At 36.7% G+C, this 58,939-nt stretch overlaps 2 protein-coding genes and 1 long non-coding RNA gene across 3 annotated transcripts; 1 reads left to right on the top strand and 2 right to left on the bottom strand.

Moving 5' to 3' along the window:
- Positions 1-6,498: 6,498 nt before the first annotated feature.
- On the bottom strand, positions 6,499-11,955 carry LOC131553232 (microfibril-associated glycoprotein 4-like). Its single transcript, XM_058797729.1, has 2 exons — positions 11,647-11,955; positions 6,499-6,870 (listed from the first exon to the last, which is right to left on the bottom strand). Exons 1-2 carry the CDS (start codon positions 11,876-11,878, stop codon positions 6,608-6,610), a joined length of 495 nt encoding a protein of 164 aa, XP_058653712.1. The 5' UTR covers positions 11,879-11,955; the 3' UTR covers positions 6,499-6,607.
- Positions 11,956-12,295: 340 nt separating this feature from the next.
- Positions 12,296-22,778, bottom strand: LOC131553234 (uncharacterized). The gene is made up of 4 exons (XR_009274139.1): positions 22,709-22,778; positions 14,332-14,415; positions 14,164-14,216; positions 12,296-14,080 (listed from the first exon to the last, which is right to left on the bottom strand). It is a non-coding gene; the product is annotated as an uncharacterized LOC131553234 (long non-coding RNA).
- Positions 22,779-26,913: 4,135 nt separating this feature from the next.
- LOC131553229 (microfibril-associated glycoprotein 4-like) lies at positions 26,914-32,021 on the top strand. The gene is made up of 6 exons (XM_058797725.1): positions 26,914-26,938; positions 27,072-27,124; positions 27,208-27,414; positions 28,934-29,030; positions 29,181-29,348; positions 31,423-32,021. Exons 2-6 carry the CDS (start codon positions 27,107-27,109, stop codon positions 31,677-31,679), a joined length of 747 nt encoding a protein of 248 aa, XP_058653708.1. The 5' UTR covers positions 26,914-26,938; positions 27,072-27,106; the 3' UTR covers positions 31,680-32,021.
- Positions 32,022-58,939: the final 26,918 nt, after the last annotated feature.

The following is a 58,939-nucleotide window of genomic DNA, read 5'->3' as shown; positions in this document are numbered from 1 at the left end:
CTATAATAGACAGAGTTTTAAAGGTAAGAGAATGTTTCTAACCATAATGTTTTAACTGATGCTTTTAATAAAAGTTATTTTATTTAAAGAACTTATTTTATTTTATATATCCAAATGAAAGTGTCTTTATAATGAAAATTTCTCCTTTCTATAGGTTACTCTTTGGGTCAACAAAATGGAATGAAGTTCTCAACCTTTGACAAAGTCCAGGACTTCAGGAGACAATACTTTCTAGGAGTTGTTACTGCTAAAAGTTATTACACAAACCCGTTCTGGTGTCTAATTGTGGGCTAAAGATCATGATAACAGTCTTACTATTGGGACCACCTAGTACCACTGGAAGAGCAACTGGAGATCTCTGAAGTCCATCACCATGAAGATCAGGCATGTGAAGTAGAGGAGTTTCCAGGTTTCCATCCTTATATTTCAGGGGGTCCTTTACAAATGCTTGACTGCCTTTTGAGTGATGAGAAAAATTTAAAATGTTCATTAAACCCCCCATGGGAAAGGAATCATTCTATTACCTAATATTTTAATTATTTGAAATTTCACTCATAGTCTTGCACATGAAACAACTAATTTGACAAGTGCCTGAAAAGGAAGGAACAATTTTATATATTAACATACAGTGTCTTTTTTTGTCCAATAAGTAGTGTCTCTGTCTTGCCCGAATTTGACCGGAGAAAATTATTGGTCATCCAATCTTTTACATCTTTAACACACTTGGTTAGCTTAGTTTATTTAGAAGTTTCATGTTGTCTTGTTGAAAGATATAGATGAGGAACATCAGCATAACAAGGCAAACTAATCCCATATTTTCTAATAATATTACCATGGGGCAGCATGTATATTGAAAATAGCAGAGGGCCTAAAACAGATCTGTGTGGCACTCCGTACTTTATTGGTATTAGTTGAGATGAATCCCTGTTTAAAAAAACAAAGTGGTAATGGTCAAACAGATAGGATGTAAACCATCTTAAAGCCTAAGCACTAAGATCAAGGAAAACTAGCAATGAGATGCAGCATTTGGAATTTTAACAAGTGCAGTTTCTGTGCTATGAAACCTGGCCTGAAACCTGACTGAAATTCTTTGTAGGTATCAAATATGTACTGTATGTTTATGTTTAATATACTTGAAACATATGCTAAAACTCGTCAATACACTGATATTATATCAGTAAATATAAAAGATAGAAAGGTATTTAAAACATTAATTACAAAAACATATATAAACATATTTTTTGTTGTTGTTGTTGTTGTTGTTTATGTGGTGTTTTATTAAATTTGTATATAAATAAGATATGTGTTTTTGCTATATAATACCATATAGAAGTCATTAACATATGTGCAAATTGTACTATGGAGATTCTGTGTTGTCAACATGTCAGTCATGTTGTCTAAAGATACTGGTGACTTGAGCAGGTTGCAAAATTACTAAAAAATAAAGCAACTTCTCATACCTCAGTGAAAGATTGGCTTATTATCTCCAGATCACCAGTGAAGCACAACGACTCTGACAATGAGTTGACTTTTTTAATAACAGATGTTGTGAAATAAATGAATGTATTGAAATGTGGAATAGATCACCAAGCAGCCCTGGGTGAACTTCAGTCTTGAATTAACTGTTGAGATTAGGTCTATTTCAAAGAAACCTAGTTCATTTTAAGGTTGTAAATTTGTTACTTTTTTAACCTGGCAGCACATTTGTGTGAACTTTCTCTTTCTTTCTTTGTTTTTATAACCGCATTAATGGTTCGATGTTTTGATTCACGAACCCGTGTTGAAGTTCCAATCTGAATCAAATGATTTACGATGCTTTGAAGTTCCGATCGATCTGAATCAAAGATTCAGGAACCCACTCAGAAGTTCCCATCTGAATCAAAAGATTCGCAAAGCGGCTTCAAAGTCCCGATCTAAATCGGACCTCGCCTCATAAGTATCTGCTTGCCAAATAAAATAAAGGAAATAACGTTTGAATTAATTAACAAACGCTATCCAAACGAGGCCTTTAGGAAATATAGGCCTAAGTCTGACATTGACGTGAATTGCCGATTTTGTCGTTCTTCTGAGGAAGACTTCATTCATTTGTTTTGGCAATGTGATTACAGATTTTTTGGTGTTTATCCAATCTTATTTTATAAGGGCTGTTTAACTATTTAAAAGATTATGGGAAAAATGTACATAATTAATTTGTTTCCTGTTAGCTAAGTTTATTCATATACAAAGGTTTACTGGCTCCAAACCTTTCTTTTCTTTGTTTAGAATTGACCTGGACAAATATTCGTAAACTTTCCACAGTTCTGTTAATCCAAAAACACTGAAAACGGTATCTTTATATTCTTAATTGGTGTCTTTTTAAGATGTAATTGTATTGTTGTTTTTTGTTACCCTAGCAATATGTTTCTCTCCCTGTATATTCTTGTATTATTATTGTTTTTTTTCCCCCTTTGTCTTTTGCTTTGTCTCCATGTAAATGTAATTGTTCTTTTATTTAAAAATCAAATGATTTGCAATATGCGCTCCGAATTCCATTATTCAGATTTGAATCAAGACTCACAAAAGTCCCGATCTAAATCAAATGATTCGCGATATGTGCACCGAAGTTCCGATCTTAAAAGATTTGCGAACCCACTCCAAACTTCTGATCTACATCAAATGATTTACAATGCTTTGAAGTTCCAAAATTTGAAAAATGAATAGCTTTTTTTTTTTACTAGTGAATAACTTGAAATGAATGATGGAAGTACAGGTGTGAGTTTTAATTAATCGGATCGGTTCCAGCGTAAATGACTCACTCAATTAAATCGGTTTGTCTGTTCCTCCCCTTTTCTCGACACCGCCAGTATTACTACTGGCTTCACTCGCTAGTTTTATGAGATTAATTGAAATAAGCGAGAAAAGTATTATGTTTACAAACAAAAAATAAATATCCATATGAACATGCAGGTGAGGTGACCGGTTTACTGCTAACTAGTGAAACACTGCATTAATATGACCAGCTGCAGATCAAAATACACGTTAGATGGAAACATTGCGCATTATGATGGAGTTTGTAGTTCAGTTGGTGACAGTTCAATAGGAAATCAGCTGAAAGGATCAAGTCATCTCATACCATTGAAGTGAATGTTCAAGTTATCAGAATTGTAATAAATATTTGAGAAATTGTTGTATCTGACTGTATTAGTCCATACAGTGTAATATTCAAAGAGCAAATGGGAGAAGCATGATGAACACAAAACAGGTGAAATGTGTTGAAAAAATTTACATTTATTCATTTTGCAGACTCTTTTATCCAAAGCGACTACAACGAGGAATACAACAAGCGATTCCTTCATTCAGAATGATTCCTTGACAAAGTTCTGTAGTGTGTTTTGTTCCAGTGCTCATGAATCAGTTATCTTGTGTTTGTCAGATGTACAGTGGGTACGGAAAGTATTCATACCCCCTTAAATTTTTCACTCTTTGTTATATTGCAGCCATTTGCTAAAACCATTTAAGTTCATTTTTTTCCCTCATTAATGTACACACAGTACCCCATATTGACAGAAAAACACAGAATTGTTGACATTTTTGCAGATTTATTAAAAAAGAAAAACTGAAATATCACATGGTCCTAAGTATTCAGACCCTTTGCTCAGTATTTAGTAGAAGCACCCTTTTGATCTAATACAGCCATGAGTCTTTTTGTTAAAGATGCAACAAGTTTTTCACACCTGGATTTGGGGATCCTCTGGCATTCCTCCTTGCAGATCCTCTCCAGTTCTGTCAGGTTGGATGGTAAACGCTGGTGGACAGCCATTTTTAGATCTCTCCAGAGATGCTCAATTGGGTTTAAGTCAGGGCTTTGGCTGGGCCATTCAAGAACAGTCACGGAGTTGTTGTGAAGCCACTCCTTCATTATTTTAGCTGTGTGCTTTGTTATTTTAGCTGTGGGTCATTGTCTTGTTGGAAGGTAAACCTTCGGCCCAGTCTGAGGTCCTGAGCACTCTGGAGAAGGTTTTCGTCCAGGTTATCCCTGTACTTGTCCGCATTCATCTTTCCCTCGATTGCAACCAGTCGTCCTGTCCCTGCAGCTGAAAAACACCCCCACAGCATGATGCTGCCACCACCATGCTTCACTGTTGGGACTGTATTAGACAGGTGATGAGCAGTGCCTGGTTTTCTCCACACATACCGCTTAGAATTAAGGCCAAAAAGTTCTATCTTGGTCTCATCAGACCAGAGAATCTTATTCAGGTGTTTTTTAGCAAACTCCATGCGGGCTTTCATGTGTCTTGCACTGAAGAGAGGCTTCCGTCGGGCCACTCTGCCATAAAGCCCCGACTGGTGGAGGGCTGCAGTGATGGTTGACTTTCTACAACTTTCTCCCATCTCCCGACTGCATCTCTGGAGCTCAGCCACAGTGATCTTTGGGTTCTTCTTTACCTCTCTCACCAAGGCTCTTCTCCCCCGATAGCTCAGTTTGTCCGGACGGCCAGCTCTAGGAAGGGTTCTGGTCGTCCCAAACGTCTTCCATTTAAGGATTATGGAGGCCACTGTGCTCTTAGTGCACTTAACCTTAAGTGCAGCAGAAATTTTTTTGTAACCTTGGCCAGATCTGTGCCTTGCCACAATTCTGTCTCTGAGCTCTTCAGGCAGTTCCTTTGACCTCATGATTCTCATTTGCTCTGACATGCACTGTGAGCTGTAAGGTCTTATATAGACAGGTGTGTGGCTTTCCTAATCAAGTCCAATCAGTATAATCAAACACAGCTGGACTCAAATGAAGGTGTAGAACCATCTCAAGGATGATCAGAAGAAATGGACAGCACCTGAGTTAAATATATGAGTGTCACAGCAAAGGGTCTGAATACTTAGGACCATGTGATATTTAAGTTTTTCTTTTTTAATAAATCTGCAAAAATGTCAACAATTCTGTGTTTTTCTGTCAATATGGGGTGCTGTGTGTACATTAATGAGGAAAAAAATGAACTTAAATGGTTTTAGCAAATGGCAGCAATATAACAAAGAGTGAAAAATTTAAGGGGTCTGAATACTTTCCGTACCCACTGTATATGGATAACCTGTAGAAAACAATTATAGAATTAGTTTGAATATGTTAAAAACCAGATGTGTTTTAAAGGCCTCATGGCCTACATGACTAATAAACATACTCCATCATACGTCCAACTTGTTTTTTGAAACGTTGGCCATGTTTAGGTTGAGAATCCAACTCTATAGCAGTGTAAATAAGTCAGAATGCATGAAATAGAATTAGACCTCCCCTTTAAACACAGTTTGCTCCTCCCACAATACAACACAAATACAAACAGCAATAAAACCACACTTCTCTCATCAGGTGGCTGTCAAGTTCATTCTTCACATGCGCAATGTTTGGTAATTGCAATAGATTGTATTTGGGACTATTTATATTGAGCAGTGTAACTTTTTTTTACTTATTTTATTTTGATAATGGACACACTGTCTGCGATGTCAAGTATGCTAGAACTGATATGTTGTGCGTGTGCGTGCGAGGCGCCTGCGCGATCACTTGAATTGGTTCCTTATGATAGTAAAATCAAGGATAAGAGTGAGACAACACATGAAACTATAAAGTGTCTTTTCACTTTAGTTTTATAAACTATAAACTTGTGCTTTTCAAAAAAACAAAAACAAAAACCAGATGTTGCTTTTTGCCATCTTGATTTCCCTTCCTTTAACTTGTTGCGCATACATTTTTTTAACAGAAACTCAGCATATAGAACTTGTTACAGTTTCGTTCTGTTAAACTGTAAATTAAGTCAAATATATTTCGCGAATATAGGGCTATTTATTCATTTTATATATGTGATTTTATTCAGTTTTTCTCTGTTTATAGAATTGCTTATGACTATATGTTGTTTTATTTCAGCTTTATTTTAATTAACAGAAATGTTTTAATAGTGTTATTTAACTTTCATAACCCTACCTGAATGGCAAAACATCCATAACTGCAGTACACTTTTAACACGGCAGTGCACATACTTACTTGTCGGCAACCTGCCAAAATAAAAGCTTGCTAATTTTAGGTTTGAAAATGATGAAAATTCTTATAAAAAATAATAATAAATGAAAATGTAAGTATTAGCATTATATTTTTACCTTGTACTATAAAATAATTGTATTTTTATTTAATACTCACTTTTTATTTTAAAATATAATAGTATAATCACATTCTAATTATTATTTTCTTTCTTATTTTACATTTACATTTATTCATTTAGCAGATGCTTTTGCCAAAGCGACTTACAATTGAGGAATACAAGCGATCCATGATAAAGCGGTGAAGAAACTCAGGAAGTGCTCGAAATACAAAGTTTCAGACATTGTTCAGATTAGTACGAGCTAGACAGGGAGGGATTAAGGAAAGAGAAAGCAAAGTTTTTCTCAAACTTCATTAAATGTGTAAGTAATAGTGCACAAATTGTTCTCACCCAACAGAGTACAGATATACAAACATTTTATTTTCTTATTGGTATTTAATATTTATTTCAGCTGTTGAAAACTAAGGGTGACACCACTTGCCACCACAAATAAAGAAAAATAATTTTCATTCAAGCACATTTTCATTTTACATATGTTTGTAAACCTACATCACACGTCTGATCTTCATGGTGATGGACTTCAGAGATCTCCAGCTCTTCTTCCAGTGGTACCAGGTGGCCCCTATATTAAAACTGCCATCGTGATCTTTAGCCCACAAATACAGACCAGTAGGGTTTGTGGCATAACAAGCTGAGTACCAAAACCCTCCTAGATAGTATTGTTTAGCGCAGTTGCGATCATCTGAAAGATCTTGGTCTTTGTCAAAGGTGGAGAACTTTGCTCCATTGTGTGGACTCAAAGAGTCACCTGCAGAAAGAAAAAAAAAAAAAACTTTCATTATAAAGACACTTTCATTTGGACATCAATGTATAATTTGGATGCAATCAAAATGTTCAATCAGGTTTTAGGCATCGTAAACTTTCCATCCTCCCTTCTTATAACTAAATTACAGATGCATGTCCACCTCTGGTTCAAAGAGCGTTATGGGGGGCATTCCCCATCCCAACGAGGAGCCACTACCCATGGCCCAGACACACTCAAAAGCCACAATACACATATGAAAGGACACTGGCTCCATTTATCCATAATCAAACTGTTCTAAAATATATGTTGTGTATTCCTGTGTTGTATGCACACTGATAAAAATGATTTTGTGGTGAAGTAAATACTACAGAAAAACAAATGTAATTTCTACATTAAATAATTTAGTTCAGGCAAGAATTTAAATAAAAGAGTAAATTCAATATTAGTACTCAATTTAAGTGTGTAGAATTTAAAGTTTGAACTTATAAGTATATTTTACTTGGAATTGTTTGTTATTTTTACAAATATTGTTTAAGTAAATATCAACGTCATGATCCCGTTGTTCCCATCATGCACTTGGGCATGAATAATTAATAAGGTAATTTTTTATTTGCTGTTTTCGAGATGTATTTACAGTTTTGTGGTTGCTTTTGTTGTTAGGTGAAGTAACTTGCTGTTTTGTGACATCTGGAGTTCATTTTTTACTCAAAATGGCCCATTCATACTCAAACACTATTCACTGATTGTCACCGTCATTGTGTATCATGTGCCAAGTATTCAGGCCTCTGTGTTCATTCAGTTAATAACTATATTGAGTCAACATATTATCTTAAAATGAATAACGAGCAGTCTACTTGCTTACATACATGCTTGTAACTTCACCACATGCCTTATATGCATTTTTTTTTTTTTTTTCAGTTCTATATTGTTTGAGTAAAGTTTATAAACCGTGACTGAGTGAAATGTACTTGAGTATTGTAGGGTAAACTTAATTATTTTAAGTAGAAATTACTCATCAAACTCTACCTGGTCATGTGAGTAACATCTGCCTGCAAAACCGGAGGCTGCATTTTCAGGAACGCAGTCCTAGGACCGCATTTCTAGGACCCTAGGTTTTTAGTGACAGCGCCACCTACCGAATTAGAGGACCAGCGAAGATGGATGACAGTCAGAGTGTGAGTATCAAATGTGAATACATTTTTATTTGTTTAACATTAAAAACAATTGTGATGCATTTCATTGGAAAGTTAACGTAGCCGAAGTGATCGTGATTTGCTAAATAGTCTTGAATTCATAGCCATCATATATTAGCCTCTAATGCTGTAAAATGAATTGTTAGCTTGATAAGCCTGTTGAATTATTGACAGCACAATAAACTGTAGCACGTTCGTTGTGAAAGCTTGTTAATTACTCACTGTTTTTCCATTTTAATTAAGTTAAAATAATCTTAATGTTTTAACTGTCATGTGCACATTCAGCCTGTTTAACGTTACCCCACAATACATGTTATGAGTACGTCTCTTCATTTTAACATGGTTTTATAATGTTGGTTGAGACATATGACATTTTAATAGTCAGACATAACAGAGAGGCCATCATAATAATTGACTGTTAAAATACCACGTGTTAGATTGTGTCATTTACTGTGTACTGTACTCTATATGAAGTGCTTTCAAGGACACAGCTCAGGGCAGGCAATAGTATGACAAAAGATAAATAAATAAATTGGTCAAGTATTGGAATTGTTTTTACACAATGTCCAATGTATCCTTTTTTTTTTTTAAGTTATATTTTTGGGCTTTTTTTATGCCTTTATTAGATAGGACAGTAGTAGAGAGCAGACAGGAAAGCATTGGGTGGAGAGAGGGGGCGGAATCGGCAATCGAACTCGGGTCGCCGTGAGCACAGTTGCGCTATATGTCGACCAATGTATCCTTTTTTTAAGCGTTAACAGTATTTCTGTTAACCTAGCAGTGATTATTTTCTCCATTTACTATTTCAGTGAAGTGGAAGAATTGAATAGGGTGATAGAGAAACAATTGAGAAAAGAGGGGAGAGCATCCGGGTGGTAGGTAGTGCTGCTGCATACATCACAACGTGTGCTTTAAATATTTAAAGTCATGTCAATAATATGTTATTTCTATTCAGATTTCATGCATCTCTCTCTATTATTTTTTTTCTCAGTTCAGATGGGCTTTATTGACATGAATGTTTCAAGAACCTTTGTTCCCACAACATCAAAATATTTTTTTTCCAAATCTTTGAACAGTATGCAATAATAGTATTATGAACATTAATTGGTATGAAGATTGATATAATTATTTTTGGATCGTATATGTGTGTGCGCTCTGTGGTAACTAAGATCTTTTAAATATGAAATTTAAAATTAGAGAGTAGAACTTCTAATGTTCAACTAAATGTTCCTTATTTCATTCACTTCTCTCTCTTTCTCTCTCTTAGGAGTCAGTGAAGACGTCGTCCATGAAGTTCTTTCTATGTGGTTCATGTCATGAACAAATTTGTTTTTGTGTGTTCAAGTTCAACTGTTGTAATATATTATTTTATAAAATATACACAATCTTAAATCTACCCCCAGAGTCATCCTTGTGTCTTCCCTCTGTACTTGAAAATGTTGATGTTGATCTAGTGACTGAAAAGACTATGATTCCTTGTTTATTTTATTTGAGTTATTATATTATGCTACTTAGACCCAATAATTACTCAACATTCCTAGGAACCAGGTTTAATTGCAATGAAGAAAGTAGTATTTGGGTGTAATAAAACTTTTAAAAAACCTCTAAGATTCTAATGTAGTTAAAACTGGGTGGAAATACTGCCTTAGTGGCACTTTTTTCGGTCCTCCAAAACTAGGGTCCTGGAAATACGTTACTGGGACTGCGGTCCTCCGGCTCGGTAGGTGGCGCTGTCACAAACAACTAGGGTCCTAGAAGTGCGGTCCTACAACTGCGGTCCTGAAAGTGCGGCCTCCGGTATTGCAGACGGATAATATTGGGTCATGTTAAATTTACTTATTTCCTTTACTAATTTTAGATAACTTAGTTAAGTAGATTTGACTTAATTCCTTATTTACATATTACTTAAAAAATATTTGTGCAAAAACTTGCAAAAGAAAAATTAAGTAAATTTAACTTCTTATTTTTTTCAGTGCATGTTCCTAGGTTATAGTAGCTTAGTTATAACTCCGTAGTACTGTAGTGAAGCCCCAATTACTTAGGTTTAGACATATGAATGCATCACTGCCTTAATGTTTTGCAAACCCTGGCATGTTAGGCAGTGTTGCCAGTTTAGCAATTTTGTAGCTAAATTTAGTGACTTCCCCACCCCTTTTGAGACTTTATTCAAAGGTTTAGGGACAAATATAGCAACTTCTTGGACAAACCTTATCCAAGTTCTCATCTTGCCCATTGATCTATATTCATCTTTATATAGATCAGTGAATTTGCCATTATGATGTCATCTAGTGATGTTTAGCTATCAGTTTTAGCTACTTTGAATTGAAAGCAGTTGGCAACACTGATGTTAGGTATCAAAACGACTGTCTTCTGATTCCCAGATTAATGGTGTATAGTATGTCACCATAACTTGCACCATACTCTTTTTACCACACTTTGGCTTAATATTGTGCAAATCCTCCAGACCAGCAATAGATATGCAAATGAGCTGTAAATGGAGACAAAGAAAATATCTCCCGCACAAAATTCACGCCTTGTATTGGCCATTCCACTAAAGATGTGTGTGACTGGAGAACCATTAAAAGTCCCTAACCCAATCCAATCATTGCTCAAACCCTTTGAGCCACACTCTCCAAGACTCTCCAAGACACTCTCCTCTGACCTGGCAGTTTTCATCTTCAAGCAACTTTGTTGATTTGCTGTGGACTCTCTGATCTTCAGAAGAACCAGATGAAAACAAGCCAGTGCAGGTATACTCTCAAAAATAAAGGTGCTTCATGATGCCATAGAAGAACCTTTTTTGTCTAAATGGTTCCATAAAGAACCTTTAACATCTGCAGAACCTTTCTGTTTCACAAAAGTTTCTTTGTGGCAAAAGAAGGTTCTTCAGATTATAAAAAGGTAAGAAAGAGATGGTTCTTTAAAGAAGCTTTGACTGAATGTTTCTTTGTGGAACCAAAAATGGTTGTTCTATGGCGTCGCTGTGAAGAACCTTTTAAGCACCTTTAGTTTTAAGAGTGTAACCGTTTCCAACTAGTTAGATGTGTGTCTAAGTTTGGGCCCCTTTTCAAGGTGATTTTTGATTTGTTAAAACCCTTCAATCACTATCAGCTGTTTCTGTGTGCTGCTCACAAGTCAGTCACTGAATGTTGATCTTGCTACATGCTTACTGCTAGTACTGTATAAAGAAGGGAAGCTATTCTTCCTTGTCAGGAAAATAATCTTTCCTAGAATTGATATATGATTATATTGTCTGCTCAGTGGACAGACAGATCAAATAATTGTAAGATTGATTCTGCTACAGTTAATTCTAATATTTGATCTATGTATTCATAACTAATTATAACAAGTTATAATTATAAACATATTTCCCTTTTGAGCTAATTTGCAACATAAAATAAAATGTTTTTTTTTCTTTTATAAAATAACTTTTATTAAAAGCATTTAAACATTATGGTTTAAAACATTCTCTACCTTTTTTAAAAGCCTTTATTATAATATTATTTGTTTAAATTCATCATTATGGTCACAAATTCAGAAATTGGAAGATTGCATGAATGTAGTTTGTCTCTGCAGTTTGTCTCACCTGCTCCTCCATCTACAAAGCCGCTCACATGCAGTTTGTATCCATCAGCCTCAGAGTCCACAGAGAAAGACTCGTACAGAGCGTAAGCCTTCTTTCCTTGAAAGTCCTCCAAATCTACTCTGAGTTTATACTTATATCTGCGCGTCAGCTGGTGAATGAATTCTATGCCTATTAAAAACATGAAAGGAAACTGGTTTAATAACTCAAAGTACATATAATCTGCAATCTGCATTTATAATACAGTCCTGTTTAAATGGATAGTTCACCCAAAAACAAAAATTAGCCAAAGATTTACTCACCCTCAGGGCATCCTAGGCATGTCTGATATTCCTCTTTCAGATGAACACATTCGGAGTTATGTTCCACATTGTCCTGTCTGTTCCAATCTGTATAATTGCAGTGAATGGTTTATTAACACCCCGGAGCCGTGTGGAGTAGTTTTGTGAGAGATGGATACTAGTTTTTTCAGATTCAGAAACAGGGGCACCATTCACTGCAGTTATACAGATTGGAACAGACAGAACAATGTGGAATATAACTCAGAATGTGTTCGTCTGAAAGAGGAATGTCAGACACGCCTACGATGCCCTGAGGGTGAGTAAATCTTGGACTAATTTGAATTTTTGGGTGAAATATCCCTTTAAATGTCCAAGTTTATTGTGTCATTCTCATTTTTAGCTCAAAACGTCACAAAAACACTCACCCAGCCAGTATTCGCCTTCTTTACATTTACATTTACATTTATGCATTTAGCAGACGCTTTTTATCCAAAGCGACTTACATTGCATTCAAGGTAGTTTTTTTTTTTTTTTTTTACATTTTATCAGCTCTTGCTTTCCCTGGGAATCGAACCCATGATCTTGGCGTTGCTAGCGCCATGCTCTACTATTTGAGCTACAGGAAAGCTCTTTATTACCAAAACCCTTCTTATAACTCTCCCATGGCCTAAAGAAATTCACCTCGCCGTCCATTCGCCTGAGAATCACCTGAAACATTCAGAAGTCATTCATTGCTTTCACACAGCAATCATCATTTCACATCATTCATCTTTTAAAAGATGTTTAAGGTGTACAACCTTTGATAAGCTTCGTTTAACAACAAATGTAAATTATGTGGTGTGATTTCTGAGTGATTTCAATGACTGTTTTCTAGGGCTGCCCCCTAATATTTAACTAAACTTTAGTCAACCAGAAGAGGCTTGGTCGACCAGAATTTTATTAGTCGCAGAAAAAAAAAAAAATTCCACACTGGCAAAGCCACACACTCAGTGAGGAGAGATCGTTAACGGCCGGTCAAGGTACTCGGGCAGGACATCCAAACGCTCGCCTATCATTCATCGACTTATCTAAAATATGTTAGTATAGCAGCAATTTTGCATGGCCGCTCAATCTAATGTTAACCTAGAGAAATGTGCGCTATTCAAGTGTCTGTGTGGTAGCTGAACAGTAGCTCACTGCAGGACAGATGAAGGCGTCGGTGCGCTCACTTACTCTTAAAATACTCCCTAATTTTTGCTCATACAGATAAGAGTAATACAGCTTTTGAATCTGTAAAGACTCTATATTTATTTATGTGCACTCACAATAACAACAAAACATTGCGCTTTTGTAAAATAATGAAGCAAACAGGATGCTCTTTCTGTCTCGGTCTCTGTGAACTTGAGCGTGAAACTCCGTGTAAACTTACCTTACAGATATCTATAGAGAGCAAAATGTCTACTTTCAAATTAACCAATTCAAATGGAAAACAATATCCTCAGATTGTGTAATCCATATGAAACATACTGCGAGTCAGTGTCGCCGACTTCATCTTTTAAACCAAAAACAAAGAAAGCACTAGTTTATCAAGAAATTAGTAATGTTAATGCAGTCTCCTTGCTGTTTTTCCTTGACACATTCATAATCATTACTTCTGCCAGTGTGCTGTGGCAAGCTTCATGCGTGCCCTTGAGCACTTATTAGGCTATGTAGGCAGTTAAAAGCTCATATTTATACATTGTAATGGTTTATTAATAAACGTGCGATTAGTCGACTAATGCTTCAAACGAACGACTACTAGTCGACCAGAAAAATCTTTATTCGAGGGCAGCTCTACTGTTTTCCAACAGACTTTTATCTTCATGCTGAGATATAAAGAGCACAAATAAAAGCACTGAGTGACTATTTGAATAATAATTTTAAGTTACTAGAAATCGTAATAAAATGTCCTTCTGCAAGATAAAACACATTGAAATGCGTACCGTCCAGTGTCCTTGGTCATTTTGTTCACCGGACACCACATCACAGTAGACCTGCACCGCTCCATCTTTTAAGGTGATGGTGTACACGCCACTTTTTTCCGCATTAACGTCAGAGCAGTCGGTGGCAGGAAAACAATCAGGGTTGGGCTCAGTCCCCATCAACACGGGAAACAGTGCAGACAAACACAGCAACACCTGAGAGACACAAACTCAAGATCTGAGCCTGATGATCGAAGTCTGACAAAATCACACTCACATTCTCACATACAGAAACTCACAATCATGTTTGTGATCATCGCTTCAGACGTCCAGCTCAGAGGATCAGATGCACCTGAAATACAGTTCAGACAGTCTCTTTATTAGAGCATGAACATGCATTCTGTCATTTTCTGAAGAAAGAAACCATATTATATATTTGCTGAGACCTGCATAATTATAAAACTCACCGTATATGCTGAGAATCTTGTGAATGTTCAAGTGACGGATGCATCTTTAAATATCTTTCTGATCATCAGGATCCTCCTCCTTACCTTACAAAAAAAAAAAAAACCTTCATATCTTTACAAGACAGTCATGGTTTGATGCCATAAAAGGAGAGGTTTTTGTTCATTTCACTTTTGACAATCTGCTTTATCATCTTCAACAACTGACTGCAATGGTCTCCTAGTTAAGAAAGCCCTCAGTGATGATTTGTATTTTCTTAGCTTAAGGGGTCTGTTACAACCAGGTCCTGATGACCCTTTGACATGCAAACATTTAAAAAACGTCAATCTGATTTTCACTGAAGAAAAAAAAAAAAAAGCGTGGAAACAATTTTCGCTCAGAAATTGATAGTAACTTTTACCAATAATTACAAAGAACGTCTCGGTTACGTATGTAACCCTCGTTCCCTTTCAGTCGGTCACTCCGAGTCACGTCGGGTGACTGACGAATTGGGATCTCGCTTAGAGAGACCAATCCACTTCGAGTGTAACTAAACGAGCCAATGCACATTGGCATGCGATTATTGCATCCAGCTGCCGCTGATCACAGCGTGAGTATAAGTAGGCAGCAGGTGCAGCGCATATTCAGGTTTTCGCTGAGGAGCCGAGCCGGTGAGCCGGTGACCCGGCCGCTCAGCAGTGGTACAGCAGCCGTGGTACAGCAGCCGTGGCGACGGGACGTGACGTCTCCGTTCCCTCCTTCAGGGAACGAGGGTTACATACGTAACCGAGACGTTCCCTTTCAGTCGGTCACTCCGAGTCACGTCTGGTGACCGACGAATTGGGATCCCTACCAAAGGGCCACGGATACTGCCGCTTCCAGTGTCTTGTGGAAGCCTCCTGCGCCCCTACTTTTTGGCGTAGGTCAGGGCTCACCACAAGAAGACCAGCTACTGTTGCTATGGCACTACCCACTCAGTAAGACTGGATAACACTGGGAAAACGTACCTGTTCCACTTGGAACAGGAACGCTGCGGAAACCCAACCTTCCCGAAGGAGGTTCAGAAGCACTTACACATATAACAACCGTTTAGGTGAATATGGAAGATTAGAGGTGACTGTAGACTCTTGGGTAATGGCAGAAAGTCTGCCGGGGAAACACGGGCTCTGAGGCTATACCGTGGACTTACACATATGGGATCCAATTAGGTCTATACATAGAAATGTTAATTCATGCGTTTATGACCTCAAGGTTAGACTATTGTAATGCTTTATTGGGTGGTTGTTCTGCACGCTTGATCAACAAACTACAGTTAGTCCAAAATGCAGCAGCTAGAGTCCTTACTAGAACCAGGAAATATGACCATATTAGCCCGGTTCTGTTAACACTGCACTGGCTCCCTATCAAACATCGGATAGATTTTAAAATCTTGTTAATTACTTATAAAGCCCTGAATGGTTTAGCTCCTCAGTACTTGAGCGAGCTCTTATCACATTATAGTCCTCCACGTCCAATGCGTTCTCAAAACTCCGGCCGTTTGATAATACCTAGAATATCAAAATCGACTGCGGGCTGCAGATCCTATTCCTATTTAGCACCCAAACTCTGGAACAGTCTACCTAACACTGTTCGGGAGGCAGACACACTCTGTCAGTTTAAATCTAGATTAAAGACCCATCTCTTTAGCCTGGCTTACACATAACACATTAATACGCTTCTATTATTCAAATCCGTTAAAGGATTGTTAGGCTGCATTAGTTAGATCAACTGGAACCGGGAACACTCCCCATAACACACGATGTACTCGTTACATCGTAAGTTGAATGGCATCTACGCTAATATTTGTCTGTTTCTTTCCTATTCTGTTTCTCAGTCCTTATCCGGTCAGATGGTGGATCAGCACCAAGAGATGATGTCTACAGCCCTGATCGTCAGTGGAGACCAGGACACCCAGATGACCCCCAGAGACATATCCCCAGGGAAAACCTTGATTGAATACAATAAAACTAAAAAATAACAAAATAACTAAAATATAATAAAAAACCTAACTACATAATACTACTATTGTTAGAAATTGCAACAAAATTAAAATAGAAATATAAACTTTTGAACTGCGGGTTTCGTCTGGTCAGAGGAGAACTGGCCCCCCGACTGAGCCTGGTTTCTCCCAAGGTCTTTTTCTCCATTCTGTCACAGAGGGAGTTTTGGTTCCTTGCCGCTGTCGCCTCTGGCTTGCTCAGTTGGGGACACTTAATTTCTAGCGATTATCGTCGATTTGATTGCACAGATACTATTTAAACTAAACTGAGCTAGACAATGACATCTCTGAATTCAATAATGAAATGCCTTTAACTGAAAATTGAGTGTTTAATCTTATTATACATTACTGACACTCTATCCTCTAATTTGATACTGTTAAGTGCTTTGACACAATCTGTATTGTTAAAAGCGCTATATAAATAAAGGTGACTTGACTTGACTCTCGAACCGCCCACAGCTGCTCACTGGCGAGAGAGGGGGATGAGTGTGGTACGGTATTGGTCCGTCCATAACTCTCCATGCCCTTTTGGGACCCAGAGACAGAGACAACCGCCTCTTGTCGAGGTTTCTTTTTTTTTTTTTTTTTGAAACAAAAGATTTCTCCACCTGGCCCTCCTCCGGGGGAGGGAGAGGCCGAAGCAGTTCCCTCTCTCTCTGGGTCCAGGGCGGCCTGCCTACGCCCAGCTCCACGGTGCCGCTTCTGGAGGCTGCTGCGGATGCGGTGAGGGAGCAGAGGCTAAGCAGGCTGGAGCGCTGCAGCCGGCGGACGGGTGAAGGCAGCAGCTGCCCGCCGGGGCAGGACATGTTGGATCGCCTCAGTATGCTCCTGTGCAGCCGAGAACTGCTGGGCCACATTCTTGACTGCACGAGAACTGCTGGCCACATTCTCGAAGAGGCCAGTCTGGGACACAGGTACCTTGAGGAACCGAACTTTGTCGGCGTCCCTTTGTCAACCAGACACAGCCAGGGATGGCGCTCCTGGACCACAAGTGTGGACATTGCATGACCCAGAGACCGCGCAGTGACCTTCATTGCTCGTAGCGCGAGGTCAGTAGCGGTACAAAGCTCTTTCAGAACTTCCGGATCGTGACCACCCTCGTGCATATCCCTCAGTGCTTTTAGCCTGAAGAACCTGCAGTAACGCCGTAGCGCAAGGTGGAGGCAGCTTCTCCACAGGCCACATAAGCATCGCCGGACAGACCAGACGAATACCTACAGGCCCGGAAGAGGAGGCGCGGTTCGCCCTGCTGGGTCGAAGCGGTATTAGGACATAACTGCATCGCAACCAACCACTCCACCGGGGCGACCCATGTATACCCCCTAGCTGCACCACCATCGAGGGTGGTGAGGGAGGAGGATCTAACAGGTCGGTTTCTGGCAGTAAAAGTTGCCATCCACGACCTGGTAAGCTCCCCATGCACCTCCGGGAAGAGAGGTACCAGGGCAGGGTGCTGAGAACCAGCACAAGCTACCCCGAGAACCAGTCGCCCAACCTCAAGGGCTCGGGCCACGGTGGAGGTCTCCACTCGAGCCCTACCCTCTCAGCGGCCCGGGAAAGCATAGCCATCATTTCCGGGTCTGATTCAGGCATTGCCACTGCCGGAGCAGCTGCGCAACCGAATCTTATTTCCCAGGAAGCTCCGGCTCACCCTCCAATGTAGCGATCGACATCCAGTCGTCGGAAGGAGCGCCAAGGATACTGCTAGTACGCTGCGCCAGCATGTTCCATTGGCAGCTCACTGGTTTCGGAGTGCAAGAGGAGCGATGGTCCCTCGAGGGTTGGTTCCCTGGTGTGTTTGCCACCACTGTAATCCTCAGACCACCCGTGCAACCGCCTGAAGTAGTCCTCGCCTGTCTGCAGCCAGAACGAGAGCTAGATCGAGGCAGAGGCAACAGGGCTCCGCCCCTTTGTCGAGGTAACGGAGCCTGGCCCGCAACTCCGAGATGATCATCTTCCCAATGAGAAGATGACTCATCCACGAACACCACCTCAGCGTGCTTACATCAATTCAAGATTGCCAACAAATGAAACCCATGGTACATTACTTGACCTCGGCAACATCAAAAATTCTTAACTAGACACCATTAGTGTCCCCAAAAAATAAGTGGGTACATGGGAACCTATTCTTCCTGCTATGCTATTTGTTTGAAGATGTAGTATGGAGCACTCTGGTGATGAGAGGATATTTAGAAACGCATGCAGAACAATTTAAGCGATGCACAGAACAAAAATGTGGTAAGGACGCCACACAGAGACGGTGCTAATGAAGGACAGGGTGAGTGAAATTGTGGCTTGGGGTTTTTTTTGTGACAGCGGGCAGAACTGGGTAGTAACTGATTACATGTAATTTGGATTACGCAATCAGATGCTAAAAATTAATACTCACAGTCTATCAATGTTTGTTCATAATGCAGGGATTTCCTGATGTTTTTGTCAGCCAAACAGAGGGTGTTAATATTTCAATAATTTAACAACACATTAGCATTTTATAGTTTAATGTCACTTAATGATTATAGACATGCAGGTAAACAAATATTTTTTGTGTGTGTTAAATAATTTTTCATTTACATTACGTGCTTTTATTGACTCACAAACGCACTGCATTTCTTACAAACCCTGGTGTATTGTAATGTGTAATACAAAAAATGAAATTTATGATGAAATGTTTAAATTTGCTTTTTTTATATCAATATGGTATGTTTAATGGTATGTTTAAAAAACGTTAGATGAAAGGAATCTAAAAGGTAGTCAGAATACATTACCTAAAATGAGTAACCTAGTTTTTGTTACTAACTGCAGCTTTCATCATGATCTGTAATCAATAATCAGCTACAATTCACCCAGCTCCGACAGTGAGAATATTTTGCAGGGGTTTTAAATATGTATTTGTAGATTTGGTGTGCGCCCCGCAGTCTATTTGAAGGTACTTTTGAATGATATTTAAAAGTGAATTGATTTAGATGTGGTTTATGTGATTTGACTAGAAAGAATATAGAAGGTTAAACCAGCACCCCCCCACCCAAAAGACCCCAGCCCCAAAAATCACCCATAGAAATGAATGGGAGACTTTTAAAATTGCTCTCTGTTACATTTGTCAAATAACATATTCAGCAACAATGCAGAACACACACATAAAGGGGTGACACCAAAGCAGAGAACAAACACAAACACACACATAACACACATGTTCAGGTTTGGCTCTAATAATGTGGCATAATTGAAAAGAAAAAAAAAAAGGCGAAACACTGACAAAGAGTAATTGTTTACTGTTAATAATTGTTTCTAATGATTTTGTAATGTATAAACATAAATGTAAATAAAAAAACAAAACAAAAAACAGTTTGCCTGTGTGGGGATGGCAAATGAGTTAATGATCCTCTGCAGCCCTCCAGAGTCTGTAGGTGAAATTTCATGCAATTTTAATTTCAAAAGTGTTTTTCTTCCAAAAAGATGGCAGCAGTTTTCCACTAAACCATGGCACATTGTCCATGTCATTTCCATCAATGAAATTAAGACATGTAGATGTTCTTTAAAGTGAATTTTACATTTATTGTTGCTTTTTTAAATAATAAAAAATTTAGGTAAATACATTTAAAAATACCATAAATACCCACAAAACTCTACAGTAAAAACGTTAATAAAATGAAAGATATTACATATTATAAAAAAACACATCACTGATTCTTGAGACATGGGACAAAACATTAAAATAAAAATATTTTCAATTGAAAATGTTATGAGGGATTAATAATAGAATGCATTTAATACAATTATCCCCTTTAATTTAATTTTATCATTATGTCAAATGACACTTACTGTATTCTCACTACATTAAAAACAGTGTGTCCACAGAGAAGGGTTCAATCGTTCATGAAAACATTAATCACATGATTGCGACAATATATGTTTTTTTTTGTTTTTTTTTATGGTTTTCAAGTCATCTCCAGGCAATAAATAAAGTATATGAACAATGCAGTGCTAACTGAGTGCTAACTGTTGGTGATTTAAATATATATATATATATATTTAATCTATAGAAAACAATTGTAGAAATAGTTTGAATATGTTAAAAACCAGATGTGTTTTGAAGGCCTGGCCTACATGACTGTGAAATAAGTCACATGGGAAAGAATGAGAGAATGAGTTGCTTGTGGTTGGCATACCTGGTTAATGAGGTGAGCATGGAAAAGGAGTTAAGGCCTATAGGGAGTATTGGGAAGAGAGCACCTGCAATAATATCATTGGTTAAAAACCATGAAAAATGTGAGCCGTGAGTGAGATGGTCGGATGTTCTGTTGTCTTGCAATAAAATCTCATTTTAACTTCTGGAACTCTACCTCCTGAACATTATTTTGCAAGAAAGAGAAGACTTTTCTCCACAACACAGTAGGTGCGTTTACATGGAGCATTGTAATCGGTTTAAAAGTCCAATCCGAATTAAAATGCTCCATATAAACACCTCAACCCTAAACCAAATGAAATTGTAATCGGTTTGAGAGAGGTGGGATAAAATTAAAATTCTGCCACGTTAAACCGATTACTTTGCATCTACGTCATCACGTCAAGAGGTTGGGGTCGTCAGAATGGGAATGTGATGTCGGCAACAAGTACATTCTGTGATCTGGGGACGCCGACACTACAGCAGAGACTGGGTAATAGTGGAGGTAGAAGTTAAAATTTCAATTACACGGTTAAAACACATTATAATTGAGAACGCTTGCTGTGTTATGAACTGCCATATCTGCTGTCATGGAAAGGATCTGAAACGAAGTGCAATTTTCTGCTTTTCAGCTTAGAAAAAACATGGTGATAGTGAAAGTATAGCTCAATGAAAATAAACAACTTGACCAAAACTTTTTCTGTCATTTTTACAGATTCAAAATTTCAGATCTGCTTGAATTTATAAGTGCTCACGCCATGAATATTGTATGAAAACACATTTGGAAATATTATGTGTTAGCTTGTTGCGATCACTCTCTGTTCATAAAGCAACGCTACTTTGATTTATTGTTTAGCAACTCTTTGTAAGAAATCCTGTATTGTTCCATTTAAGTACAGTAAAACCTTTCAGTATTAGAATACAATTAATTTCAGAGCTGCATTGTCATATTATCCATTAAGAAATTAGGGCGATATGATGATTTGTGTTGATCAACTGGCTGAGATTAAGCTATATTGTGCTTATTATTTTATCAGGGAGATCTGTGCAATTTAGTTATTAGAAACAAGAAATCAGTTTTGTTCTGTGTGTGGTAGGCTACGATAGAAGACAGCCGTATGATTTCTATGAGCATGTATGTGATCGTGTTCTGGCAACATGAATGAACACAAGGGATTCAAATATTAGTCTGTTTATCCTAAGCAAGTGCAAGCAGCTATTAAAAATATTAACGCAAATACGGACGTTTTTTTTCCTCTGGTGATTTGTTTTTGTTGTCATTAGGCTACTTAGCGTGTCCCAAAATTGAAAGCAGCGGCACATGTAAACACCATCGGATTAGATAACGTCTCATGTAAACAGTCCACCAAATCTTTCAATCGGAATGACAAAAAAAAAAAAAAGTGTACATGTAAACGTGGCTAGTGTCTCTCCTCTTCTGCTCTGCAGGATCTGCTCATGGATTACTCTGTCGCTGGAGATCGGCTGACGTTTGTGAGTAAGTTTGGTGATCGTATCTGAAGAACAGGGCTCAGTTCTACCTGCTGAGATGCTGATGGCCACCGATTCAGTCCACAGACTCGGTTCTGTGCGCAGGTATCTGTACTAACACTCAGTTCACCGAAACATGCAAATCATGACAGAATTAAAGATTCCTTTAATGGCATCAGACAATGGTTTGATTCAGAAAGTTCTCTAAAGCAATGATTTTCAATCCTGTTCCTCGGGACCCACTGCTCTGCACATTTTGCATGTCTCCCTTATCACACTCATTTGAGTTCATGGAGCTCTTTCCAAATGAGCTGATGATCTGAATCAGGTGTGTAAATTAGGGAGACATGCGAAATGTCTCCCTAATGAGCTGTGAGCTGTGGGTCCCCAGGAACAAGTTTGAAAACTACTGCTCTAAAGGACATGTTTAGTAAAGTGTCAATGGGAAAATGTCTAGAATTGTTTTAGAAGTGCAACTTTAAAAAAAAGAAAGACGAAAACTTTTGATAATGTAAATTATTTAATTTAATGCACCCATCTTTAGACTCACTTTTAATGTTTATCAATTATACACCTTAGGGATGCAATTATATACCTCGGACTGATATTGGAATCGGCCCATAATGGTTTTAAATGTAGATATCGGCATCGGCCCGATATGAAAAATTACGCCGATATGTCTTGCCAATAAGAGGAATAATTAACTCACATGTGCTCAGGGTGTGCTAGCGATTAGATCATGTCAGCAGTGTGGCTCATTCTTGAAGCAAAGAATGCTGTATTTAATCTGTGAAAGCATGTACAGAATGATGCATTCGGTGTATAAACAGTAACAGCACGTGCAGCGGCAGCCTCCCCCGGGTCCTAACGCCCGACCTGTACGGAGTTTTAATCTGTAGAGGGCGCTGTTGGCTTACTTCTAATTAAATTAAAAGTAAAATAGCCTAAACAAGTAACATTTAGACTGTGTTCCTGATTAAATAAAGCAGTAATTGATGTCATAAAACAATCAGTATGTTTTGATATAAAGGTCAGAAGCTATAGCTTGCATAATAAAAAAAAAAATCACAAACATGACACATGTAAATTAAATAATTTTATATATACTGATTTATTCATTGTGTAATGTTTTATTTTTTAAACAAATCATAAGCGCTAAAAGATTTTCAGAATTTTTACAACTCTTTTGCTTTAGACCATCTACAAATGTTAAATCTTAGGGTTAACACTGCATCTTTCTGGGAGGAAAAGATGCAGCGATTGATATATATAGTTTATTTATAGTTATTTTCAAAGCTTCAATGTGCTGTCAAAAAACCTTCATTATGGTTTAATTCTAACAAATAAGTTCTTGTGGAAATGGCAAATTATCTTCTGCAGCCATCTAGTGACTATAGTTGAAATTTCATACTATTTCAATTTCGTAAGTGTTTTTCTATGGCATCGGTCTTCCACTAAACCATGGCACATTGTCATCTTCATGAATGAAATTAAAACATGTAGATTTTCTTTAAAGTGAATTTTGCATAACTTGTTGCTGTTTTATATAAATGCAAAGTGACACTGAACTCTGTGTCAGCATACTGCATGGCTTGTGATTTCTCAGGTGTTGTACATTGGATTGGGGTCTGTATGTGGTTGTTGTTTTTATATTGACAGTTTTATTCATCAAGGACACATTAAATTGGTGAAAAAAAGACAGTAAAGACATTTATAATGTTTTTTGTTTTTTTTAAATTCTATTTCAAGTAATTTGATGTTTCACTCTGTATCTGTAAGAAGTGGAAGAAGTGTGGTTAGTTGGTTGTGAATATATTTTAATAGTGTGGGTCTTAAAAAGTCTTTTAAATGTCTTCATTTGCCCTTCTAAAAGCTTTCAAGCCAAAGTAGGTCTTAAATTCATAATGGCACGGCATTAAATGTAAAACGACGTGTATATATATATATATATATATATATATATATATACACACACGTCGTTTTACATTTAATGCCGTGCCATTATGAATTTTTTTTTTTTTTTTTTTTTTGACCAGATTTTGTTTGGTCGGAGTCAGTTTGGAGACTGGCTAGGCCACTCCAGGACCTTAATGTGCTTCTTCTTGCCACTCCTTTGTTGCCTTGGCCATGTGACTATGGTCCCAGCTGCCTTGAGATCATTGAAAAGATCCTCCCGTGTAGTTCTGGGCTGATTCCTCACCGTTCTCATGATTATTGAAACTCCACGAGGTGAGATCTTGCATGGAGCCCCAGTCCGAGGGAGACTGACAGTTATTTTTTGTTTCTTTCATTTGCGAATAATCGCACCAACTGTTGTCACCTTCTCACCAAGCTGTCTACAAGCTTGTCCCTGACATCCTTGGACAGCTCTTTGGTGTCGGCTGTGGTGGAGAGTTAGGAATATGATTGATTGATTGCTTCTGTGGACAGGTGTCTTATACACAGGTAACAAACTGAGACTCCCTTTAAGAGAGTGCTCGTAATCTCAGCTCCTTACCTGTGTAAAAGACACCTGGGAGCCAGAAATCTTGCTGACTGATAAGGGATCACATACTTATTTGACTCATTAAAATACAAATCAATTTATAACTTTTTGGAAATGTGTTTTTCAGTTTTTTTTTTTTTTTGTTGTTGTTGTTGTTATTCTGTCTCTAACTGTTCAAATAAACCTACCATTAAAATTATAGACTGATCATTTCTTTGTCAGTGGGCAAACGTACAAAATCAGCAGCAGCTCAAATAATTTTTTTCCCACTGTATGTGTATATGCCACGAATCTGGTTCGCGGTCTTCCGTCCGACAGCCACAAGAGGTCGCCTTTCCATCATATTGACTCTCACACCATGCTTCACACTGGACTGCATTTCCCATCATCCACTGCACTGATCAAACAGCTGTCAATAATTACATGCTCACCTGAAAGCTATTACACCCACTATATCCACATGTTTCCAGGGAGCGCTATTGTAAAAAAGAACGTGGGTAAAACTTCCGGTGAAGCGGTGGAAGTAGTATACCAATGGTATTTTGTGTGCTAATTAACAAAGAGGCTAAGCCTGCGTCCCAATGTGCATACTATCCATCCTAAATTCTGTGTGACATTAGTAATTTTCAATACTATTTAGGGCAGATAGGGTGGATAGTATGCACATTGGGACGCAGGGTAAGTTTTTTTCAGGTCTTTTCCACTGTCGGGCCGAGTGGGGCTAATAACCTCAGATCTGTTTTACAATAATAAGTGCTACATTGACTAATTAGTTTGTGTCAGGATTGATAACTAGTCACACAGAAATAAAGTGGTATTTACCGTTATTTCACAAAAGAAAGACACACACAGCCTATTATTCAGTCGCGTCTGTTTCTGTTTATTTGTAGTCGCAGACAGTTTAGGTCTGCATCACATTTAGAAAGTAAATGTAAAATACGACCATGAGTAGCTTTAGCACTCTCTCTAGTCCCAATACGTTGTTATATTTTCAGTCAGAAAAACAAGCTCCCGAACAAAAATTAGGTTAATGATTTATGACATACGCGGAGCTATATATGAACATCAGGCATAAAGAGAGGAGACTTATTGACAGATAAAATATGTAAATAAATAAATACGTCACTTGTCTGATTTTTCAGGCGGTCGTATTTACTATGTTTACCATGGTAATGCGTGCATAGTCTTTTGCATCACATATTTCTGCTTTGTTGATAATCTAAGTTACATCGGATCTCACACAGAAGTTATTTCAAACACTTACTGCAGTCTGAAAGTCTTAATGTTTATGTTAGCTGGTAACTATATGAAATGATCCGCGGCGCTGACGCTCTCCACACGCGGAGAAACTCCGACAGTCCCGCTTGTTTACTTCGAACCGGAAGACACTCCCACTTTTGACGCAATGCCTCATGGGGTGTAGGAAATTTGTGGATAAAACACACTCAAATCCTGATCTAGTTGCCAAGTATTGTTAAGCGTTTGCTAGCTGATAGCTACTTTACGGAGCCTGTCCTAGTTTTCCTAGGTTATTCATAGTCTTGCCTTGCCTGTTTTTCCCGTGTATCAGATTCTTGCCTGTGTATTTCATTTTACCCTTTCGTCTTGCCATTCGGACTTTGTTTGCTGCTGCCTGGACTATTGCTGTGTACTTTGATTATCTCTCTTTCTCTTGCCCTGTTGGATATTGTTCGCCGATTGTAGACCCATGCTTGCCCTAGGATTACTCTTTGTCTTGCCTGTGTTTTACCTGTTTGCCATTGTTTGACTCCTGCTTTTTGTGACCACATTTTGGAACAAAGCTTGCATATGGATCCACACGCTTCCTCTGTTCACTCAGTTACAATAGATAGATAGATATATAAAATTAATCCACAATTTTTGTCTTGTTTTCCAGTCCAAAAATCCTTAAAACAACATGCATTTACTTGCAAAATAATTTCAAATGTAATGGAGATCTGTTGGAAGTTGTGTTTTCAAACTGTTGATAATGCAACTAATTTTCTGCTGCCTACATGTTTATGTTTAGAGAACATACTGACATATTTTGTTCCCTTTGGTTTGGTCCTTAAATCTTATTTACTTGGTCTTAAAAAGGTATTTTATAAAACCTGCAGTTTGCATGTCAAAAAGTCATCAGGACCTGTTTGTAACAAATCCCTTAGGTTAAAAAAAAAAAAAAGATTATCACTGAGGGTTTTCTTAACTGTATTTCTTAAGCTGTATGTTGCAATCATTTGCAGATAATAACTTTACCAACCCCCCACACACACACACACACACACAAAAAGCGAAATGAACAAAAACTTGTCCTTTTATGGCACTGAACCCATGACTGTCCTATGAAGAAGTTATTTTTGTAAATGTCAGATAAAGAGGAGGATCCTGATGATCAGAAACATATTTAAAGATGCATCCGTCACCTGAACAGTCACAAGATTCTCAGCCCATAAGGTGAGATTTCTGGTCATTTTGAAAATTATGCAGGTCTCAGCAAATATATAAAATATTTTCTTTTTTCAGAAAATGACAGAATGCATGTTCATGCTCTAATAAAGAGACTGTATTTGTCTGAACTGTATTTCAGGTGCATCTGATCCTCTGAGCTGGACGTCTGAAGCGATGATCACAAACATGATTGTGAGTTTCTGTATGTGAGAATGTGAGTGTGATTTTGTCAGACGTCGATCATCAGGCTCAGATCTTGAGTTTGTGTCTCCCAGGTGTTGCTGTGTTTGTCTGCACTGTTTCCCGTGTTGATGGGCGCACATGCGATCAAATCAGGTTGTTTTCTTGCCAGAGACTGCTCTGATATTTATTCGAGTGGGAAAAATGGCAGTGGTGTGTACACCATCAGCACAGTGGATGGACCGGTGCAGGTCTACTGTGAGATGGTCTCCGGCAGAGAAAATGACAGAGGACACTGGACGGTACGCACTTCACTTTGAACTCATTTTATCAGCAGATGCACCTCAGCGTGATTCCCATGCAGCTAACAACTTAGGGTTATAAAAACATTAGGAGAACATTGTTTTGAAATGTTTTCTTGTTGTGATTTAGAACATTATTTAAAGGTTGCAAAAAATATTTTTTTACAACCAGTTTTGGAGGCAACACATTACAAGTAAAGCAAGTTACATAATCAGATTACTTTTTTCAAGTAAGGAAGTAATGCAATACTTTATACTTAATTTAATAAGTTACTTTTTCAAATAAGTAATGCCAGTTACTTTTTCCCATTTATTGACTGCCTGAACTGTACAGACGTGAATTTACTTTTCCTTCAGCCTGTTATTCATTTTACTTTTGATGTGAAAGGGCTTTTACATTTGCCAACTTATTTTATATGAAAAACAAACAAGCAAGCCCAGCCCAGATGAGGAAAAATAATGCAAAAGTGATGTAACACATTACTTTCCATAAAAAGTATGCTGAATATTCCCTGTTTGCTGGGTTGATATCATTTGCATATTTTATAGTAACATATTATAAACTACCATACAAATTGCTTTTGGGTTGTTCTGTGTCAACTCAACCAGAGGGCCTCGGCTCAAATTTTTTGATTTTGTTAATATTTTTTTCTGATGAAAGATAGACACGTATAGTGATGAAAGCCAAAAATATTAAATGTCATGGATGAATATTGACCGAGTAATCCACTGTTTTGTAGAGGGGGGTCAAAATGGCAATTTTCACTTGAGATTCAGATCCAAATTACAGTGGGGTAAAAATGACTTTAGAAAGATTTAAGCATCATAATTGTATTCTTACATGGAGATTGGTAGGTCTGTTAGTAAAATCTGTTGACTTTAGCAATCTTTGTTGCATTATGTGCCAATGGTGACCATTCAAAAATGGGGAAACAGCACTTTTCAAGTTTTTTCTCCTAAGTTTGCAGACCTATAACTCAAGAAGTATAAAAGATATCTTAATGCCCTTTTAGATATTGGTTCTTTTGGCATCTTCATATTTAAGGCCCTATATGGTTCAGTTCCAGAGATAATGGAATTTCAATATGGCTTTTTTGCTTTTAAAGATGAATGTCTGAAGAACAAATAATGTTGAAACTAGAAATCTATCTTATTTCCTTCTATCAAAACAACTGCATTGGACATACCTGTCTGAGTGCCATTAAATATTATTTTTCCAAAGTTTGCATGCCTATAACTGAAGACCTATTCAAAATATCAGAATATGATTTTAGATTCTAGTTCTTAATAAACTTTTCTTTGGGAATCTTCATTTTCAAGGCCCTAAGTCATTCAGTCCCAGAGATATGGAGATCTCAGTGGGGCTCCATATTCAGATTGTTTAATATTCTCCATTTTCAGTGCTTGAAAACCAAATGTTTGTCACTTTGTATACAGCTGATACTTATTTTATTAAAAGCGGAATGTGTGAAGAATAAATCATGTTGATATCAGAATTGTATCTTGGTGAATATTTCAGGTGATTCTCAGGCGAAAAGATGGCGAGTTGAACTTCTTTAGGCCATGGGAGAGTTATAAAAAAGGTTTTGGTGCTAAAAAAGGCGAACACTGGCTGGGTAAGTGTTTTGTGATAATTGGGTTAAAAAAAGAGAAAAAAACGAACAATCAAGCACGTGAAAATTTGGCCATGTAATCTGGATTGCAGTAAAATCTAGTGTTCTTCGTTCTTTGATTTACTAAACCGGTTCCTTTCATGTTTTTAACAGGTGTACAGTCTATTCACCAGCTGACGCGCAGATATCAGTATAAACTCAGAGTAGATGTGGAGGACTTTGCAGGGCAGAAGGCTTTCGCTCTCTATCAGTCTTTTTCTGTGAGCTCTGAGGCTGATGGGTACAGACTGCATGTGAGCCGCTTTGTAAATGGAGGAGCAGGTGAGACAATCTGCAGAGACAAACTACATTCATTTAATTTTACAGTTTCCAAGTGGGTGATCATAATGATGAATTTAAACAAACAAAATTATGATGGAGAGTTTTAAAAGGAAGGCCATAATCTTTAAATAGTTATAAATCCTGAATGCCATATAGCCCAGACCTAAATTTTCTCTTTTGAAAGAGGACACATGGCAGATTATTGTTGAGTGGTGCTGCACTACATTTTTTAACTTTCATAGACAATTATTATTATATTTTTTTTAAACTGCTATACAATTTAATTTCCATCTGGTTAGGTTTATTTGGAAATTAAAATGATTTCTATATTTTATCTATTCAAAAGACTAAGAATAGCGATCCCAGTTCTGCATATAAACGGAGCGCTGTGTTTATGGTTCGCTGCACAATTCCGTCTTTTGCCATTTAATACAGACTGCAGCCAATAGAAATGCGTCCTGCTCCTCAGCACAGACCGTGAAGCAGACTGCAGTTGTTGTCATTCATTGTAACAAACAAAGTGTAGAGACGATGTAAATAATATATTCAGTGTGCAGTGTAGAGAGCTTCATTCATTAACATGGAAGTTTGTGAGATTAATGATGAACGGAGGGTAACAGCTTTTTAATGATTATAGAGAGTTTGCAAATGTGGAACTGAATTTATACAACAGTTTATACATTTTTGATTTTATACAAAAGTTCATATTAAGTGACTTACATTTTAGAAACACTGTTGTCTATTTTGCTCTATTTCGTCAACAAAAATATAGTTAAAAAACAAAGTCACAGCTGAGCCTCTGCGCAAGTCTTTGACACAGCGATGTTTCGTTTATGAATGAATCTTTGCTTTTGAACAAATCTAGTGAGTCAATGATTCAATGACCCATTCATAAAGAGAGTCACTTGCTTCGTTCTTAAACTAATCAGCCGTTTGAACGAATCGATTGAATGAATGATTCAGTGACAAAGACAGTGACTTGCTTCCACCTACTGGCGGTTTCTGTTTCATTTTTAAAGTATAAATTGAGTCATTTAAATCATTGAAATGTCTATATTTAAAACATTAATCTCATAACATTGTTATTATGAGATGCATTAATGCCATCTCTGAGTCTTGTCAAAAATTTCTTAAATTCTGTAAATATTCCTTAATGCCACATTTGTGCTCTTCTGTGCCATGCAAAGATGAATTGTTGATGCTGATTTCATTTGACTGGAAACTTATTCTTCCTGATTGTTATTGTTATATCTTATCATTTTAACTGAATTTATTGTTTAGTTAAAATGTTTTGATAAAAGTCTATAAATCAACATTTTTTGGCACAAAAGATGGCGTACATTTAATAAAGTTAGAAAAATGGCATTACAAAGGTTTAAAATAATAATAATAATAATAATAATAAAAATAAAAATACTTTAAGGAGTCAAATATCAATAGGAAGGTTAATTTCTGGGTCATTCCTGGGATTCTGTAATATTTCAGTCCCCCAGAATTTCTAAAGTGGTGGTTCACCAAAATGAATTGTTAGCAGCTTTTCACAAAACTATGGGATGCCCATTATAATTAATAAAAATAATTATTGCATTTTTATATTAGCATAAAATAATGTCTTATATCTATCTTGAACCAAGCATTTTGTAATGTCCCTGAGTTCGTACTTAGAAAATTATTAACAAAATGTGCATAGTGTCTGTGATTTTTGGCAACAATGTAAGCATTCACTTGTGTTCCTATTTTTCTTAAAAAAAAAAGCTAAATATTTGATTAAAAAAACAGACTTTAAAGTTATGTTTCTCAGTCTGAACACAACCCCGTCACACTAACCATTCTACGGCCATAATAATTTAGTCTCCACTCATATGTGACTTCATTCTCTTTAATACTAATAGTGGTGCAGAAAATTGGTAGTAGTATCATACTTTTTATTCATTTTTTTGAGGCATGTTATGGTCAGGGAGGGTACAGACAAGCTTAACAACTCATCCCGTCATGTAAAATTAAAATTACATGAATTTTATTTTAGAAGTCCACATGAAAGTGCCTCTATAATGAAAGTTTCTCCTTTCTGCAGGCGACTCTTTAAGTGTTCACAATGGAATGAAGTTCTCCACCTTTGACAAAGACCAAGACCTTTCAGGAGAGAACTGTGCTTTGAAATACTTTCAAGGAGGGTTTTGGTACAACAAATGTTATCTCACAACCCCTACCGGCCCCTATTTATGGCAGAAAAATAGTAAAGAAAGGGATTTTGGAGTCACCTGGAAGACCTGGAGGAACAACTGGAATTCTCTGAAGTCCATCACCATGAAGATCAGACGTGTGATGTAGAGCAGCGCTTACAAACGCTTCACTGCAGCTTGTGAATGTATCCACAACTTTATGCATACATGTGGATCTTTCTTAAAATATGGTGACAAGCAAGTCCCTTGATTCCCCCATATAAAAGCCATAACCAAACATTTTATTGAATTATCTGAAATTGTGTCACTCATACTGTCTTGCAAGCAAAAAAAAACAAAAAAAATCTAATTTGACAGATGCTTGTAGAGTGTTTATATAAATGGGTTTATGTCTTGAAGCTTTTCTGCATGCTGTCCTGTCATCTACAACAATTTGGTCTGTCAGCTCCAACTTGTTTTATTTTGAAGCAATAAAAGCAATATCAAAGCACTATGTTTTTGTGTGTTATAAATTAAATGTTGGCCAACTAAATAGGTAGTACTCATGTGGGCTTCAGATATATATATATATATATATATATATATATATATTATATTATATTATATTATATTTAGTCATTTAGCAGACGCTTTTATCCAAAGCGACTTACAACTGAGGACAACAGAACAACAACTAAAACAGATCCAAAACTAAAAGCTAAAACTTTATAAATACTATGTATACACATTTAAAAAAATAAAGAAATTAAATAAAAATGACAAATGCATAAAACAAAATTTCAAAACTTAACATTTAAATGAAAACAAAAAAAATAAAGCTAAAAACAATTCAAAATATTAAAGAACAAAAGGAGTATAATAATGATTCTAACATAACACTAAGCAAACACCAAAAAAACAACTTACTTACACATAGTAAGAAATGGTTATAAAAACTGAAACAGAAGTGAAACAAGTAGTAAGAAAGAGGAGAAATAAAAAGCGATATGTTTACTTATATCCTTTGCCGGTGTCCCTGTCCGGGGAGTTGATGGTCTTTACACTATTCGGTCTTCACACTAGGAGGCCTTCACACAACGGCTGCCGCGGTATAATAACCTTTTATATACCTGTCTAACAAAATACTAATTGAATTCAACTGGACACACTTTCCTTTTTATCACAACAATTGGCCAAGCAAGCGCCCGACACTGACAAGGGACGCGATACAGTACGAGACCAAACACGATTTCAGCAAGTCTCCACACAGTAAACAAAACAAGCATTTCCTAGCAACGACAACTGCGCTAAACACTAATGAGACAAGTAAATACACTTACGAGCTGAATTTAACTTCCGCTGATAAGACTGCTTCTCTCAAAGAGTATTTCTTTACACTGTCTTCTGCTGGCGCTTGAACACACTTTCCTTTTTATCACAACAAATGGCCAAGTAAGCGCACGACACTGTCAAGGTAGGCGATACAGTATGAGACCAAGGGTAGTTGACAAATAGGCAGTAAAAAATGCTTTTTTTTGTAAAATACCTTTTTTGAAAAAGAAATGCATATATTTATGTAGTGTGAAGTCTGACCCTTTTTAGAAAAAGTCCTTAGATGTAGTATTCTGGATTCTCCAAAGATCGATTACATTAAGTTCAGTGATAAATTTATTCAATAACTTAGAGGATGGTTTAGCTGTAGTATCAGGGTGAGATTTATCCAGTGCAGGATTTAAAACAGCAATAAAATCACCACCCATTACTAAAGAACAATCAATCCGCTCAAGTAATATATTGGAAATATTTGTGAAAAATGCACTGTCTGCCTCATTCGGGCAGTAAATGGAGACCAGTGCTAACCTGTCATTATGTATTTTACAGCATATAAAAACAAATCTACCTTCATCATCATTCCCGGTATGTTCAATAGTTAAATGTAACTTCCTATTGACTAAGAAGAACACGCCCTTAGTTTTGTTAGGAGCGCAAGAGAAGGCTGCCAGTTTGTAATACTTCTTTTGAAAACGTGCCACATCGCATTGTTTTAAATGAGACTCTTGTATCAGGGCACAGGAAATCGATTTACAGTGCAAATATTCTAATATCCGGGTACGCTTAATAGGAGAATTTAGGCCATTCACATTCAATGATAAGATATTCAGAACATGCACTGTGTGCTCGCAATGCCAAGATTCTGTCTAAGTGAAGAGAAACAAAAGCAATGCCATACTGCTAGTGACATGTAAACATTAGTATGTATCCTGGATACCAATCCAACTAGATGCATAGTCCTTTTAAAAGAAAAGCAGAATAAATAAAAGTATTGATGTCTGTTGGAGGTCATAGAAAAAAAGCAAAAACAAGGAACGACAAACAACTGTGTATAAAAATCAAAGCATACCGCACATTACCGAGAGTGTAGGTTTGCATAAACAACAGAAACAAATGTTGATGCGTGACCAGTGAAAGGATTTAAATTATTTCCTTGATGAAATGAATTCCTCATGAGGCCAACACTCAGGAACTCTCGCAGCACACATGACATGCAATAAAACAATAAACGTTCTAATCTGACAGGAAGATCTGGGAGAAAGACCATTTGCTCATCTGTCCCTTGACCCATCCTTAGGCTCCCTCCTTCCCCCCTGGGCATGACATACAGGTGCATCTCAATAAATTAGAATGTTGTGAAAAAGTTAATTTTTTCTTGTAAGTTATTTCAAAAAGTGAAACTTTCATATATTTTAGATTCATTGCATGTAAAGTAAAACATTTCAAAAGTTTTTTTGTTTTAATTTTGATGATTAGAGCTTACAGCTCATGAAAGTCAAAAATCAGTAACTCAAAATATTAGAATATTTACATTTGAGTTACAATAAATGACCATCCCTACAGTATAAATTCCAGGTATCTCTTGTTCTTTGAAACCACAATAATGGAGATGACTGCTGACTTGGCAGTGATCCAGAAGACGAACATTGACGCCCTCCACAAAGAGGGTAAGTCACAGAGGGTCATTACTGAAAGGTGTGGCTGTTTACAGAGTGCTGTATCAAAGCATATTAAATGCAAAGTTGACTGGAAGGAAGAATTTGGGTAGGAAAAGGTGCACAAGCAACAGGGATGACCGCAAGCTTGAGAATACTGTCAAGCAAAGCTGATTTAAACACTTGTGAGAGCTTCACAAGGAGTGAACTGAAGCTGGAGTCAGTGCATCAAGAGTCACCACGCTCAGACGTCTTCAGGAAAAGGGCTACCAAGCCACTTCTGAACCAGAGACAATGTCAGAATCTTCTTACCTGGGCTGTGGAGAAAAAGAACTGAACTGTTGCTCAGTGGTCCAAAGTCCTCTTTTCAGATGAAAGTAAATTTTGCATTTCATTTGGAAATCAAGGTCCCAGAGTCTGGAGGAAGAGTGGAGAGGCACAGAATCCATGTTGCTTGAAGTCCAGTGTGAAGTTTCTACAGTCAGTGATGATTTGGGCTGCCATGTCATCTGCTGCTGTTGGTCCACTGTGTTTTCTGAAGTCCACAGTCAACGCAGCCATCTACCAGGAAAGTTTAGAGCACTTCATGCTTCCTTCTGCTGACAAGCTTTATGGAGATGCTGATTTCATTTTCCAGCAGGACTTGGCACCTGCCCACACTGCCAAAGGTACCAAAAGCTGGTTCAATGGCCATGGTGTTACTGTGCTTGATTGGCCAGCAAACTCGCCTGACCTGAACCCCATAGAGAATCTATGTCTTGTCAAGAGGCCACTATCAAAGCAACCGGGGCTTCCATACCACCTCAGCAGTGCCACAAACTGATCACCTCCATGTCACGCTGAATTGAGGCAGTAATTAAAGCAAAAGGAGCCCCTACCAAGTATTGAGTACATATACAGTAAATGAAAATACTTTCCAGAAGGCCAACAATTCACTCAAAATGTTTTTTTTTTATTGGACTTATGAAGTATTCTAATTTGTTGAGATAGTGAATTGGTGGGTTTTTGTTAAATGTGAGCCTAAATCATCACAATTAAAAGAATCAAAGACTTAAACTACTTCAGTCTGTGTGCATTGAATTTATTTAATACACGAGTTTCACAATTTGAGTTGAATTACTGAAATAAATGAACTTTTCCACGACATTCTAATTTATTGAGATGTACCTGTAGAAGTGTCAAGAACTCAAGTTGCCAGACTTACAAACTGAATTTATTATATCTTAAGAATTAATGATCTTAACCCTTTCATGTTTGGTATCATTTTAAAGGTATCTGTGCGATTGGTACACTGGTCTCAATTTCACAGTAGTCACTTGTATTATGAGAAATAATGAAAACTTAAGTTAACTCTGTACTTCTGTTGTGGGCGGTCTCCTTTCAAAATCTAATAAAGATTCAGGTGTGACCATTTGGGTGTGTGAGAACAGCTCCTACAGAGGCTTCGCATCCCTCATATACAGATGGTAATCTGTTTTGGGTCGGAGAATAAATGTTTATGGCCCTTTTGTTCTGGTAGTATTTAAGGGAAAGTTGCAAATCAGTCATGGTGATTCTGTAGCCAGATCAGGGAACCATGGGGAGCACCACGAAGGAGACTTTGGATTTCTGACTGTCACTGGCTTAACACAGTGTAGCTCTCGTGGTTATAGGAAAAAATTTTTTTTTTGTTACGAGTATGCAGGCGCAACCCACTTAAAAGTATTATAACCACTCTGTACCCTCTGAGTAAGTTCAGAACTGACGAGTTTGTGGCGTGCGTTCACTGTTGGCCGAGTGAAATGAACGAATAATTGAAAGTATGGGATTTCCAGAATAATCAAATATCTAAATTAATACACATTTGATGTCTGTGATCAGTTTTTAATTATAGATATTGTCTAAATTTAATGATCACTTGGAATTGGAGTTAGACTAAAATGGAAACTAAATCCAGATAAACTCAGAGGCGCAAGTAAAAGACCGAACATGCATTAAATCTTCGACCAGGCCGCTGGATTCTGCTTTTTGGACTGGTGGGTGGATCCTTACACCAGTCCACTTCAATGCAAGACATGTCCCCAAAAGGCCCACTGAGCCAAAAGCGTAGTGATTGGACCTGCTCTCCATCAGCCAGAAGAATAACAATAATAATAAATAAAAATAAAGAAAATAAATCATTATCATTTACCAATCAGCGGACGAACGTACAGGGCAGGGGCAAGATTCCAAAAAGAAATTAACAAGTGTCCATGGCCACCTTGTTATTGTCCTCTTCAGGGCAGTTAGGATCACCAAAATCCTCTGCCTTTTGAGGAGAGTCGAACATCATCTGTTCACCTTTGTGCTGTAGTTTAATTACCGCTGGATAGGTGAGGCAGGGCTGGAGACCAAGTGCTGTCATCTTCTTCAAGACTGAATTAAAGCTCTTTCTCTTGGTAGTTGTGGCTGGACTAAAGTCGGGAAAAAATAGTAGCGAGACATTGTCCTCCGTATACTTCACCGGATATGCCTGCCGAGTACCTTTCAGGATCGCTGATCTGTCATGCCATCTTAGTACACGGAAGATGAGAGTAGATCAGAGTTTTTCCTTCCGTCATACACGCAATGGGCCCGGTCTATCTCGATGTCACGGCCTTTCAGGGAAGGGATCCACATGGAAAGATTAGCTCTGAGGAAGCCAGCTGCATCGGAGCCTTCCGTGCATTGCCGACGAAGGGTCATGTCATCTCAATATTTGAACCATTCTGAGACAAAATTGACCATCTGCTCATGTCATGGCTTCACAGGGGCCTTCAGTAACACGACCATGAATGAGGTCCTTCAACTAATTAAAATTTTCTCTGGAATTGGCTGATTTAAGATTAGGATATGGAGTCACACCAGAGGACATGGTTTTCAGAGACAAAATGTATCAAGTTCCTATGCTTTCAGAAATATATGGTTGAAAACAATGATTGCCATTTACTAAAATAGACAATTTTAGACACCGTTATTTTAGACACACATTTTTATGTTTTTCTTTTTCATTTATAAAAGTTGTAATTTATTGAACCATGCTTGAGACAGTCACACCATAGGACAATTTTGAGATTTGGCTCAAAAAAAAAAAAAAAGATTAACACTGCAGCTTTTATAACAACATATCCATGTAGGACAAAGAAATGTTTAACCATTTACTGCATTTTAAATAACGACAATATTAATTATATAATTAATATAATTAATTATATATATATATATATATATATATATATATATATATATATATATATTCTTAAATGTTTAAAGCCCTAGAGAAAACTACTTTTGTCAATCAAGAACTGGAACAATTTGCGGTCACACTTTATATTAGGTGGCCTTAACTACTATGTACTTGCATCAAAAAAATAAGTACAATGTACTTTATTGTGGTCATATTGTATTGCAAAACACTTTTGCTGGTATTGAGGTGGGATACAGGTAAGGTTAGGGACAGGTTTGGTGGTATGGGTAGGTTTAAGGGTGGGTTAAGGTGTGAGGGATGGGTCAACAGTGTAATTATAAATGTAATTACAGAAATTAATTACAGATGTAATTACATATAGGTATTTTTTTAAATATAAGTACAATGTAAAAACATGTATGTACGCAATAAGTGTGTTGTACCAAATGATTAATTTAAATGAAAGTACACACTAGTTAAGGCCACCTAATATAAAGTGGGACCCAATTTGCTTCACACTAGGAAAAATGTAGGCCTGAATTTATTTTCACAAGCCTGTGATTATGATGTACAGAAAAGGTTGCTCCCTACTTGTAGTTTTTCTTCTTTATTCTTGTTCTTTCCTTTCATGTGTGCCTACTTTTGATTAGTACTAATTTGAGATGAATGGTAAACACAAATATATTGTCATATATTGGTTTTGTTTGTTTTCATGTCTTTTATTTTGTAGTTTGGTTACTGTTTCCCTTGCTCCCAGTGTTGCAGCTTAGCAATTCTGTTGCTAGATTTATCAAATTCTCAGACATCTTAGCAACCTTAAAAACAACAAGAAAACCTAGCAACAAATGTAGCCATTTTAAAATTTTATTTTGGCAACTTTAGGCAACTTTTAAAAAGTGAAAAAAAAAAAAAATAATAATAATAATCATTTTAAAGCAATTTTTACAATTTACATAAAAAGAGGACTGAACAGCTAACGAGCCAAGCAGCCCATCAGCCTGGAAAGAGTTGGTAGTTGCAATTGTTCAATAATAACTTAGTTATTTTATGATGCACTTTGTTATTTAGATTGTACTTATAATTGTTGTTATTGTTATAATTGTCAGTTAGGTACACTGTAAGAAAATGTGTAATCAAAATTACAGGAAAAACAACTGTGAAAATCAAAATAGAAAATATTTCAGGTAAATGTAAATTGAAACAAGGGAAATTTCTTAATGCTATAGACTATCCACCTGTAAGGATGCAAGAACCTCAGATACTTTGATCTCCTGAGAAACAGACTGTACAAACATGCACGGGCATCTTCGAGACACCCCACAGAGTGGAGATGCAGGAAACTTCCATTTGTTTCTTCTTAAATCCCTTCACCCATCCTTCCTTCTACTCTGTCTGCTCAAAATGGTCAATAGTAGATTGTAATGTTCTACATGAATGCAAGTGGTATTTACAGTCATGTTTGATATCATTTGAATTGTCTCAGGGCGACTGGTACAATGGTATCATTCTTATAAGAAGTAAATTAAAAGGTAATACAGATCCTAAGAGTTTAGAGATATTTTGCACACTGTAGAGGTGTAGTCAGTTCCCAGTGTCTTTAATGCAAATTACCTTCTGTGCCAAAAGGTGTTAACTCGGTCAATGCAAATTCCAATTGTTAGCTCCTGTCTCCATCTCGGGGGATGTTGGTCTTGGTCTGAGGTACTTAAGGAAATGTTGCAAAAGGATCAGGGCCTTCTGTAGCTGGAATGAGCCCATAGGATGAAGTGTTCGCATTCTATGTATTTTTCTCCAGTCAGGTATGCTTACTCTTAGATTCATCTTTGAGATTTTGATGTTTTGCATTGAATTGATACTTTTGAATTGGCTGTATAATTGGTATAATACACGTTTACCTGACTGATAATAAATTGTTACATTTGAATTTATTCTGACTTACTCTGAAATTATTTTCTCAAGTAGATTAGGTGAAGGCATATGTTACCGCAAACATGCATCCAGGCTTAGTACAGACTAAATCTCAGGTTAAATGGAGCATGGGGCACATCAGGTGAGATTATAGATTTCTGACTAACTGCTTGACTTTAGTTAAGTTGTTATACAGTTGCATCTACTATGGGGGGGCTAGGTAAAATACTATCGAAATACTAGCATGGTTCGGGCATATTTCATAGTACTAGCCATAACCCATGGTTATTGTCTAAGCTCTATTCAAGTTGTTATATAGTTAGACTAACTATAGGGGGCTAGATAAAAACACTATTAAAGTATCATAGTGCTAGCCATAACCTCTGATTATTGTTTGAGCTTTAACTAAGTTTGTGATCGTGGGGTACACGTAACTTACATCGGCCGGCGTGATACACCCTGAGCGACAAAACAAGTAAATATAAAGTAAAGAATTAACTAGCATAATGAAATGTCAGAAGAATAATAGGCATAATTAGGGACAGACAAACGACCAATTTGCCTTTCAACCTAAATTCGAGGTTATAATAAAATGGAGTCAGATTAGTTAATAAAATGGTGTCAGATTTGAATTTAACCTAAATTTAATAACTTTGCGCGCTGAAAAGACCGAGCACGCAGGAAACCTTCATCCACGATTGGATACCATCCTTGGACCAAATCCGTGGACCTTACACACCTCTTTCTTCAACATGGAAGTAAGCCTATGGCAAGACTTAGCAAGACTTCCGGTTCATTAGCGCTACTGGAAAATAACAAGAAGAATAACAAGTTGCAGTAAATGATACATTTACATTTAGTCATTTAGCAGACGCTTTTATCCAAAGCGACGTACAATATGAGAACAATAGAAGCAATAAGACCATCGAGAGTGCAGCAGTATACAAGTGCCATGCCAAGTTTCAGTTAGCCCAGCACAGTACACGTAGCTAGGGTTTTTTTTTTGTTTTTTTTTGTTTTTTTTAAATAGATAGAATAGGTAAGTGTTAGTATTAGTTGGTCAGGTGCTGGCGAAAAAGATGCGTCTTTAGATGTTTTTTGAAAATGGATAAAGATTCAGCTGTTCGAATTGTGATTGGGAGGTCATTCCACCAGCTGGGTACAGTCCAGGAAAAAGTCCGTGAGAGGGATTTGGTACCTCTTTGTGATGGCACCACAAGGCGTCGTTCACTTGCAGAACGCAAGCTTCTGGAGGGTGCATAAGTTTGAACTAGTGAGTTTAGATATATTGGTGCAGTGCTAGTTGTCGTCTTGTAGGCAAACATCAGTGCCTTGAATTTGATGCGAGCGGCTATTGGTAGCCAGTGTAACCTGATAAAGAGAGGGGTAACGTGAGCTTTCTTTGGTTCATTAAAGACCACTCTGGCTGCTGCATTCTGGATCAGTTGCAGAGGCTTGATAGCACATGTGGGAAGGCCCGCCAAGAGAGCATTACAATAGTCCAGTCTGGAGAGAACAAGACCTTGGACGAGGAGTTGTGCGGCATGCTCGGACAGGAAGGGTCTAATCTTCCTAATGTTGTATAAGGCGAATCTGCAGGAACGGGCCGTTGTAGCAATATGGTCTGTGAAGCTTAACTGATCATCGATCACAACTCCAAGGTTCCTGGCCATCCTGGAAGTGATAAAACTGTTTGCACTACAAACCAGTGTGTTCATAATTAAGACCTATACATCAAAATAATATGGTAGGACACACCAATTTTCAATATAAAGCAGCAAAACGAGCTGTTGAGAAAGGAAGCTAGACCCACAAAATTTACAAATAGCTGTGCCTGCTCTTACGGGAAGAAAAACATGGATAGCGTGTATGCATCGACTTCACCTTCCCGCCAGAACATGCCCCCTCAGCCGGATTGAGTGGCAAAAGAGCTGCTGCATGATTGGATTTAATAGGGAAGCTGCGAAAACGTGAGTAAAATAAATTATAATCAGTTTAAAATAAATGTTGTTGGACTAGATAGTGTTTCTTACAACTTACCAAAGATCCAGTGGTCCATGGATATTGACATGCAGGAATCGTGTTTCCTGACGTTTATATATTTATATGTGCCTGAATTCAACGCAGGGGAAATACATAAAGTGTATTTGCCTGTGAACGCATTTTGTAAATACAAAATAGGTTGGTCTATTGTCCAGCCCAAAAACGTACATAGTTTTGTCAGTGTTTCATGAGATTAGAACTCAGGATTCGTGCTATCGGAATTATCATAAATACTAGTTTCCTAGTTGGAAATTGGACACGAATGGCCTCGCTAGTCGTATGGTGCATTCAAGTCCTCCTCACAATGGACCACCAACTCGTAATTGTGACGTTCAAGTCACTTGGATCGGAACAAGATGGCAATTTAACTTTTCTGCATAAAATTCAACTTTTTTTTTAACTCTGCATCTACACGATGATGGATATAGAATGTGCATCATTGTGCTTTTGCTTTTTTCTGTTTTTATTCAGTTTATGAAGGTGATGTAAACTGAATCATTATATTTGATATGGTAATTATACAATAATATAATATTTTGTATATGTAGCTTATATAGTTTTATTGTACATGATAAAGAAATAATGATTTTATTCATTTGAACAAATTTACAAATTTTCAATACAGACGCTGCATATTGGCTGCATCCATTGCATCGGACATGTTTTCTTACTGAACTGCCCCCAACTCTGAAACTCGGGGCTTAAAGTAAATTAGAAATTTCCCACTCGTAATAATGACTTTGTGGTGGCGTTCACGTGCATTCAACTCGTAAATACGATCTATTCGACATGACTTGAATGCACCAACATTTATTACTGGGAAACTCGGAAATAATTTGATACCCAAGTTTCCGAGTTGGCTGAGCTGTAAACTTTAAATTAGGCAAAAAAAAAAAACCTCAAGCTCACTAAAGACAAGTAAACAGTAAGCGATTAAATAAGAATAAGAAATGACAAGCAAAAACAAAAAACTGTAGTAAAACAAAAAAATAAGAAATGCTACATGCATTGTATAAAGTAATCAAATGTATAAAAACACTATATTCTTTCTATATTTAATTAGAATATAAATTATATATTCTAATTAAATATATATTTCTTCTTATTAATGTTACAAAAGTGATTTAGTCAAGATCAGTTAGAGATTTTTTCTTTGTTGTTGTCATTGATTAACATGAATGACAGTAGGAATATTAGACTGCTGTCACTTTAAGAGCTGCCCAGATCCTGAGTTTATGAGGATATTTGCAAAGTCAGGCATTTTGACACATACCAGGTCTGAATATTCTTGTGTACAACCAGAGTTTGTAGGAACTCTTTAGGGTTGTGAGATCATAATACAACCTGCAAATTGACTTTGATTTGTGAAGGGAAAACACATTCCATTTCAAGATTGTTATTGGTTGCATAGCCATATAGCATACCCAAATGTCTGACCAACTGCTAATTGCACTTCAGTTTTAATCAAGTCAACCTCAGAACATGAATTAAAACGAGTTTTGTAGGGGGCCTAAAACTAAAACTTAGACCAAGAGATAATGTGACCCAAACATGTTAAACCAGAAATATGAATCTGGACAGTCTTGACCTCACAGCAGAACAGAACAATTGCTCATACAGCAATAGATTTGTTGTGAACTATTCTGCTTCTCCGTTAGTTGAAATAAAGGTAGGACATGTCATTTCCAATGGTTGACTCTGGAAAAAAAGATTGTAAAGAAGTATGTAATTAAAGATTTAACACCATGTAAAGCATGGCAAGAGCTGCGTTACATAGAGTTAATTTTAAAACAACACTGTTAAAAACAATACATTAAATTGAATATGTAAAACATCAGAGTAAGTCCTTTGCAGCAGTATCAACTTGTTTATTTCCTAACTGACTGTGTAAAAGGTCTACTGTAGTTAAATGCAATTTTCTGTGGGGAATTCAGTTTTTAATTTTCCATTGCTTGAAAACAAGATTTTGAATCTTTAAAAATTATAAAATTCTTTTCTTGTGCATTTTGAAAACTGGATGGCACTGGATAGGATGTTGGGAGAAGATGGGTATGTGTATGTGCTAAAATTGAGATTTGAAATTAGTCTTTTTAATTAATTAGTTTTTCATTCAATTTTTAGGATGCTAATGGAAGGAATTAAAGTATTGGCTCATACTAAAATTATAAGAGACATCAGGTGACATTAAAGCACAACATTAGATTGCATTATTAGATTGCTCATTTCTTTCACTCTGTGTTTGGTAATGTTTTCGAAAACAGCTTAAACTTATGTTACCAGCAACTGCTACTTTAGTCATTGCAAGACTTATAATTGGATGATTCGTAATAAGTAACATTTATTTTTCTTGCAGGTTTACGGTAACATTTGCATACTTTTGAAAACAAAACATACTAACACTTGAGTTAATTATTGTGTTGCAATAACAGATGCATATGGACAAGACGTCTAGACGTCTGTCTGAATATGATAACCATAACCATCTGTGACTTGAGTAACAAGATGTAGTAATCGAAAACCAAATTTGCTTTGCCAGTAACATTGCTCAATTGCACGTATGAAGAACTAATTATATTACAAAAAAAAAAAAATAGTGTGATGATCATCATGAATCATGTCATCTTCGCCCATGCAACTATGCTATGTAAACTGTTGTTTTTGTCGTGAGGATTCTCTGTGATGTCTCCCAGCCATGTTTAATGCATATTCAAAGGCATTGTCTGGAGTGAAAAGGGGCAAGATGTCGTCCGCTCTAAAAGAGTATACATTTTTAAGTGTCACCAGAGATGCCCCAGGTTACCTCAAGGCATGCGCATAGGGGAAATTCTACCGTCCAACAAATCGACCTGCCTTTATCAACTTTACCTGAAAATAAGTTGGCAACGCTGCTTACTCCTCATGTGTTCTTAGGTGTGTTCGTCTTGAAGATGTGCTGCACAAACCGAGCTGGAGGGCTAGGGACTAATTGAGACATACCTATTATATAAATGTTTAGTGTATGTTGTACATATTGCACATTTCAGCATTTATCAAAATATACAAAAATGTTTTGTATTAGTAAATGTACCTTTAGAATACATAGATTTGGCTGATTTGTTCTATATAAAAAAAAAATAATGTTTTTAATGCAGTAGGTTTTTATTGTGCAGTCAAACAATTTGTGGATTTTAAAGCAGATTTTCGATTCAATTTAATGTACTTTATTGGCGTCATTGTGACGTATTGTCAAGCGATAGTTCGCCCAAAAATGAAAATTTTGTCATCATTTACATCGTGTCCTCATGTCGTTCCAAACCTGTATAAGTTTCTCATGTTGAACACAAAAGAATATGTTTTGAAGAATGCTGGTAATCAAACAGTTGATGGTCCCCATCGACTTCCATGGTATTCCTTTCCCTACTATGGAAGTCTGTTGGGACCAGCAACTGTTTGGTTCTTCAAAATATCTTCTTTTGTGTCCAACATATAGGAAAGAAACTTATACAGGTTTGGACCGACATGTGCGTGAGTAAATGATGACAAAGTTTTCATTTTTGGGTGAACTAGGCTATTCCTTTAAGATTCTGTATTGGCTCTGTGCCACTTACATTAATGTCTTTAATCCAGATATGGGCCATTGCAGGGCCATAATTCTCTGTGATATGTGGGCCGAGGGGAAAGCGGTTGTGTGAACCGGAGCTGCGCCAGAAAAAATATTGCTATGAAGAAAAATATGGCAACTTCTCCTTCTGTGTCTCAATGAAAGATATTCAAGATTGGTTTTGCATTGCTACATCGTTGGCATGATCAACTTGACTCTGAATATGAGTTGACTTTTTCATAACAGATGTTTTGAAATTCAAATGTCAAATTTCTTGACATAATATTTCTTCAAGCAGCCCAAGGAGAAGCTTAGATTTAAAAAATAAATGAATTATAATTTTTTTAAATTTATAAAAAAAAAATGTAATTCAAATGTTTGAGCAAACTCATTATATAGGCGACCGTACACTCTTAAAAGTGCTGGGTTATTTCTGTAAACACATTTTTGGGTTAATTGTGCTGGGTCAAAATTCTGGGTTGTTTGAGGTACTGTAAACACATAGTTGGGCCGAATCCAACAATAACTTCCATTTTCACGCTCTTTTTTCCTCAAGTAACGTTAGCTGCATAGACCCTTAACGTTAAACCACAATATTATTGTCATGTAATATTATTCTTAAATATTGTTACTTAAATGTAATGTTGTCTTAGCTACAGTATGTAAAGTTAGACTTAATCTCTCATGGTGTGAGGTCCTTTTACTCTTCCTCTGTTTTAGTGAATGTTTATGTTGCTTTAATCAGGACACAAGAGATTTATCCAGGTTAACAGTAAGTTAGAGAGGCCATGTAAAGTGTTCTTTATTGTGTTACTGTTAGAAATAATAGTTTGTATTTGAGATTGATGAATAATAGGCAAATCACTGGATTTCCAGGCTGGCATACTGTATGGAAAGGTCTTCAGACCCACAACCAGAATCCTGGAAGTCATTCATTTGACGTACAACCTGTATGTTTTTTTTTTTTTTTTACTTTTTCTACTCTATATACACAGTACTGTGCAAAAGTTTTAGGCCACTAGTATTTTCACCAGTTAAAAAATGGTTTTAAGTCAGTTATTTCTATCGTTTGCTGTAGTGTGTCAGTAGAAAATATCAGTTTACATTTCCAAACATTCATTTTACCATTAATTGTAATAATCCAGTGAATGTCTGACAACAGCCAGTGCTTCACACAGAGATCTGATCTGATCATCATCCAGTCTTATCTGATGCTTCAAGAAACCTACCCGCAAAGCTACAGTAGCTGTTTTAGACACTTGTGAAAAAAATGCTGTAAAATGTGGATGCTGTCAAAAGTAATGTCATAAATAGATTTCCTTTATCAATTAACTTCTATTAACTAAATTAAATCAACATTTGGTGTGAGCATCCTTTGCATTTAAAGCAGCTTTTGCTCTCAGTGCACTTGTGCATAGTTTTTCAGGAAGCTTTACAGGGAGGTTTCTTGAATCATTTTGGAGACGTTGCCACAGTTCTTCTGGATTTAGTCTGTCTCAGTTTGTTCTGTTTCTTCATGTCACTCCAGACAGACTGATGATGATCAGATCACATCTCTGTGTGGAGCACTGGCTGCTTTCAGACTCTTTGTGCAAACAAAAATCTCACTGGATTATTACAATTAATGGCAAAATGACTGTTTGGAAATGTAAACTGATATTTCCTACAGACACATTACAGCAAAAGATCTGTCTTAACTGACTTAAAACCTTTTTTTTTATTATTTTAGCTGGCTAAAATACTAGTGGGCTAAATCTTTTGCACAGTACTGAATATATATACACATATATATGGGGCCTTTAAATACCCCATAATTTATGCCATGTTGGTTGGATGAAATTTAGGTAGACAAGCAAGAAGTGCCAGTAAGCAGAAAGAAACCTAAATCAGTAACACAATAAATATTTTGTTTGAGCAACCTTTACCAGACCACAGGAAAACCCTGATGGTTTGGCTGATTTCCATAAAATACACTTAAACGTTATTTATTTAAGTAAACTTAAATGTTACAACAGCTGCAAGACTAAGTGTTGTGTAATTAACAGGTGGGGACCAACATGGTGATGCATTCCTGCACATTTTGTGCCTTGGTGGCGAGACGACATCCCACACCATTGCCATTGTTTCGGGCCGTGCCATTGAAACTGACTTGTTGCTTGAGGCTGTTTATCTTTTTCAAGTCCTTTTTTGTGCTTGATGTTAGCTACACTAACATCTTCCTTCCAGGGAATTTCTCCAGCATGCAGTATATCATATCGATGGACATGAGTCTTCATGTGTGAAGTATTTGAGGGCAACAGTTTTTTCTGGCCACTTGTAACGTTTTAATTTTTTTCACATGTATTGTCTGTTGTAGGTCTGTTGTTTGTCATAGTTTTAATGGCACAATATTTGGACTGATTCTCATGTCGCAATAATCAATTTCATAGTGTTATGATGCTGAAATGTTGACAAAGAATAGGAATCTACAGTACCTAGTTTACAAAGATTTGTGTTTTAAAGAAACTGATCTACAAAAACCGTTGTTTTATTTGTGTCTGTAGGGGTTGGATGTAATGTGTAACAGTAGCACCCATTCAAAAATTATTTTAAAAAGAAATGTGAAAACTCATTAAATTGATATTTACAGTTGCATTTTTTTTGTGTTGTGTAATTGTATTACAGAAAAATAATAATTTTATATTCCTTTGTGATTATTTATTATTATTGGTAATATTGTTAAATATGAAGATAGCAAGGCAATGAGACAACAAATAACCCAATGTTTGGGTAATGTTTAACCCAGCAACACAGTTAACCTGACCCACTGATTGGGTTAAATAAACAACCCAGCATTCTGGGTCAAATGGTTAAACCCAGCGCATGTTCTGTCCCATAGTTACCCAGTGGCTGGGTTAAGGTTGGGTTATTTTTTTAACCCAGCCTTTCTAGAGTGTATATTATTTATATGTTGTCCATATTAGTAGTCTTTTAGTACTCCAGACTAGGGCTGGGCGGTATTTTGAGTTTGTACAATGTATCGATATATTCCTTATATAAGCCTTATATATTCGATATATAAGCCTTCTGCTTTGTCATTCTCCGCTAAAACTCACAGACTTGAATGAGCGCAATAATTTTGACTAAAATACACATTTTGCTGAAATATTTGTGGTTGGACAATAAATGTGACATATGTAGAATTTTAATTGTAGCAAGCATTTTGATAGGAAAGGATGGCAAATAGGGGGACTAAAAACACAAAATTTTTGGGGTCAGTGTGCAAGGACCTTTAGAGACACACACAGAACAATTTAAGTGATGCACAGAACAAAAATGTGTTGAGGACGCCACACAGAGATGGTGGTAAAGAAGGACAGGGTGAGTGGAATCGTGGTTTGGGTTTGTGTGACAGCAGGCAGAGCTTGCTAGTAACTAATTACATGTAATCTGGGTTACATAATCAGATTCCAAAAATGCATGTACTTGTAGTTGGTGTATATTACGTTAATAGTTTGATTATAATATTTTTAGTGTTCAGGTTTTTATATATATTTTTTTATGATTTAATTCATTACCTATCAGCTTTTTATCAACTCACAAATCCACTGCAGTTTTTACCCAGTTTGGGAAACCCTGGAGTAATGTAATGTTTAATGCATTTTATCATGCTGATATCAAAAAAATGAATATATTTTGAACACTATTTTTTACATTTTAAGTGTAAATCAAAAACTGTATGTTTGCCTGTGTGGAAATGGCAAATGAGACAATGATCTTCTGCAGCCATCTAGTGGCTGTAGTTGAAATGTATTTTTTTAATAAATGTTTTACTACATGGCAGCAATCTTCCACTAAACCATGACACATTTTCCATGTCATCTCTATGAATGAAATTGAGACATGTAGATCTTTAAAGTGAATTTTACATAAAATGTTACTATTTTATATCACTACAAATTGAGGCAAATACCTTAAATACCATAAAGCCCCCCAAACATCGCACAATTGAACAGTAAAACATTAATAAAGTGGAAGATATAACAACTATAAAATATGAAACACATTATTATGCATACATTCCCATGAGTAATCCCTTTAGTTTTAAGAAATAATATTGCACTTGTATTCAATTGCAGCTTCTTGGTCGCTCTCTCTCACACACACACACACATATACTGTACATCTCATTAAAAGATGAGTGGGAAATGATGCGGACATGTTATCTTGGTTATGTTTATTATTGACTTTAACATCCAATCCTTATTTCCCATTCAGTAATGGAGTACAACATTGTATTTTTATCCAAAGAGACGGAACTGTTGTCGTTGCATTTATCAATGGGACATAGAAACACTCTACCCTGAGTGTTTGAGTTTGTGTCTCTCAGGTGTTGCTGTGTTTGTCTGTAGTGTTTTCTGTGTTGATGGGCACTGAAGAGGTCAAACCAGATTGTTTTCTTGCCAAAGACTGCTCTGAAGTGTTTTATTATCTTCAAACTTTATTTTATTAGCAGATGCACCTCAGCATAATTCCCATGCAGCTAACAAATGTAGGCTATAAAAACATTATGGGAACATTGTTTTGAAATGTTAAAACGTCCAGTTTTCTTGTCATGATTAGAATGCAATTAAAGGTTGCAAAAGCATGGTTTACAACATTCTACTACCTTTATTTTCAACTAAAAATACATTACATTAAAGTTTACTTTTAATATTCTAATAATGTTAAAATGTCCGGTTTTCTTGTCAAGAACGTTATATAAAGGCTACAAAGACATTTCTTAAAAATTTCATCAAGTACAGATAACATCGAAAGGATGTTTTCTCTGAACGTTACGAGAGCATATATCAAATATTAAGCATTACATAAACATTACTTTAAGAAGGTTTTGTCCTAACATTTATATAACTGTTAAGAATGTTAGTGAGAACATTCCCTGTTAGCTGGACTGATACTATTTAGTTTCATATTCTATAAACTATATAAATTGTCACTCAGTGCTTTTATTTGTGCTCTGCTTCTGAGTATGAAATGTTTATTTTTGCAGCTGTTTGGTGACACCAGTGAATTCACACAACAGAATTTACATTTGTTGTTAAAGAAAGCTTGTCAACTTTAGAAATAAAGCTTTTTAATGTCATAAAAAAGAAAAAAGAAATGAAATAGATGAATGATTTGAAATGATTGTGTGAAATTGATGAATGATTTCTGAATGTTTCAGGTCATTGTTAGGTGAATGTACAGTGAGGTGAATCTCTTTAGGCCATGGGAAAGTTATGAATGGGGTTTTGTGAATACTGACTGTAAGTGTTTTCATGACGTTTTGGGCTAAAAAAAAAATGGGGCGGGGTGGGGGAAATAAACAATTAGGCAAATGGAAAATTGGACATTTAATCTGGACTGCAGTATTAATGCAGATTTATATACTGTAGTTTGTATTTGGACATTTGTTTTTTTGAGTTATTAAACTAGTTTTATTTCATGGCCAGGGTTGCATTAATGCACAGGCTTCAAGGGGCTGAAGCCCAGGGGCCTACACTGTAAAGGGGGCCCACTGGCTGCAGGGGAATTATATTTTTCTAATAATTATTTATATGGGAATTTGCAGCAGTGACAACCGCATTCTGTAAACAAACTCACACACTCATTTTCAGCGATGCCCTGGTTGTAGTAGCCTATATAGTGAATGGTTCAGTTTAGGTTCCCCCACAGTTTGTGTAGTTGGTATGTTCCACGTGTTCCACCGATATACTGTAAGCAGAACGCACAATCAATGCATTCGCTCATTTCGCTAGTAAAGTAACGTTAGCCCAGCACAAGAGTGTCTTTATTTTAACGTGCAGATTAACAAATTGCACCTCAAAAGACCCCTCTGTCAAGCTCCTGAAGTTTGCATCGGCCTCATCCAGGATGGTGTCGAGTCTGTCTACAGACAGGAGGTTAAAGAGATGGCTGTCTGGTGCAGTCTAAACAACCTGGAGCTCAACACACTCAAAACAGTGGAGATGATCGTGGACTTCAGGAGAAAGCCCCCTGCACTCCCCCCATTCAACATCATAGACAGCACTGTGACTGCAGTGGAGACATTTAAGTTCCTGGGATCCATCATCTCTCAGGACCTGAAGTGGGACACTCACATCAACTCAATTGTAAAAAAAAGTCCAACAAAGGTTGTACCTCCTTCACCAGCTGAGGAAGTTCAACCTGCCACAGGAGCTGCTGAAACAGTTCTACTCAGCCATCACTGAGTCTGTCTTGTGCACTTGTGGGACAAATTAGGTTTACACACTGATTAGCCAATGCTGACTGTGCCGTATATTCGCTAAAAGTGGCCCAAATTGTTATTAATAATTACAAATCTTAAAAAGCCAAGGCACTTGTTTGTCACCATATTTTAAGAAAGATCCACATGTATTCATAAAAGTTGTGGATACATGCACAAGCTGCAGTGAAGCTTTCAAACCCCTGCTCTACATCACACGTCTGATCTTCATAGTGATGGACTTCAGAGGATTCCAGTTCTTCTTCCATTGGTACCAGGAGGACCCAGCATTCATTGTAACTTCTTTATCCCCCAAATAGTGAGCAGTGGGGTTTGTGTCAAAACAATTCCTGTACCAAAACCCTCCTTGATTCATCTTAGCACAGTTGTTTCCTGAAAGGTCTTGGTCTTTGTCAAAGGTGGAGAACTTCATTCCATTGTGTAATGAGCAGTCTTCGACACGATTTGACACATGTGCGACCACCAACACGGGAAACAGTGCAGACAAACACAGCAACACCTGAGAGACACAAACTCAAGATCTGAGTCTGATGATCGACGTCTGACAAAATCACACTCACATTCTCACATACAGAAACTCACAATCATGTTTGTGATCATCGCTTCAGACGTCCAGCTCAGAGGATCAGATGCACCTGAAATACAGTTCAGACAAATACAGTCTCTTTATTAGAGCATGAACATGCATTCTGTCATTTTCTTTATCATACTCAGAGGAATCGAAAAGGAAATTTATTTCAACATCGATTTTATCTGATTGCAACCCCTCAAGAAAAAAAAGTTAAAGGACTAGTTCACTCAAAATGAAAATCTTGTCATTTGTTTACCCTCATGTTGTTCCAAACTTGTATGAGTTTCTTTCTTCTGTTAAACATAAAATAAAATATTTTGAAGAATGTTGGCAACCAAACAGTTGTTGGTAACCAGTCGAACTAAAGAGCTCTTATTATGCCCCTTTTTACAAGATGTAATATTGGTCTTGGGTGTCCCAAGAATGTGTCTGTATAGTTTCAGCTGAAAATGCCCCACAGATCATTTATTACAACATATGGAAAATGGCATTTTAATGTATTTTTATCACTTTAAATACACATTCCCACCCTATCTCCAAAAGAGGGCATACCGTATACATCTCTGCGTTGTATACCTACAGCAATAAACAGCTGGTAGAAGCAACATGACCGAGAGTGAGAGAACTGGTTCAGCCATACATGTTTGAACCGGAGTCAGACACAGATGAAGAAGAGACTCCGGCAGAAGAAACACCTATGAAAATGAACCAGGATGTCTCCAAATGCTTATTTGATACTACTTGTAGAGTTTTCACAGCCCATTTGCAATGATAGATGAGCAACACACAAATGCTTTGATAACGTTCGCTATGCGCTTTAACGAAACAGCACACGCACACAAATAAAATGTTAAAATGTTAGCTAAGCAACATGATTTTGAGGTGCATTACCTTCAAAAATAGAAGTAATCCACTGTGTCCTCAGTGGCTCAGATGTTGGGAGGAAATGAAGACTCAGAATCAGCTTTATTCGCCAAGTGTGCGCAAACACACAAGGAATTTGTTGCTCTTATGTTCAGTCTTGCACCCAAACACAGAACACCGGGATTGCTTACGAAACATTGTTGACATTACAGCTACTCAAGCGCAAAAAAAATGGAGGACAGCGTACAACCAAACTACGGTAATGCAGGACTCTCAATCAGCCACCATGGGCGGGGTCTATGCAATGTGATGTCACACTGTTCAGAGAATTAAAAAAGGCAGGTCTAATTAGACTGATTTGGTTTAACGGGGATTAAAAATAAGGAGTGGGTGGATTTTTTTACCATTCTAGGGTGGTTGTGTTAACACACTGCCAACACACATTTATGCCCAAACACCATGTAAAAGTGGATTTTGCATAACAGATGCCTTTTAAGAAAGCCCTTATTGTTCATTCATTTTTAATTAAAAGTAAAGATTTCCTTAGCAACTGTTTCCTGATGACTTTGATATGCAGTCATTCCAAAAATCTTTAACATGTTGTTGGTGACTGTAATTGAACACCATTGCAGTGACATGCTGTTAATGCTGTTGAGCGGACGGTATGGAGCAAATTGTGCTTAACCACAATTATAACACTGAAATGCATTGGTTATCTTTCAATGAGATGCACATTAAAGTTGCGTTCACTACTATAGCAGTAGTAGTCAAGTCAAGTCAAGTCAAGTTGAGCTTTATTGTCATTCCGCTACATGCGGGGGGCATACAGTGGAACGAAATGTCGTGCCTCACAGGACCACGGTGCTACATAAATACAGGCATACAGCAGTGAAGTAAAACAATATAAACCTATACACAACTATCCTACTGATAGATTTGACTATAAATATACTATATATATAAAAAAAATTGTTTAACATACATAAACTAAAAAATACAAACTATACGAGTGCTTCAGATAAATACTGTACATGTGCGAAGACAAACATTGTGAGTCAGCATCTGGCTGGGGAACAGTGCAGGATGATTTGTAGTGCATGAGCATGTAAACATACGTATATTACTGAGTCTTTTTGTGGGATATGTATACACAGCAGTGTGTGTGAAAAGTGACTAGTGCGCATAGAGGAGGAGAGTGTGCTACTAGTAGGAGCTCCCATGGCATTTTATTTCAAGTGAATAGAAGATAAAGAAAGACCCTCACCCTGCAATGTTTAACACACACAAGCACACATGTATATGTAGCCTATATATTGCTGAATGATAATGTATAAGAGTAAACTAGTAATGGATTATTCTAAATGAAACCCATTTGAAATAAGTAAATGGCCAGGTAGACTTATATACAGTAGAGTGAAAATGTACAAAGATTTAAAGGGAGAAAAAAGTTGTGCCGTTATCAGACAGAATCTGATGAGATGCTTGAGAAAACAACAGCATGTTTGAAGGTCCTTCAGAAGTTCTGATCACCAATCTGGTACAAACATTCTTTGTTTATAGCTTTGAAATAATCTTCTGAGTATGTTCCCTGTTAGCTGGGTAAGCAGTAAACTATACTCTTAAACACCAAAACAAGTGTTTTCAAATGTTTATGTGAAATTTGAGTAAATATATTAAAAAAAAGTGTTTTTCTAATAGTGCATTTACTTTTGTTAGTTTACTTCTAATTTGCCATCATTCATTTGCATTATATAAACTGTATGCCATGGTCTGTCTGAATACTGGATTCTGATTGGCTGGCAGGTGTTGATTAAATTCGTTGAACTGCAGGTAGTTCCAGGTCAGTTTAATCAAGTTCTATATTAATGCGCTTCCTATAAACATTGGTAACCATAGTAACATACAGTTACAGTTGAATGGTAATACAGTCAAAAATAACCATCATTTTTATCGTTCCGGTCAAATATTGCAGCGAGAATATTATTAACATCTTTAATATGTGAATGCTGGCAAATGACCATGGCATAAACGGGATAATCAACGGCTAGCTGTGCATTAAACGATTTGAATGCACTCCGCCGCGCGTCGGGTGGTTCTTCGCCTCCACGTCGTGCATTCAAATCGTTTAATGCACAGCTAGCCATTGATTATCCCTTACATATTTCTGCTGTTTGCATGTTAATTATTCAAGTTTTCTAAAGATGCCAGTGATTTGAGCGGGTACAAAACAAAGCGAAATCAACCAACTTCTCTTTCTGTGACATCTGACCCATGACTCGCTGAAAACTGATCAAGATTCATCCAAGTCGTGATGTACGTAAAGCACAACAATGACTCAACCTTTTAATAACATATTTTGAAATTCTTCCAGTGTCTTGAAATGTTGCAATTCTTGACCTGATATCCAAGCAGCAATATGTGAACTTCAGTCATGAATTAACTACTGAAATATATTAGGTCAAGGTCCAGTTCTATCAGTTTAATGGTCTTATCTGTGTATGTGTCTGCAGCTACTGGCATTTATTACAAAATATGGCTAAAAATATGTGAACACCCCTTTCTGTTATTGGTTTTGGCTGTTCTAGTCATTTCTATGAGGATAAATCTTAATTCTATGCATGGAATGACAATCTAGAGAATGCATCTGTGTACAAAGAAATGTTTTACTAAGTCTGGTGTGGAAATTTAAATACTGTCCTGCAAGCAAATTATCTCTCTGGTGAGGTAACAAAAATGTTTTGAGAATATCGTTTTGAAATGTTTCTAAAACATCAAAATGTCCGGTTTTCTTGGCATGATTGTAACGTTATTTAAAGGTTACAAAAATGTTTCTTACAAAGTTCTAACTCTTTAACCCAAAATATTACATCATTTAAACACCTATTTTTATTATTCTAATAACAGTTTCGGTCCAGTTTTCTTGATGTGATTAGAATGCAGAGGTGGGTAGTAACGAGTTACATTTACTTCGTTATATTTACTTCGTTACATTTACTTGAGTAAATTTTTTGGGTAACTAATACTTTAAGAGTATATTTAAAAATGGGTACTTTTACTCTTACTCAAGTACATTTTTAGTCAATAGTCAATAGTCACCTTTATTTATATAGCGCTTTTAACAATACAGATTGTGTCAAAGCACTTAACAGTATCAAATTGGAGGACAGAGTGTCAGTAATGTATAATGATAAGATTAAACACGCAATTTTCAGTTAAAGGCATTTCATTATTTAATTCAGAGATGTCATTGTCCACATAAAGTTGTCCAAATGAAGTTCTCAGCAATGTATATTACTAATCAAAAATTAGGTTTTAATATATTTACGGTAAGAAATTTACAGAATATCTTCATGGAACATGATCTTTACTTAATATCCTAATGATTTTTGGCATAAAAGAAAAAAATATAATTTTGACCCATACAATGTATTTTTGGCTATTGCTACAAATATAGCTGTGCTGCTTATGACTGCTTTTGTGCTCCAGGGTCACATATGTATATGTGTATATATATACAGTATATGTAAATTGTATCTAAATATCTATATATCTACATAAAAATAAACTATATTCAGTATATGATCCAAAGTAACTAGTAACTAACTACTTGAGTAGTTTTTTTATCCGATACTTTTTTACTCTTACTCAAGTAACTATTCAGACTATTACTTTTACTTGAGTAAATATTTCTTCAAGTACTTTTACTTGAGTACAGTTTTTGGGTACTCTACCCACCTCTGAGATATACATATATATATATATCTGTGTGTGTGTGTAAGACCAACATTTTCTGAAAGTCCTTATGATGTTGTTTTTACTTGATGAACATTCTAAGAAACATTTTTGCAATCTTTAAATAACATTCTAATCACGTCAAGAAAACTGGACCGAAACTGTTATTAGAATAATAAAAATAGGTGTTTAAATGATGTAATATTTTGGGTTAAAGAGTTAGAACTTTGTAAGAAACATTTTTGTAACCTTTAAATTACGTTACGATCATGCCAAGAAAACCGGACATTTTTTAGAAACATTTCAAAACAATATTCTCAAAATGTTTTTGTTACCTGGAATGTCACCAGAGAGATGTTTTGTAAAACATTTCTTTGTACTCAGGTGCGTTGTCTAGAATGTCATTGCATGCATAGAGTTAATGTAAATGACTATAACAGCCAAAACCAATAACAGAAAGGGGTGTTCACATACTTTTAGCCATCTTTTGTAATAAATACAAGTAGCTGCAGACACATACACAGATAAGACCATTAAACTGAGAGAACTGGACCTTAACCCTGACATTATTTCGGTCTTGACCTAATATATTTCAGTAGTTAATTCATGACTGAAGTTCACATATTGCTGCTTGGACATTAGGTCAAGAATTGCAACATTTCAAGACACTGGAAGAATTTAAAAACTTGTTATTAAAAAGTGGTCATTGTTGTGCTTCACGTGCTTCACAAACATCACGACTTGGATGAATCTTGATCAGTTTTCAGCGAGTCATGGGTCAGATGTCACAGAAGGAGAAGTTGGTTGATTTTGCTTCGTTTTAGACTCGCTCAAATCACTGGCATCTTTAGAAAACTTTAGTAATTAACATGTAATTTTTTATTCCTGCTGCTGTTAGGTTTTTAATGAAGTTGTGTAAATCTTGTATGTTTTTTGTACTGTGTAATGATGGCAAATGAGTTTCCCTTTGCAGGGATTAATACAGTTTTATAATCTAATCTAATCTAAACAGCAGATATACAGTTTATATAATGCAATTAATATAATGATAATAATGATGGCAAATTAGAAGTAAACTAACAAAAGTAAATGCACTTTTTTTTTTTTTACTCAAAGTTCACCTAAACATTTGAAAACACATTTGAAAACACTTGTTTTGGTGTTTAAGAGTATGGTTTACTGCTTAATGTTGTAACCTGCTGTTGGTGAGTCTAGTTTGTTCATGCCAAGTGAGGTCTGTTCAAGACATGACTGTTTAAATTAAGTCTCTGTTTGGATTATGTTTGGATTTTGGATTTCACCTTGTTTAAATAAAACTGCACTTGGGTTCATCACTACGCTCGCCTTAAGAGGACTATTGTTACACCTAGGCTATTTTCATGGCAAACAAGTAAAAATACAAGTATAACAAATACAATAAAAACATTTTTTAACATTAACATATGAAACAATTCTAAAACTTTCTAAGTAGCTACAGAAAATTATTAGAAACACGAGAGCCATATTGCTGTAAATGGCTGAAAGAAGGGTGGACGAATGGATGTTGGGATGAATGGATGTTTGTGAGTGGGGTTTGTTGCAAGATGGCAGGATGAGAGGGTATTGATGGAGGGAGTGGAGAATGGATAGCCCTTTTGGAAATAGAATTGGAGGTTGAAGGAGACCAGACTGGCCTGTGTGAGGTAAGGTCCCAAGGGACACTGAATGAGGCATCTAGAATTTAGAAGTAGCTATTGAGAGTTATTAGAAAACACAGAGCCGTATTGCTGATTGTTTGTTGTTTATTTACTTCTTAAAGCCATTCCGGCATTTGTGGCAATATTCATGACAAGGACCAGTTAATCCATACATAAATCAATCTATACACAGGTCTGTTATACACGTTTTGAGGAGAAACAATTTAGAATATTCAACTTAACCAACCTGCATGTCTTTGGGCTGTGGGTCGTATTGCTGTAATCAGCTGAAGGGAAGGGTATAGGAATGGATGTTGGGATGAAAGGATGTTTGTGAGCGGGGTTTTTATGAGCAAACTGTGAGCGTAGAGAAAAGAAGAATTTTGGGAGATATCAGACTGAGCGAGTGCAGGTGGAATTATGACTTGCCTGCCGCTAGTGGGAGCTGCTGTCTGATGCTGTGGAGGAGAATTTCTCATGACGGAGAGTGACTCACTAGGACTTGCCGGAAGTGCTGAGGGCTCAAAGTTTGTTATGACAGAACTTTTATTGATACTGAATATAGTTGGAATAATTATTTGTTATCTGCACGATTAAATTGGATACCTTGGATTTAAGT

The sequence above is a fragment of the Onychostoma macrolepis genome, chromosome 14 (genome assembly GCF_012432095.1).
Source record: "Onychostoma macrolepis isolate SWU-2019 chromosome 14, ASM1243209v1, whole genome shotgun sequence".
Lineage (NCBI taxonomy): Eukaryota > Metazoa > Chordata > Actinopteri > Cypriniformes > Cyprinidae > Onychostoma > Onychostoma macrolepis.
The sequence above is the reverse complement of the archived record's forward strand: the minus strand, read 5'-3'. Positions and strand labels throughout refer to the sequence as shown.

Coding starts and splice junctions, on each gene's coding strand:
- LOC131553232 (XM_058797729.1), bottom strand. CDS start 11,878: ATGCAGATTGCAGATTATATGTACTTTGAGTTATTAAACCAGTTTCCT. Junction 6,871..11,646: donor CTTTGTAGATGGAGGAGCAG/GTGAGACAAACT, acceptor TTCTTTCTGCAG/GTGACTCTTTGAGTCCACAC.
- LOC131553229 (XM_058797725.1), top strand. Junction 29,031..29,180: donor AAAAGGCGAACACTGGCTGG/GTAAGTGTTTTG, acceptor TGTTTTTAACAG/GTGTACAGTCTATTCACCAG. Junction 29,349..31,422: donor CTTTGTAAATGGAGGAGCAG/GTGAGACAATCT, acceptor TCCTTTCTGCAG/GCGACTCTTTAAGTGTTCAC.